Below are 70477 nucleotides of genomic sequence, written 5' to 3'. Positions count from 1 at the left end.
CATCCCTGTGTTTTAAAGACCATCCAGTTCCATGACTTTTGTTTCGGGTCTATTCCTGCTCAGCTATCCCATAATTATCCCCTGTCATTCTCCTTGAATGGGTGCCACTGGAAAATCAGAATTTCCCAACTCTCTGATTCCAAAAGAGAAGGAAAACTGGGGATGTGATCAAACAAAGGAGGGGACTCTTCTCTCTGGATGTCGTCAAAATCAGGATGTGACACAGGAAGTGGATAAAGTGATGGGAATATTCTCTTTTTTGTCCCACCCAAGGCTAGCACATGGATCCAGACTGGGGGAATGTTCTGCAAAGTGTACTTTTGGTACGTGGAATATTCCTTGGTGCACCTCAGGCTTCCCAGAAAAAAAAAAAAAAGGAAGTTCCCCAAAAGGCAGTGATCCTTGGAGTTGAATTTGACTCAGATTTCCAAAGGAAATCTTCAGTACCGTGACTATGAAAACAGAACACAAAAGATTTCTTCTGGGGCTGGGAAGAAGAGTGACAAAAGGGTGAAAACCCTGCATTTGTGGCACTTGGGGATCCAGTTTTGGGGTGATTACGCTGATGGTGGGTTCATGGTTGGGGTGGATGATCTTGAAGGTCTGTTCCAGCCTTGATGACTCCATGATTTCCCAAACTGAAACTTCGAAAAAAGCATTTATTTGAAACAAAGACAAACTTTCCTACACACTGAGCTTCATCTCTGCTTCCCCACACAAATTCCCTGAAAAATTCCTTGGCAGATTAACCAAACATATGAGAGAAGCCAGATTTTGGGCCAGACCTGGAGTGACCCAGTTGGTACCTCTAAGATGAGGATCCTGCCCTGGGCTCTGCACATCCACCCCAGTTTTTCCCTGCTCCCCATTGCTCTGCTTCCCAAATATCCCACGTGGTGATGTCACATCCCAAACACCCACCAGACAACACAGCCTTGGATTCTGAGCCCCGTGGACACAGAAACTGGGGCTGCTCCAAGATTCCAGGACTTCAGGTTGTCTCCCAAACTGGATTTGAGCTAAGAGAGAAGGCAACAGGTGGCAGCAAAACCAGAAGGCCTCAGTGATATTCAGATTTTTCCCCAGCTGTGAGTTACCTGTTGAGAGCTGGAATGTTTGGCTACTGAGCTGGAAACAACCCTGGGAAAGGATTTTGGGGATGGAGCAGGTTGGGATGAGGTTTGCAAGATTTGAGCAGCAACTGGAACTTGTAGAATGATGATTTCTGTATTTTGGCTGTGCAGGGAGGTAAAAACACTGGCAGCAGACGGGTAGAGCAGCAAGAGAAATGCTCTACACTCAGAAACTCCAGAATTACAGAACTATTTGTGTTGAAAGGGACATAAAGATCATCCAGTTCCACCCAGGGACAGCTTCCACTATTCCAGGTTGCTTCAAGCCTCATCCAGCCTGGTCCTGGACACTTCCAGGGGCAGCCACAGCTTCTCTGGGCACCCTGTGCCAGGGCCTCACCACCCTCACAGGGAGGAATTTATTCCCAATATCCAATTTAAACCTTCTCTCTGTCAGTCTGGATCCATTCCCCCTTGTCATGTCACTCCAGGTTCTTGTTAAAAGGACTTTTTGAACTCGAGTTTTCTTTCAAAAAAGGTTCATTTTAGTCACAGGAGAGAGGAATCACTCATAGGAACCTTCTTCTAACTTGGCCAAAAATCCTGGCAGCGCTCACAAACCAAGCCAGGTGACAACACCCAGCTCCCAGACACTGGCAGGGGACCAGACAGATGACAACCTCCAAGACAATGACATTTCAGTTCCAGCAGGAAATCATAAGCCCAGTTTCAAAGAAAGCAAAACACGGTTGAAATAAAACACTTTTATTAGCACGAAACGTCCCCAAAAAATATGAAATAACATGACCAGCCTCTAAAAATAAAAGCAAAGAGAGAGTTTTCAGCAGGGCTGGAAAATCCCTGACACACTTTCAAAGGGTGGGCTTGATGTTGTGGCTACAAAAAATATTTTTTGCTCAGTTTGTTTCTGGCTGTGCTGCAGCTGAAGGGTTGCCAGATCTCTTGGCTGGGTGTTCCTTTTCCTTCAGCGTTCCATAAAATGGGATTGCTCATCCCAAAAAGGCTTGGAGAGATGGGGGATTTGGGGAATAAACCCCCTGTTAAATATCCTAAAATATCTCAAAGTTTTGAGCCCCAGCAACCGTCACCAACTTCAGAGAAATTCCTTAAAAAACGCCAAAAAACCTTAATTTTTCTCCAGGATTTCAGGACCAAGGAGCAGCACTTCTCCCATTTTTGTAGAAATAAGGGTGGTTGCTCACAGGGTGGAGAAGCACAGGAGGGACACGTCCCTGGGGACAATCCTGCCATCCAAGAGCTGCTGGGGACAACGTGGGGCAGGCTGAACCCAAAAACAGCCTGGGAAAAGGTGGGAGGAGGAAGTTCAGGTAGTTTGGAAACTCCAAAGGAGTTAATTGGGGTTTTTGGGTTTTTTGGAAGGATTTTTTTGGTTTTTGGTTGGGTTTTTTGGGGGTTTTTGGGGGGTTTTGTTTGGTTGTTTTTTGGTTTGGTTTGGTTTTGGTGGTTCTTTTTGGCTTTGGTTTGGTTTGGGTTTTTTTTGAGACTTTCCAGCAAAAAAAAAATAAAACTGGACATTAGCAAATGTCCTTTTGGCTCCGCCTGTGGCATCCACAGGGGCTCAATTCTGTTCCCTTCTGAGGCCATTTCACTCCACCCTTTCTAGCCTTTCCTTTGCACACAGGGATTTTTTTTTTTTTTTTTTTTTTTAAGTCAGAGTGTAATTTTCAGGCAACACGATGATATTTTGAAATATCCAAGGAAATCTGTTGAACTTTTGGACCTGCCTTGAGAATATTTTCATTTTTTTCCCCCCACACAGAAATTTTCTCCCACTTTTTGTGCTGCCCACAGAATTTCAGCGTGGATTATTATTATTTTTTTTTAATATCTTTTCTTCCCTACCTGTCTCTATTCCCAGAAAATTCACTGTTTAAAAAAAAACCCAACTAAAAACCCAACAAATAAACAAAACCAATCAAACAAATAAAACAAGGAGGAAAAGCACTGCCCAGACCTGCTTCTCATCCACTATTTTATGATTTTTTTTTTGTTCTTTGCAGTGTTAAAAACTGATCAAACATCCCATGTCCCTTTCCAGTGGAGCCAATGGAGGGAGGATTTTTTAATTGGAATTATTTTATCAGAGAAGTAATCAATTAGAGGAATTAAAAAACCCCCAACAAAACAAGCCCATGGTGGAATGCAGCAGCCACAGACAATGGAGACGGCTGGAAACTGTTACAGAACATCAACTAAAAATTAAATTGTAGAGATTTTAATTATATTAATCGATAACATAATTTATTTAAATTAATATTTAATTTATATATAGGGATTTTAAGAGGTTTCTGTTCCCTCTTCAAGGTGACAGCAGTGACCACAGCCAAAAAAACGAGTGTCTACTCCCCACTTTCTACTTTTTTTATCCTTCCCCTTTTTTTCTCCCATTATCTCACCTCTCCTTCCCCCTCTCAGGAACCATGTGTGCCCCACTGTTAAAGGGTTTAATGTATGTTCAAGGGTCAAATGTATGGTAAAGGGTTTAATGTATGTTCAAGGTCAAAGAGCCACGACTGAGTCACCTCCCTGGCCACTGCCACCAGAGGGCCAGAGGTGGGTGACCTCAAAGACAGAGGGACAGGTCACCCAGGGCACTTGTCACCCTCAGGGCGAGGTAAATAAAAGGTCCTAGAGGAGCAGAGCTGATCTTGCATTGGGGGATTTACCCTCCCACCTTGAGTCTCCTTGTTCTCCCCCAATTCCTGCCCCCAAAACATCAATTTTTAATTTTTTTTAATTTTTTTTTTTTTTTAATTTCTCCCTTCCAGCGGCTCTCCCAGTGATCCCAGGAGTGTCCCCAGGAGCTGGGGAATATTTCAGGGCTGGTTCTGTACTGGAATGAATCAGCTCAGGGGAGGTGCTGAGCTCACACAGGAGGGTTTTCCCTCTCTGTGCACAAATCCAGGTCTGTCTCTTACGCCTCATTTTTCACGAGGGAATGACAATTTTCAAACTGCCTCACGATCCCTCCAACAATGAATGGCTGGTTAATCCATGGGTTTAAAAATGGGTTTTACAGCACAGGCAGGAAGAGTCCTTGCTTCTTTGGCACTGCTCCTGCAGAATTAAAAAAGTCCTTCCTGCAAGGATTCCTTCATTCCTGACATGTCTGGTTGCCATAAGGACAAAACGGAGCTGATTTTGCACTGGGATTAATTCTATGAAAAAGCATTCTGGTGCAGCCTATAAAGTCCATCATTCTCCATGAAATTACCGGCAGAAATCTGATTTTCCTGTGAAGAATTCCTGCCTGCATTTGCTCAGAGGGGCTGTTTTGGTGGAATGGATGTAGTGAAGAAAAAGCTTTGCAAGAGCAGAGCACAACTCAGGAAGGATGTGCATGGAAGAAGGAGACAAAAATTTAAAAATCCCCTTTTTAGGTACGTTAAAAAAATAATTTGCCAGCTCTTGGAAACATCAGTGAAAAGAAATGTGCTTTGTTGCCAGAACAAAAGGGTTGGACTTGAACAGAAGCAAGGAGAGACAAAAAGAGGGTTATGAAAATGCTCCAAGGGCTGGAGCCCCTCTAGAGCTGGGAGAGCTGGGAATGTTCCCCTGGAGAGGAGAAGCTCCAGGGAGAGCTCAGAGCCCCTGAAGGGGCTCCAGGAGAGCTGGAGAGGGACTGGGGACAAGGGATGGAGGGACAGGACACAGGGAATGGATCCCAGTGCCAGAGGGTAGGGCTGGATGGGAGACTGGGGAGGAATTCCTGGCTGGGCTGGAATTCCCAGAGCTGTGGCTGTCCCTGGATCCCTGGAAGTGTCCAAGGCCAGGCTGGATGGGGCTTGGAGGAACTTGGGACAGTGGAAGGTGTCCCTGCCCATGGCAGGGGTGAGGCTGGATGAGCTTTAAGATCCCTCCCAATCTTTTTATGCTTCCATGATTCCCTAAAGGTCTGTGCAGGCACCTCAAGGTCACTTCAGGCAAAGAGGTGAAGAATTGATGCTTCCTTCTGTTTAACTTGGAAGCAACAGCTTCCCAAATTAGATGGAAATGGAAAAAAAAAAAAACCCAAAACAACTAAAAATCACCTCTTTCTCTTCTTGCATGAGATATTTTTAAGTATTTTAGTGTATTTCCTGTACTCAGTTGAGGGAGGGGATCTCTGAGGGCAGGGAGGTTCAGGGAAACTTACACCCTGTCGAGATTTGAGGGGCTCTGCTGCATTTTGACCACCTTGGTGCCCTGGCTGATCCTTTCCCCACAGGATTGCCCCTTTTGGGGTAGAATTACAGAGAAGGGAAAACGGAACATGTGCAGCCCAGTATCCACAGCTTTGAGCCCAGGGATTCCAGAGGGGACCCCAGGTGGGTCTCAGAGGGCAGAGCTGGTGGCTCCACACCCTCTGCAGCAGGGGACACACTCAGCCTTACAACAGCCCCACATCTCTGCAGCCAGCTCTGCTGTGTCACCGTTAGGGACACGAAAGAATGGGCAGGCAGCAGAGAGGTCAGCAGGAGAGCTCTTTAATTTATTTCTCTGACTCCAATATATACACCTTTAAAAGAAGCCCAAAGATTGGCTACACAGTTCACCACCTCATCTTTCTCCTCCTAGAGGAGAGATACATAAACAAAATAGTAAAGTTCTAAAAATACACAAAGTTTTCTTCAAGCTGCGTGAGAACAAAACGCAAACAGTGAGAAGCAGGCAAACTTGAGACAACACTGCTCTGCATGGAAAGAGGGGGAGAACTGGTCTGGTTTGGTTTTTGTTTGCCACGAGGCTGCAACTGGCCCACTGTCTTTTCTTCACTTACAGCAGTAGGAAGGGGCAGGAGTGGGGAGCAAGGCTGTGCCACTCCTTATTCCAGAGCCCTGGGGAAGCAGGGATGGTCCCAGCCTGGCTCTCAGCATTCCAGCTGAAAGGAGCAGGCAGGTTTTGATCACAGTTTTACCTCTCAGCCTTACTGACCCGAGGAAGGGATGGAGCTGGAGCACCAGTGGCTGGAGCTCAGAGCTGTTCCCCAAAGTGAGTCCTGATGGAAAAGAAGCAGGAATGTGGCTTCCAGCCCATGTGTGGGCATCTGAAGGGAGAAAACATCCTGGAAGTTCAAATGATGGTGAAAAAAGAGTGACTGGAAATGCAGGAGGTGGTGGTGGTGCCTTGGGAAGGCTGAACTGGAACAGAGACTGGACAGAGCTGGAGAATAAAGGAGAGATTTATGGAAAGACCTTTAAGGATCCACCTTGGGCAGGACAAGAGCCTGGCCAGGGATACACCCAAGGTGGGCCCAAAATGGTCACAAAATGGACACAAAATGGACACAAAATGGTGACAAAATGGACAAATGGTCACCAGGTCTCACACTTTGATCAGTTTGGGTCCATTGGCACCTTGGGGTTGAATTGTCCAGTTGCAGCTGCAGCTGATGCAGTCCCATCCTTCTTGTTCTCTCCCTTCAGCCACCGTTGTTGGTGCTTTGGGGCCTGAAAACTTGTCCCAGGTGTCCTTGGTGTGCAGCAGGACAAGGATTTGTTTTGTGTCCCTGCTGTGTGCAGAGAGCTGAGTGACACTGACTGTGAGCTCAGAGCTGCCCCCCTGGGCACCACAGAACATGGAATACATGGAAATAAAACTTCAGCCATCAGAGGCAGGGCTGCACGGAGTGACCCCGGTGGGACAAACGCTGTCCCGTGGGCAGGCGACGTTCCCGGCTCTTGTCTGTTATTTCAGCCTCTATCCGGAGAGCAGAGAAATGCCAGGCTCACTTCTAAATCAGGAAAGCGAGGCAGGGAAATGTGAGTGGCTCCTTTGGGAGGCGATGTGCCCGGAGGAAAGACCCGAAGGTTTCTCAGCCATCCCGGGAACCGCCCGAGCCCGGTGCGCCTCTCGCCGGGCTCCTCCAACCTGCGAGCCGCTGCCAAATATCTGCTGGGAAATCCGTGCAGGACTGGCAGGGAGGGATGATCGGGATGAGCTCACGGGTATTTTCCTTCCCTCTCAGCCTGCTGTGAGTCAGTGGCCCCGCGGAGCTGGAGCGGCTGTCCCGGAGAGCTCGGGGTGATGCAGACACAGCTCCGAGGGCGAAGCGCCGAGCTCCGCGTCGGGAATTGGGTGGATGGAGCGCGCAACCCGGCGCTGTACCGCAGGGAATACCAGCTGGAGCAAAGCTTTGGGGACAGGAGGGAAGCCCCGAGCAGAGGATGGGCTGGGATTCCTGCAGGAAACACGCGTGGATGGGTGGGAGTGAGCGCTCCGCTGGGATGGGGGAGCCTCGCGCGGGGCTGAGTCACGGAGCAGGAAAACTGGGAGTCATCCTCCAGATCCCCCGGGAAGACTCTTCTGGGGGTCACACGGCAGTGCTGGCACCTGAGCTGCCATGGGACAGTGTCACCCAGGGCTGGGACACGGGTGTCATCCCCAGGGATGGGATACAGGGCTCACTCCAGGACTGGGACACGGGTGTCACCCCCAGGGCTGAGACACAGGTGTCACCCCCAGGACTGGGACACAGGTGTCACCCACAGGGATGGGACACAGGTGTCACCCCCAGGGGATGGGACAGAGGTGTCACCCCCAGGACTGAGACACAGGTGTCACCCCCAGGACTGGGACACAGGTGTCACCCCACAGGACTGGGACACAGGTGTGACCCCCAGGGGATGGGACAGAGGTGTCACCCCCAGGACTGAGACACAGGTGTCACCCCCAGGACTGTCACACAGGGCTCACCCTGGCACCGGGAATGGGACATCGGGACCCTGTGCAGGACGCCAGACTCGGATCCTCACAGGTTGGTGTGAGGACCCCACACAAAGTTGTATGCAGTCCCACAACCGCTTTGCCTGCAGGAACACATTCCAGAAGCACAGCGGTGGGGTCGGGATGAGGGGGAGGACACAGAGTTTGTGCTGGTGCCAGACCAGAGGTGACAACAACTCTGGGGCTCCTTGTCCAGCGTTATCCTTGCACCTGGCATCTTTTAATCCCAAAGGAAACAATTACGACCCTTTGGAATTGCCACTTACACCACCAAACTCCTCGGCTGCTTCCCCCTGGCTCTGCTGCGTCCCCTCCATCCCGGACAGAAAAATTCCCACTTTCCAAAGCCGTGGCACTGCGCCGATGTGGCACTGCCCTCTGCTGTCGGTGGCTGCGGGGACACCGCCCAAAGCCACTGCTCTGAGTAGAAACACCGAGATTCATGTCACCCGAGGGATTCCTGAAGGACCTGAAAGGTGTCCCAGGAAGATGCTCCATCCATGGTCCCCAGGCATGACAAGCAGCAAAGCCCCGGAGGAGTCAGTGCCGGCTTGGGCTTCCCTTTTTCCCTGGCTGGAAGCAGAAGTGGGGACTATTTTTGGTGCTGCCTCACTTTGGAAAGAGTCACACGCGGCCAGGGCATCACCCCAGACCCGGCACCTCGCTGCGGGCAGAGAAAATGACTAACAGCAAGGGTCTCGCTGCCTTTCCATGACCCACGGCTCTGCCTCGGGGCTGCCTGGAGGAACAGGAGTTTCCTCCCACGTGCTGGGATCACCAGCTTCTTGGGGATGTGCGTGGAAAATGAGTCTTAAGCTGTTTTTTCCACCAGAGAAACGCTCAGGCAAAGCCTCCCAGTGATAACATCGCTTGTCCTGCCCTCCACCTACAGCCCTTCACTGCCTTTTCCCGAGCTGGAGGAGCTCAACACGACCCTGGCACTGGTGCTATCTCCCAAATTCTCCTCGAGGAAATGCTCTAGATGAACATTAATGAAAGATTGGTCTGGTATCTGCCAGGCTGTGATGGCCCATGGGGCTTCCGACCCACGGGGGGCTGACTCGGTGCCACTTCACCCCCACCACTGGGAGCAGGGAGCGGAGATATTCCCGGACAATGGTGAATCACGTGGATTTGAGGAAGCTGGAAGGGATGTGGCACTCACCCCGAGGGGTGCTGATGCAGAGGCACAGTGGGAGCCCCCACATCCCATGCACGGGTGGGTGTGGGAAGATTGGAACGGTGCTTTTCCACAAGGCCGGTTTTGTTTTGGCAAAGACGAGGTCGGGAAGTGGGCTGAGATGTTTTAAGCATTAAAAAATAATTTAAAAAATATTAAATATTTCCCCTCCTCACTTCCCAAATAAGCAGAATGCACACAGTTTACACAACGCTGGGAAGAGTGGGAATGCCCAATAGAATAAAGTCACAGTGTCATTCAAGGACAAAAGGTTCATCCCCACGAATTCCCGTGTGGCTCCTGGACTGGTTTGTCCACAGGTTTTGGGGGTCAGAAACACCAATGACCCCACTGGGAGCACCCAAGGGTGTTGCTGCTCATCATGCACTCAAATGTCACCTGCCGGGCACAGCTCTGTGAGGGGCTGAGCTCAGACCCCCAGGGACAGTGGCTTTGGAGAGAAGAGCCCAGTGCCAATGTCCCCCTGCCCCTGTCCCCACGGGGTGGCTCAGCAGTGTGACACACACATGCTCAGGAGGGGGAACCTTCCCGTTCTTGGCTGCTGGAATTACCTCCAGGATGACGACGACAGTGACATCGACAGAGCTGGAAAAACGCTGCCACTGAGCCCGGCCAGAAGGGTGACATCCAGGGCATTAACCTGTTGGGACCCTGGAGGCTGAAAATTCCAGGTTTTCTGTTCTAAAAAAAAAATTAACCCTCAAGCTGCATTTGACTTGAGGGCGTGGAAAAGGCTCCTGAAATTGAGCGCTGGGGTTGTGGGTGTGGAGTTTAAATAGTATCGTGGGATCTCACGGGGTGAAAAACTTAGAATTTAAGAATTTTAGCATCTTGTAATATAATGGGCAAGATGAAAGATTTCAGGTGACGTCTAAGTCCTTCTTCACCTTCTTCTTAGTGGAACAGGCTTCCAAAACTGAGCGATAGCACTGGGGTTGTGGGTGTGTAGTCTGAATGTTATCGTGTGATCTCACAGGGTGAAAAACTTAAGATTTTAGTAGATAGTAATATAAGGGGCAAGATGAAAGATTTAAGGTGTTGTGCAAATCTTTCTTCACCACCTTCCTCTTAGTTTCAGGTGGGTTTTTTTTGGTTTTTTCTTTTCTTTCTTTTTTTTTTTTTTTTTTTTTTTTTGTTTTGTTTTGTTTTGTTTTGTTTTGTTTTGGTTTTTTTTTTTTTTCTCTCCTAATTAGGTGAAAAAGGTCTGCATTTCAGACCTCGTGTGGTGAATTATTAGGTCAAAAATATAAATAATGTAAGAACCATCTTGTTATTAGGTGATTAGCGCTTAAATAACCTCAAAAAGAGTTCAAGGCATCCATTTTACATTTTACCACCACTTTCTAACTTGCTCAAACTCCTTCCCCCCCGGGGGCGCTCGGTATCCCACAGATGTGTGTGTGTGTGCGCACAGGAGCGAGCGACGCCTTCCCGCATCCAATCTCTGCACGAGCATCCAGATGTGACAAACCCGCGGGCACACCCAGCCCTTTCCATTCTCGCCCAGATGTGGCACATTGCGAGACCACCCAGCCCTTGCACACCCATCCCCGGGACACCCATCCCTTGCACACTCACCCCCGGGCACACACCCATCCCTTTCTCCCCTGCCCGTCCCACCCAAACCCCGCATCCTCTCTCCTTCCCCTCCCAGCCGCGTCCCACCTCGCTCCTTTCTCCGCTTCTCGGCGCTCTCCCCGCCCCTGCTCCGTGTCCCTCCTCCCCGGGGCGTGTCCCCTGGTCCTCCCCCGCCCCTGCTCCGTGTCCCTCCCCTCCTGCCGGCCCCTCCCCGGCCCGCCCCGCCGCCGCTCGGGCTCTCTCCGCCGGCCGCGCTATAAGAAGCGGGGCGGGCGGCGGGGCCGCAGCGGGCGCGGCGGGGGAACGAGATGAGCAGCGCCGGCGCCGCTGCAAGATGCTGGATGGACACGTCCTGCTGGGATGGCTCTCCTCCTGCGCGCTCCTAGGGCTGCTCGCCTGCACCCCGCGGCCCTCCGCCGCCTACTTCGGGTAGGTGAAATCTCCTCCGAGCCCTCCGCTCCTGCTCTTTATAACTTTTGCCCGAGTTTGTTTCTTGATGCTGAAGGGTTTGGGTTTTTTTTGCGCGCCTCCCGAGGAGGGGATGCTGCGGTGCTCTTGGTGGGTGCGGGCATCCCCTCCCGCGGGTGCTGACAGCCGGATAGCGGCTGTCCCAGCGCTCGCAGCCGCGCTCCTGGAATCCCTTTGGGTTTTCCACTCGGGACCGGGCTCTCCGCGGGTCCGGCTGTGTCCCAGGACCGCGGGCAGGAGCTGCCGGAGCCGGGCGAGCGCTCGGTTCCTCCGCTCCCCGCGGGGCTGAGGCGCACGGAGCGGACCCGCACCCACGGGCTGGAACCCGCTCGGACACGGAGCAGCGAGAAAACTCCTTTCCTTCACCCAGCACAGCTCAAACTGGTGTTTCAACACCGGGTGGTAGAAGGGGGTGCCGCCGGGTGGGTTTTTTTTGGGGGGGTTCCGCCGCATCCCGGGCGCTCACCTGTGCGCGGGGCGCGCGGCGGCCGGCAGGGGGCGCTCCCGGCCCGGCACGAGCCGCGCAGGTGGATCCCGCTCCCTTCCCAACCCCCCGATCCCGCAGCTTTGGATGGGTCGGAGCCTCCCCGAGCCCCCTGCACCGGCCAAATCAACCCGAGCCGCCGCTCCTCTGCCGCAGCCTCAGCTCCGTGCGGGGGTTTCCCTTCTGTGCTTTTTGGGGTGTCGCTGCCTCTTGTCCTTGTTGTTAAGCCGTTTGTCCTAAAATCTTGTTTGAGAGGGGAGTGGGACGTGAGCACCTGTGTGAGAGGTTTTGATGTAAGTTTACACGGGAGTGGTGATTCTTGCATTTTCTTCTTCTTCTTCTTTTCCTTTTTTTTTTTTTTTTTTTTTTTTTTTTTCCCCCTTCCCTCTTTTTTTGGGGATGGTGTGTTGTGACCGCTGGTAGGAGCCACTGGACCGGCCCTGGCGAATGTTTTAGCAGACTTGAGGTTTTCCCCCCTTCTTTCCAGTAAAACAAATCCCGGTGTTGAGGCTTGTCCATCGCTTGTGGTCTGGCAAAGTTTTCCAAACAGTGCTACTTACATCTTCTGTTTCCAACTCCAGAACCGTTCCACTTCCTGCTGCTGGGGCTGGTTTTCTAAGGAAACAGCCTGTCCTGTGTGTGCAGGTTTTTAGGAAAAGCCCTTTTCTCCCTCGGCAGTGCAGGCAGGGCTGTTCCCAGCCCCTTGGCTCATGCGCCTGCCGAGGACCACCGGCACTGTGCCGCTGAATTGTGCCTCGGGGACTGACAAGCTTTGGAAGGAGCTTGGCTGTAACTCCTCTATTAATCCCTGCCGTGCTGGTGTCTGCTCTAGAGCAGCAGGTAACTCGTTCCAGCTCCTTCTGGGATTTCTCTCGTGGCTTGTAGAGGTTTTAGCTTAAGAAGAGGCATTCTGAGCTCAAGGCAGTGTCTGCTGTCTGTCCTGGCTGCTTTGGGTTTTTCTGTGTCTCGGTACAGCTGCTGTTTCTGATCTGGGACTCTCTCCCTGGCAATAAGCAGGGGAGAGGAGATGCTGCCAGATGTGCACCCGGCCAGATGTGTGCTCCAAGTGCTCTGGGGCTGCTGTGGTGTGCAGTGGAGCTGGCTTATGCAAAGCATCCCTGTCTCTGGTTAAAGCCCCAGCGAAGCAGCAGCATCTGCTGCTGATCCCCTCTTTGTTCTGCCCGGAGCAGAGGCTGCACTTGCTGAGCTTCTGGGGACACTGGGAATAGTCAGTGCCGAGATCCCGGGTCCTGCTAATCCACACTGAGATCCGACAGGTGTCTGTGGAAGGGCTGAGCCCTCCGAGCTGGGGGCTTCTGTTTGTTGGAAAGGGCAGAAATCCCACCTGGTAAAAGCTGGATGTCCCTGCAGAACTCGGTGGCTCTGCAAATGCTGGTGTTGGTCTTTTTTTTTTTCTTGTGAAGGAGCTGCTGCAGGTGAGGCAGCACATCTGTTCGTTCTGCTAAGTCCCTGCTAACAACTTGGCTGCATCGCCTGAGATTAAAACACACCCTCCAGCCAGGGAAAGGGCTGCTTCTTTTGAGTCCAAAGCATCACCAAAGCCACCTTTTGGTGCCCTGCTGACCCTTCTAGGTGCCGACATCCCTGTGGAGGAGGTGGTGGGGCACGGAGTGACGCTGTGTGAGGCAGATGTCCCGCTGTGGCTGCAGCTTGGCTGCTCCCTTCCACAGTCTGGAGCGGGGATAGGGACAGCTGTGGATGATCCCTTCCCCTCCCCAGCCCCAATGGCTTATTTCAGGGAAAGAATTCCGTGTCTCCAAATGTGTGGCCTGGTGGGGAATTAGTGCCCGGGGACAGAAATGGGGCACGGTTACAGGATAATGAGATTGTGTCAGCACGGAGTTATGTCTGTGCCGGTCCCGGGGGGTGGCAGGAAGGGATGCTGGGCTGGGAAGACCCCGGCTGGAGGCTCCTGCTTCCCCTGGAAGCCTGGCTCTGGTGTTCTTGGAGGGATGCACAAGCAGCCAAGTAGGATAAATGCCCTCTGGCAGCAGAGTTTGGAGTGTGTGGGGGAGTGAAAGCTGTGGGGCTCTTGCTGCTGCTTTGCTCCATCCCCAAGCTGCCCGACTGGGGGTCGGTGCATGGAGAGAGAGACAGATTTTCTCATTTTCTGAGGGGAATTCTGCGTGTTGCTGCCCTCCTCCCTGGAGCAGGTGCCAGCATGACCCGGGGCTCTTGCCCAGCCCTGCAGCTGTGGTGATGCTGGTGTGCAGCACCCGGCTGAAACCCTGCAGGCCCTGCTCAGGAGGGAATCTGAGGGGTTTGGCTCAGCCCGAACTCCTGGGGACCAGCTGCAGGGAAGTGGTGATGCTACACCTCTGAAACTTTGCTAAGCAACTCCTTGATAAGAAAGAAATAGCTGTAAAACTCATCACAGCCCTGCTGGCTCTCTGCACGTTCAGAGCTGCCCCTCAGGAGGGTGACGATGGTGGCGGTGGCTGAATTTTGGGGGTGGGATGACTGTGGGAGAGGCTGAGCCTGCACCAGAGGGGGAAGCATTGCCTCGGGATCGGTGTCAGCCTGCTGGGATGCACCGGCTGCTCCAGCAGCGAGGCTGCTTTTATGTCCAGCCACGGCCTCTGCAGCTGGGCTGTCTGAGCACTAATTTGCACCATATTCCAACTGGCTGCTGGGGAGAGTTTGGAGCAGCCCCAGACTGCCGGGATCCCTGAGAAAGCTTTGCATTTCATTTTTTCCTCCCTGCCCTGCTCTCCCGGCGCTCTGGGACTGGGCACCTCCCTTGCCTCCCTCAAATGGGGCTGGGGGTGGTGGAAATGCCGGAGTGGCATCTGGGAATTATGTTGGGACTTGCACTTCTGGGCTCTGGAAGTGGCAGGTGACAAGATTAGCCATGCTGGGGGTGACGGGGTGGCTCAGGAACGTCAATCCTGCTGTGCCCTGTGCTGGTAGGAAGGGAAACCAGCCTGTAGGAGCTTCTGCTTTCCTGAGCTGCCTGATCTGTGGATCTGAGGTGACCCAGGCCATAAAATCAACCCCCTTCTATTTCTATTTCTGGGGGTTCCGATTTAGAGTTCAATTAAATTTTGATGCACCTCTTAAAAATAAAAAACAAAAAAAACCCAAACAAAACATATTTTTTTACTTCTTGCTGGAAGAAGTGGTTTTTTTCCTGCAGGTTGGGATTTGCTCTGCCTTCCCTCTGGGAGCAGCAGAAGGATCCCAGCAGCTCTGCCCCCCTCCGCAAACACTTGTCAAGACAGTAGTAATGTTACAAGTGGCTCATGCTTACATAGTGTTTATATTGACAGATTGCAATGTTCTGCATAAATGTAACTGATCTGTCCCCTGCACGCAGGCAACAGGAACCCTCAAATGCTCACGGGGGGGACAGGGAGGGAGGGGAAGCATAACTTGCCCTAATTTACCAACACACGCTCCCCGGAGCCGCGCCGCGCCGTTCGCAGTGTGGGAAGCGCGGTGTATTTTTATTCCCTTTGGCAGGTGCAGGATAGGTGCCCTGCTCCGCCACAGGACAGAAGCCTCGTCGTTCAGGGTGTAGGTTTGTCCAGAGGGGATTGGAGAAGAGCGGAATGCTGGACTTGTAGGGTTGTTTGGGGTGGGCTCCTGAGCGGGGCGAGATGTCACCACGAATCCCCGAGCGAGCTCCGGTGTGGCTTCAGCTGGAATGTCACCTCTAATAAAAGCCATCCCATAGGCTCTGCCACCCTTTTCTCCACCCTGTGGGACACTGTGGGTGAAACCCTGGCTGTGGGTGTCTGTCCCTGTCACCCCGGGGTGCTGTAGGGCTGTACGGCCGTGGCTGCGGTGGCTTTGCGGTGGCTTTGCCGACGAGTGTGAGATGGAGCAGCTGCTCCCCAGCACGACCCAAAAAAACAAAACCTGGCCTCGGCTGGCGAGGCAGGAATGCAGCACACAGGCAAACACAGCTGGAGAGGCTGGAGGCAGTGCCTGGAGAGAGGAGGACAGAACCATCCTGGTTCTGCCGCTCCTTCTGCCTCTCCCATGGGGTGTAAAGTGCTGGAGTTGGGTTTTTCCTTGGGAAACTGCAAAGGTTTGCCTGATTTGTGTGTTGGTTTGTTTGGTTTTTTTTTTCTCCTTGCTTTTTTGGAGCTGGGCGAATTGTCACTGCCGTGAGTCCTGCCTGGCTTGGCTCCCAAAGTTGGCCTCTCTGGGTCAACTCAGAGCAGTGTTTAACCTCCATCCCTTTGGAGAGGGAGCCCCAGTGCCCAGCAGCAGCATTTGCTTTGGAGGCGCTTGGACGTGGTGTTGGGTTTGATGAGGTGCCACCAGGGTGGTGACAAAGCCGGGAACATTTGGTAAAATAGCTGTGCCGGACTTGCATCTTCATCCCCAGGGAGCAGGATTTGTCCCAAATCAGGCTGGGAAGTGCCTGGAAGCTCCTCCTGCCTGCAGGGGATGGAGCAGCATCAACTCAGACAGGGATTTCTGGGTTTTTTCTGGCTCAAGTAGTGGATTGACCACGTTGTTTGACATTTTGGAACCACTGCCTTGTGCCTCAGTTTCCCTTCCCTGGGGCTTTGCCTCTCTGAACTCAGGCTCATGATGAACACTATTGCAGCCTCCGTGTCCAAATATTGGATTTTTCTTTTTCCCAGCGCTGTAAATGACGCCTTGGAGGGGGAAGATGGTCGTTAGGAGAATATTGAATGGATGCCTGGCAAAGCAGGAGGCCGGTGACTTCCTTTAGCCTGACTGGTGATGCAGAACCAGAGACCAGGAATCCACAGGACTCTGGTCTCCTGCTGAAAGAGCCTGGTCAATGATTAACTTGATTTCTGGAAGCTGCTGACAACAATAAAAGGGAGTCCAGCCCCACAACCCCAACACAAAAAGCCCCAGAGTGTTTAATAATTAAAGGCCTTGTGCTTTATCGGGGTAATGAGAATCGCCTTAAGGCTTATTCGGTGGCAGGTAATTGAATTAAGCTGTGGGATCAGGAAGGGGGAGCAAGTTAAGTGGAAAGCCTGGAAGACTGCATGGAGAAGCCTCTGTGATGCTGCTTAGTCTGAATCTTTCTGACCAGAGAAAAGTTTTGTCACTTTTTGAGCTGCTTTCTTCATTTTTCTGTCAGATTAATTCGTCGTGCTGGCAGACTTGGTGTAGGTGTCTCTTGGGAGAATCATGGAATGATTTGGGTTAGAAAAGATTTTCTAGTTCCTACCATGGGCTGGGACATCTCCCACTGGCCCAGGTTGCTCCAAGCCCTGTCCAGCCTGGCCTTGGACACTTCCAGGGATCCAGGGGCAGCCACAGCTTCTCTGGGTGCCCTGTGCCAGGGCCTCCCCACCCTCACAGGGAAGGAATTTCTCCTAATACCTCACCTAAACCTGTTCTTTCTCACTTTAAAACATTCCCACTTATCCTATCACTATCTACCTGCATCAAAAGTTCTCTCTCATTCCTGGCCCAGGGATGCTCCATTCCATTCTCTTCATTTAAGGACATGCTGACAAAGTGTTGTTATTGCTAATAAATGTTGATATTTAAGCATTCTTTAAGATTTTTTTTTTTTTTAGTGGAAAATCTGAGTCAGAAGGAACTGCTGAACTCAAGCTGTTGTGGGAGTGGCTGGGCAGCCAGAGGAGAGGCTGGACTAGTGAACATCACTGGTATTTCCACAGAATGAGGCATTCGTGGCCCAGAGCTGCACAGGGGTGGTGGGACATGGAAATCTTGTCTCAGGAGAGCTGAAGACTGGATTTGCCTTCCCTGTCTCCTGTTTCATCCATGTGCCTTGGTGCCTTCTAAGAGGGAGTTGGGTTGGAAGGGGATTTGGAAGATGTTAAATCAGAATATCCCCACTGGGGCAACCACCAGAGGTGGGAGGACTTCTGATGCCAGAAGCTCCGTGGAGATCCTCTCTGCTCCAGTTACAGGGAATAACGTGGCCCCTTCAGGGCTTGGATTCTATGGAAGAGAAAGGGGTCAGCTCTTCCCCTGGTGTTTGAGGAGGGGATTCATTGATGCATTCAAAGTGTCTCGATCTGCTCTCTTGGGATTTCTGCCCCTCTGGTTCCAGCTGCCTCCTGAGAGACCCCTGTGGGGTGGGACAGCACTGAGCTCATGCCGAAACCTTCTGTCAGACAGGAGCTTCCCAAGCTCCCTGCTTCCAGGGGTGTGTTGGAGCAAGCCAAGGACTCTCCTGGACCTGGTTTTCCAACCTGGAACCTGCTGAGGCTCTGGCTTCCCTCCACACTGGAGCAGCCCCTTCTCTCTGCAGCCAAAAGAGCTCCCTCGTGCCTTGTAGCGTGTTCATACAATTGGTTCCTCGAGCACAGGACTCGTTGTTTGCACTCCTAAATGCTCCTGGGGGGGCCACTGTTCCTCCTGCAGCTCCCTGCACCAACATGAGCCAGGTAGGATCTGTTTTCCTGACTCTTTTCCAGAGCTCAGCTCAAGCTGAGAGGACCTAGAAATTATTAGGATTCCTATTATGGAAAGGGTTAACCCTTTAGGAGATTTTTTTTTTTTTTTTTTGACGTCAAGATGCAAATTTTTTTCCTCTTCTCCTGTTAGTAACTGTGCTTTATAAGGTTCCTTCAGATGGTGGCTGTAAGTGCTAATGAGCCTTATCTCTCCAGATACTGTCATAAAACACACTTATGAAGTTTATCAGCTCAGCAAACTTTACATTTTATTGTAATGCGTGTTTGCACTTCCCGAAGTGGAACAGGGAGTATTTTGACTCCATGGATAAACACAGCAGTTACAGGATTTACTGGAGCTGATAGAAAAATCTATCCTGATTTCTTTTTTTTTTTTTTTTCCCCTCAGCTCTTACCAAAAACTCATTTCAAATGCATCAAGCAGCTCCTGATTGTGCTCTGTAGCCTTCCAGTCTGTTATTATAAATCATTCTCTGAGGTGTGGAGAAGCATTTTGTTAATTCAGTTGCTGAAGGATTTTGGGGGAAAGGGGAAATGACAGGTTTAAAAAAAACAAAAACAACTGAATTCTTTCTGGGAAGAACTCAGAGGAAAACTTCTTTTTCTCTCCATCCACCACAGAACATGCAAACTCAACAGTGTCTGACAGTAATGCTGAGTCTGGGATACAGCATGGAACACCCAGTTCCTGTTGATTCCCAGCAGGCTGGATGGGAGTTGGCAGGAACTTCATGAGCAGATTCATTTGGCCCAGCTGATTAAAGCAGCATTAATTGGGCAGAGCCACATGGTCGTGGCATTTGGGGCAAAACTTGCTCTGATCCCTGCATTTGCCACACGCTGGATGGAGGCATTTCTCAACGGGAGCAAAACTTTCCTTTCCTGGAAAAACTTCTTGGAGTCTTCCAGGGAGTGAAGCAGCAAAATCAGCCAAGGGGTGGCTTTTTGTGATGGGGAGCAACAGATGATTTCCCCTGGACATGAAAAAGGCATTTCAAGAGGCCCACAGGAATATCTGAGCTTATCTTAAAACCCTCCCTGAGTGCTGGCTGAGGCAATTCTGGGGAGGACTGGGCAGAAGTTGTTGAAATTCTCCAAATTTCTGTGGAGCAGCCCCCCAGCACAAAGAGAGTCAAGCCACTGCTCTTTTCGAGGCCCCAAATCCTTTTGGAAGAGGTCAGTTGATGATCAGAAGAAATAGTATTCAAAAATTAACAGCTGATGTTGAAGTGTTCAGGGAGGTGTGTGGAGTCTGACCCCCGGGTGATGCATGGGAGGTGACACAGGTGACAAAGATGAATGGTCCTGACTCACGGAGCCCACTGGGATTTCTGATCATGGATCTTCAGCACCTCTTCACTCTGGCCATGGAGAGACCTCTGAGCTCCTTCCAGTCCTTAAAGGAGCTCCAGGAGAGTGGAGAGGGACTTTGATAAGGGATGGAGGGACAGGACGCAGGGAATGGCTTCAAACTGCCAAAGAGCAGAATAAAATGGGATTTTGGGGAAAGAATTCCTCCCTGTGAGAGTGGTGAGACCCTGGCACAGGGTGCCCAGAGAAGCTGTGGCTGCTCCTGGATCCCTGGAAGTGTCCAAAGCTGGATATTTGGACTTGGAGGAACCTGGGATAGTGGAAGGTATCTCTGCCCATGGCAGGTCCTTCTCATGACTTACTGGGATTTTTGTAGCCTTCCCTCCCCTGATCCTCACAGGAACATTGCTGTGCTCTGCTCCTCCTGTCTTTCCTGCAGCTAATTCCCAGTGCAGACCTCAGTGGGAGCCCATTGTCAACCCCTGCTGAGTTGGAGGCATTGTTTTGTCACTGTTCTAATATCCACATTGCCATCTCTTCTCTGTAGATTGCTTTATTATTATTTTTTTAATTGATGATCTGGTATTTGGCAACGCAACAAAACAAAGCCAGGCAGCCCTGGGAGTGTGATTGTGCTTTTTTTTAGAGGTTGCAGTTGAAGATTTTAGGTGAAGGTGGTTCTCTTGAGAGGACCCTGTGGGGTTTTCCAGCTCTGTTTTAGGACCACTGTCAGCAAACATCTCACTGTCCCAAGGATCCAAGGTTGAGGTATAAATTTTAAGTGTGAAGTTTAATTTTCTGGATGTTGGATGGTTCCCTTTGCCTGTGGCTGCAGCTGGGATTGGGATAGCCTCACTGTGCCCTGGTGACCATGCAATGCCACGTGTGGGATCTGTGGAAGATCCCTGGCAGTTGATGCTCTCAGGGTGAGATTTTTGGGGTGGTTTTACCATGCTGAACCTTGGCACTGGAGCCCCTCACTGCCTGCAGGAAAGGTGATGCCTTAAGACTTAACTTTGATGATTTCCATGTTCTGTGGTGCCCAGGGGGGCAGCTCTGAGCTCACAGTCAGTGTCACTCAGCTCTCTGCACACAGCAGGGACACAAAACAAATCCTTGTCCTGCTGCACACCAAGGACACCTGGGACAAGTTTTCAGGCCCCAAAGCACCAACAGCGGTGGCTGAAGGGAGAGAACAAGAAGGATGGGACTGCATCAGCTGCAGCTGCAACTGGACAATTCAACCCCAAGGTGCAAATGGACCCAAACTGATCAAAGTGTGAGACCTGGTGACCATGGGTCCATTTTGGGTCCATTTTGTGTCCACCTTGGGTGTACCCCTGGCCAGGCTCTTGTCCTGCCCAAGGTGGATCCTTAAAGGCCTTTCAGTATATCTCTCCTTTATTCTCCAGCTCTGCCCAGTCTGTTCCAGCTCAGCCTTCCCAAGGCATCAAGGGTCGCTGTTTTGTTTGCAGGAGCTCTGCCAGGTTCCTGCAGGGAAAACCATTTTGCTTCCCCCAAATTTTGGTGTCAGTGTCTCCTGATTTCTGCAGAAGACCAGTCAGTCATGTCTCCCATGGGTGCACAGCCTCTCTTAAGGCAGTGAGGAAGAGCTGGGTGAGGGCACATCAGACAAGGTTTTGAAACTTACTCAGATAATCAAAGAAAATGTGTTTCTGCTGGAGTTTAAGAGGGAAAGGCTGCTGTGTTTTGGTGTGTCTCAGCTTCTTTACATCCTGCTTGAGCCTCAGCCCACCCTGGGTTGGGGCTGTGGGGGCTCAGTGATTGCACTTGGGATGAGCATCCACCTTGGACTGGGTGCACTGGTGTTGGCTGCAGAGCCTCTCCCAGGGCAATCCATGACTTCAGGGGGCCTTTCCCAGTTCAGGAACACGGTGTTTCAGCTGCTCTCCGCTGCTGCCCATCTCCTCTGAGAAGAAACCCAATCCTGCAGCCCAAACCCCTCTGGGGACAGTTCACCAGAACTGAGACTCGATTTTAAAAGAACTGACTTGTTTGGCTTAATCTTGACAAAATTCTTTTCTAGCCCTAATCCTCTCCCAGTGTAAGGTGAGATCTCGAAATACCTGGCAAACTCAAGCTCAGCTCTCTCTCTCTGCATCTCTGGGCCTCTCTGCAATCAAAGGTGAGGGGGGTAGGGGCATTTTTAGCCCCTGCCAAAGATCAATCTCCTGCTGGGAGCGAACAGGGAGCTCTTTCCCAGTCTGTGGTTAACAAGTTGATCTGACAGGCCAGAGGTGAAGCAGCCACTTGAGCTGAATTACAGGGTCTGACCAAAGATCCAACACTTCCTCTGGCTCATTAGCACAGCTGTGCTGCGTCCCTGGGGACTATTTCTATCTTCTGGCTTGTCCCATGTTGACTCTGGAAATCCAGAGGCTTAGCATGAGTTTGGAGAGAGGAGTGGAGCCGAAGAGCTGCCCTTGGGGAGGGTGTGAGCTGGACTGAGGAAGGCTTTGAGCAGTCCCTGTGGTCAGTGTTACGAGCTGTCATGTCCACGCTGGTTTGTGGAGCGGAGGAAAATGTGTTTCCAGGCAGAGTCCTGCCTCTCTGCAAGGTGCAGGGCTAAAGGGATGGTGCTTGGAGAGGGGTGGGACCAGGAATAATCCTGCTCTTGCAGGATCGCCTGGACTCCTGAGCTGGCAGAGGGATCACCAACCATGATGAAACAAATCCGATGTCGTGCAGATGCCTTAAAAGTCACTGCAGTGCCTGTGGGGGGATTTGTGCTCCCAGTGCAGGGGCTGGGTCCAGCAGGGCTGTCCCAGACTCAGCAGGGTGGGAGGTACCAGGGGAGGAGAAGGGCATCCTCCCTCGAGCCTCATGGAAAATCTGAGAGCTGGAGCTGAGCTGACAGCCTGGCCTGACTCCCTGGGACAGAAATGCCTCAGTTTGGGGCTGCACAGGCTCACTGACCCTGGTACCCCGGGGCTCTGGGTGTGTTTGTGCCAGGGGCTGGATGTTCCCTCTCACAGACTGGGGCACCTCGTGGTGAGGAGTTGAGGGGTGACTCCTCTGCTCCCAGGGATGCTCTGCTGGACACATCAGGGACAGAGGCAGGGACAGGTCAGTGGCCTTGTCCAAACAGCTGTGTGGGGCTGTTTGCCCTGCTCCCAGAGCTCTCTGCAGGCTCCTTCCCAGTGCTTTGGAGTGGAGTGGCTCTAAGGCTGGTGTCTGACCTGTCTGGATGTGCTCAGTGTTACCCTGTTGTGGGTGAAGGCAGCAGAGATTGCTCAGGATCTGTGTGAATTTGGGTGCTTCTGCTGTGGCACGGGACTGTTCTCACAGTGAGCAGGCTCTGAGCTGAGTCAGGGGTTTGGTGCACGTCCTTTGCCTCTTCTTAGAGCCCCAAAAGGCTGTTGGGCTGTGGATTGTATTTTAAAATGTCTTCAATATGTGCCTGACAAAGCAGAGCCCGCTGGGTTGGAGTTTCTCCTCTTGTTGCAGCAGCAAATGGGATCCACAGCCAAATTTATAGGAATCTTCCTGCTGCCCTGGTGAGGTCTGCAGCGTTTGAAAGCAGCCAACACCAAGCTCCAGCCCACGAGGTGTGCCTGCAAAACAAGATGAGCTGTGCAGGCTTCATTTTCGGGGTGCAGCGTTGCACCTGCTCTCCTTTGCCAGAGCCTGCCTGGGAGATGCGTGGCTGGATTTCCAGGGCAGCTGCTGCCCTTGCTTCAAGCACCAGCCACACGTTGCTCTTGCTCCTGTCAGCTGCCCCCAGCTCCTCTGTTTGTGTGTCTAAAACTTGAAGGCTGGGAGAAGGAAGAAACCTGACCAGTGCAATGGAAACCTTCAATTCCCCGCGGTCCCAGGAGGAGCAGAGCAGCTCCGGGCTGGAGCTAGGAATGAACTCGGTTTGTACACTGCCTCGCCTCTCCAGGAGGAGCAGCGGCCAGGAAAAATATCAACAGTTCCATTAAAAAGTCTGCTGGTTTTGCTAAAGTAGTGGAATAAACATACCTGTAGGTCAAACAGCCCGAACCGCACAGGAAACATTAACGGGAGCGAACACACGCAGCCTCGCTGCCTCTCCCTGTGGATCTCCCCGCTCAAAAACACTGCCTCCATGGCGATGGGGACATCAAACAGCAGCTGGGGGGATTATTCTTAGCTGGGGAAGGACTGGCTTGCATGAAACAGGGGCTCCGTGGTTTCCTAGAAAGGCAAAACCTGGGCTGAGCCTGCCCTGCGCTGCTGCGGGCTCTGGGGAGGGAGCTGGAGTATAAAAATCCAGGCAGGATGTGGTTTGGGGCTGGTTGGTAGCCCTTTGTTTGAGTGTTTTTTTTTATTGCCCTTCTTAGCTTTCTGATCCCCGGTTCTGTGGGAATTGTGTGGGGCTGACCTGCTTTTGGTCTAAGGCTTGGAAAAGTTGGGATGAACACCAGTGGGAAGTGGGAAACACCCTGGGATGAACACCAGTGGGAAGTGGGAAACACCCTGGGAGCTGGCAGAAGAGCAGGGTGAGTGTGGAAGCACCAAATGGGGGATCCAACGACCTCCAGCCATCAGTGTGGAGTGGAGTTGGCCCCTTCCCACCTGCCCAGACCCCAAATCCATCCTCTGACCCCTGGGGGAATGGAAGGAGAGCCGTATTTGATGTTTCAGGGAGAGGATGAGAACCTCCAGTGGAAGATGCTGCTCATAAACCCAACTTTCCCCTTGGCCATGCCCAGCGAAGAGGGTCTGCCCAAAAAACCCACGTGGAAAATGCTTTTGGTTGCAACCAGACGGCACCTGTCAGGCACCAGGAGACATTTCTATTAGTGCTCTCATTGGAGTGTTTTGGATCCCTCCCAGGCCTGAGCTGTCCTCCCCGGGGCAGATTGATGGGATTATTGCATGCTAGAGACAGTCCCTGTGCTCCCCGGCCTCATCTGCACAGCCACTTAGCACAACTAATCTGAACTGACTTTTAAAGTGGATTAGTTCAATTACTCTTAACTAGCCCCGGTGTGGAAACACTCTCTCCTTGGGGATTAAAGGTCCTTAATTCACTTTAACAGCCTTGATTTCAATGCAAAGCAGGCTGAACTGAATTAAGGGCACTTCAGGGCCTTGTTTGGAGGAGGCACTCCAGAGCTGATGTGGTTTAACCACCCCACTTTGCATTCCTGGGCTCGATTCATTCCAGTTGAGTGTCCCCTTACTGGTGACTAATTCAGGCAGCCTCTCAGACAGAGAGCTGCAAACTCTTTCGCTCAGCTCAAGTGTGAACCTGCTCCTGTGAACACCTCACCTCTGCTGAGACACTGCTTAAAATCAGTGTTTACTCTCCTTAATTTTATTTTTTTTAACTTTTGTTTACTTTTCTGGATCTTGCTCTATTTTTTTTCCCCCTTTAACTCTTCAAACCAAGCTCCTTGCTTTTTCACTTGAAAATGCAGAGCAGTGAATCACACACCAGCTTTTCCCTGCTGTCCTGAAGTCTCTGGATGAACTGGGAATACTTGACCAACAGCACACTCCTCCTTTAGCTGAGGAGTTTCTCTCCAGCTGAGGGTGAGCTGTGGTTGTGAAAGACTTTTTTGGCCTCAGTTTTCCTGGAGTTTTTGTGAAAAACAGTCGCTCCATGTGGTGCCCTGGGTTTGGAGGGAGCTGGGTGTGGGACAGGGCTTTTCCTCTGCGCTTGAGGTGTCGGGTGATGTGGGTGTGGAGGGGAAGAGGGGAATCCTGCCAGTGCCAGGGAAGATCCCTGAGGGGAAAAATATCATCATTTTTTCTTTTTCATGCTGATCCTAAACATTTTGACTCTGAAGGGGAGAAGAGGTAGCACTGACCCCTCTGCAGATGAGGCTCTCCACCTCTTGTCCCCATCCCACCATAAATCAGATATTCTCTCATCTGATACCATCCTGAGCCCTTGCCCTTCCTGTGAGACCCCTGCTTTAGATCCAAATTTAATCCCCAGCAGATTGTGGAGGGAATGGCTGCTTGGCACAGCTTTGCCAACTTTCCTCTCCAAGGGAAGGAAGGGTTAAACCCGATGACTGAGATGAGTGCCAGCATTGCTCTGGGTAAGGCTTCTCCAGCGTGCCAGAGCAAGGTTTATTTTACTAATAGCCCTGTGTAACTTCACCCTCCCCTCCAGCTCGGGATATTTCAGCTCCTCTCCTTAGTTCAGCATCACTCCAGGACTGGGGGAGCAGTTTGGGTGGCCACAGCAGCAGCTGGCAGCCGTGTAAGGATTATTTTTTTGTGGGGGGAGTGAACAAACCCTGAATTTCTTTAGGTCGGGTTTTTCACGGCTCTCCTGAAGAGTCCCCACAGGCTGCGGAGAAGGGAACAGACAGTGCACACAGGCAGGACATGGATGCTGCTGCTGCTGCCCTGATGTGCTGGGGCTGTGAGACCTCTCTGTGCTGCAGCTCAGAAATCCCTCAAAGGCCCCTCTGTGCTGCCCTGCAAAGGCTGTGTCTCGCTTACGGCTCTGCCTGAACCCTAAGCTGATTGAATCTCGGGTTTTTTGCCACCAAGGAACTGCTCCCTCTCTCTCCACAGCAGCTGAAGGACATCACCAAGCTGCTCCTCAGTCCCTGGTGGCCTTCAGGCTTGGCTGGGAGCTTGGCACAGACAGTGACAGTGTGGCTGCTGTGGCTCTGCACTGAGTCTGGTTTCTCTGGTGAAGTTTTCTGGAGCGGTGACGGAAATCAGTGACCAGATTTGGGGAGGTTTATTCTTGTTCTTATCATGGAATGGGTTGGCAGGAACCTTAAAGATATCTTGTTCCCCCCTCTGCCATGGGCAAGGACACCTTCCACTGTCCCAGGGTGATCCAAGCCCAACCTGGCCTTGGACACTTCCAGGGATCCAGGGGCAGCCACAGCTTCTCTGGGCACCATGTGCCAGGGCCTCCCACCCTCACAGGGAATAATTTCTTTCTAATATCCAATCTAAATCTCTACTCTTGCTCAAAGAGTACCCTCGAAAAGAAATACCTTTTTAAATTTAATTTTTTAGTTTTATGACACTCTTTTTAATTACCTGGGCCACGAGCTCTTTCTCCTCAGGTTTTGGTGGCACTGTCTGGTGAGTTTAGCACCCTGAGGTGCTGCTGTTTCCTTCTTCAGGACACATTAACTTCATCTTTAGCATCTCTAAAGGCTTTTGGGGACGGTTGCTCTGTGAAATACTGAAAACACATTAATTTTGTGTAAGTGTCCAACTGAGAAACTCCTGAGAAGACTCCAAGGTGTTGCTGAGAACTCTCTCACCTCAGGACACACTTTTATTTGGGAATGATGCTGCTTTTCACCCTCAGGGTGTATAAAGCGGTGCATTAATACATCCTGCAAAACCTTCTGCTCTCTTTGGGGTACCTGGTGGTGCCCCCATCACCTTGGGAAGTGCCCAAGTGTCCAGGTTGGACAGGGCTTGGAGCAACCTGGGATAGGGGAAGGTGTCCCTGCCCATGGCAGGGGATGGGACTGGATGGTCTTTAAGGTGTTTTGAACCCAAACAATTCTGTGGTTCTCTGTCTGTTCTAGGAGAGCTTTTTGAAGGCCTCTTTGAGGTCAGGCTCATGAAGTTTGAGTTTGTGACCATCACCTAAAGAGGGTGTCCAACAAGCTGCCCTTGAGGTGGGAATTGCTCACTCCCAAGAGCAGCCCAATGTGATTTTCCATCTCTCGTGGGGGGATGGAAAATCCTTCCTGGGGGGATTGTGGAGCTTCACAGCTGCTCTTGGAAGTGGTCAGTGCTCTGTTTTAGACCCAAATTAAATTATTTCACTTGCAGTGCCACTTCTTCCGTCGTGTGTTGCTGTGACCATTGGGTGGGTGGGTGGGGTAAAGGATCTGCTGGAGTGGCCCTAAAAAAGTGGATTTCAGTAGGTAGAAATTACCTGGCAACACCCAAACTGAATTTTTCCTCCTGTAAACTTTCAGTCTGAGGGATGTCAACCTGTGGCCTTCATGGGATTGATGAAGCTTTCCATATTTTCTCTGCTGTTTGGGGAGATCCTCAACTTCCATCCACAAAAATGAACAGTGTCAGGATAGGGAGTAGTGGATTGAGGTGAGATGTTGGTGATTTTAGGGCTTTTTGTGGTTTCACATTGGAAAGAACAAACCTAGGCAAGTTTGGAGAACCTGAGAACTTCATGAGGTCCTGCTGTGACCTAGTGGTGGCTGGGTGGAGGAGATGAACAGAATTAAATCTGAAGGAGAATCCCAGCTGCTGCCAAGTCCTGTCCTTGTGACTTTGAAGATCCGAAGGGGAAATTTCTTTGCAGACCCAGCTCTTGTCCAGTGAGCTGAAGCCAACATCTTCCCCAGTAGTCCCAAATGGAAAGATGATGTTCTCAAAATCACTGAAAACTCTTTAAAATCACTCAAAAATGTGGGATTTATTGACATCCTGCTTAATGGGTTCACGCTGGAACACTTCTTGATCTCTTGCTGCCCTGTTTTCAGCAGCCTCTGGACAACCTGGGGGCCATTGCATTCGGGTGCCAGGATAATTTGGTGAGGATTTGTCCTTTTTAATGGTTTCTTTCCCACCTCACTCTTTAAAGCTGCTCTAATTCCACGTTGCCCTAATTGTGATATGCAAACTTTAAAAGGAAAATCGCAGCCAATGTATTTTAAGATCCTTTTGGGCAAGCAGCCCCCTACTTAACGTGATAAATTTGGACAGCTTTTCTCACTAAGGAAAATAAAAAGCTTTCCAAATCAAGAAAATTATGTAAGCAAATCCGATGAGTGTGCTCTAAAATTAAACCTGCCTCCCAAGCTTTGGGACCTTTAGTGTGGAACTAGTGTTGGGTTTTTTTGGTTGGGTTTTTGGTTTTTGGGGTTTTTTTTTTTGTTTTGGAAGCTGTAAAACCTTGCTGGGGAATGTCCAGTGGTTTCTCTCTGATCCACCCATCCACTTTTTATGACCAAATGTGGAAGAACACAGAATTATTGGGGACTATCCTTGCCCAGGATCCATCATCCTAAATGATCCACAGTAGGTGTTGACCTGGAAATTTTATGGAAGTATGTCCTGTTCCTTCATGGATCTCCTGCCCTGCAGCATCCAAAAGTATGGCTCTGTAGAATTCTAGAGTGATTTGGATTGGAAGGGCGCCCTCAAAGCCCATCTCATTCCAATCTCCTGCCATGGACAGGGAACTTTTCACTATCCCAGGGTGCTCCAAGGCCTGTCCAGCCTCGCCTTGGACAATTCCAGGGATGGGGAATCCATAACCTCTCTGGGAACTGTGGTGCAATAGCTTGGTATGGATTTTCTGTGCTGTCTCCTCACCTGTGACCCAAACTGTGTGAGCTTCCTAAACTTGGAGTTTGCAAACTGCTACAGATACCCTACAAATGATAATTATTCCAGGATGAAGCTGGGATAGAAAGGTTTTTACTGGGTCACTTTTCCATAAATCCCTGTCTCCTCATTCCATGTGCATTGGGAAATTCTCTTTTCTTGCTGCCGTCTTCATCCTCCCTCCCATTGTATCACCTAAACTCTGCCCCACTTTGTCCCAGGGCTGTCTTTCCATGGTACATGGCCAAAGTTGCTTCATTCTCTTGCTGCAAACTCGGAAGAGCCGAGCATTATCCCATTATCCTCCAGGGACAGCATCAACAGCTTCCCCGTGAGGGAACTGGAGGTGCAGGCACTGGTCTCCTCTAGTGATCAGTGACAGCATCCAGGAGAACAGCAGGAAGCTGTTGAGGGGTTTAGGCTGGAAATCAGGGAAAGGTTCTTCCCCCTGAGGGTGCTGGACACTGCCCAGGCTCCCGAGGGAATGGGCACAGCTCCAAGGCTGCCAGAGCTCCAGGAGTGTTTGGGAAACTCTCTCAGGGACAGGGTAGGACTGTTGGGTTGTCTTTACAGGGCTGGAGTTGGACTTGATGATCCCTGTGGGTGCCTTCCAGCTCAGGATATTCCGTGATTTAGGTGTCTCCATGAGGTTTCCCTATTGGGGCTCTGGTGCCAAATGCCCTCCCCGTTCGGAATGGGAGGGCGACCCTCAGCTCTGCATGCAGTTGTTTTCTCCAGCCTGAGCAGGAGTTAATCGACCTTAACATTTGTTCTGAGTCGTCTTTGGGCTGTTGAGAGCCTGGGGTGACCCTTAGGGGTCCATGGCACCTTTCCTGGCCAAAGCCAGATACAAACACCTGTAAAACTTCAGCGTTTCTCCCCACAGAGTCCCTCACTGTGCTCTTCACTCGTTGCCCCCAACAGCTGTGTGTTATCTCGGCCTCCCAAGGTGTTTCCATGTGGGGAAAATCTCCCCTGATCCTGTTTTACTCCTTCATCCACAGCCTGGGGACAGGTTTCCAGCAAACACTCGGAGCAGTTGTTAGCGTTGCTATCCTTCCCCTCTCTCCTCCTTGGCTCTCGGTCCTGCAGCCAGGAGAGACACTGAAATCCCGACCGTGCAGGACACAGGGATGGATAAACATCTTAATCTCAGGGATCCTTCAATCTAAATGTTTTCTGGGGCCCTCCTTCGGGCGGGATTAGCCGGGAATGGCGTCCCAAAGGTCGTAGCCTTGCTCTGACTCGCGCCGCCGCTCAGGATGCTGAACGTGTGTGAAAGCTTCAGCAAAAGGCCTGGGATGCCTTCAGTGTTCTCCGAGGAGCATCTGTGTGTCCTCTTGGGCTTTGGACTTTGGTCTTGGAGCTCTGCCTGCCCCTGTTAGCCATTGTGATAGCGTTGCCTGGAGCGCCCAAATGTGACATGTAGCAACTGGCATTTTGGCTACACTTAAGTGTAAGATTTTTCCAGTGTAGGTTTATATCTGGGTTGTTGGGGTTTGTTGTTTTTTTTTTTTTTTTCCCCTCCCTTCTCTCAAGTGTGTGCATATTACTGTTATGATTTATTTTCAGGCTCTCACTTGGGTTTTATCACTCGAAATGCTTTGGAAACTTGGAGGGCTTTTTTGCTTTTTTTTTAATTAGTGGCATGGCCCTCTTTACCTCGGAGGAAAATTCCAGGGTGAAGAATGCTTTTGATTCACAAATTATGATAGATTTGCTAATTATGTTAGAAAGGTTTTCCTCTTATCTTTGTGTTCTTTGGGCATTACTTTCCTCTTCGAAGCTGCCACTTGCTTTGCTAAAGTTCACTTTGTTCCTTGACAGCTCTAAAATGGATTAGTGTTTGTTACAGGAATGTCAGAGCCCTCCATGTGGATATCCTTCAGCTCAAAGTTGGGTGGGAAGTCATGATCCTGGGAAAAAAATTTTGAGTTCTTGCATAAAGCGACACAGGATGGAAGAAATCAATGCAAAGAGCATTTTTGATGATAAATCGCAATATTTTTGTGCTAGGTTGGGTTATTCTTGGCCCCTTCATCCTGAGACCTGTAACAACTGAGCGAACATCTCCCAGTTGTTCCCTCCCTACAAAATGTGTCTCCATAATTTTGGTTTCAGCAGCATGGGGTTTGCTTAAAAAGCTGGAATTCTGGTTCAGTTTGTTCGAGAAACCAAAGGCAGAGCTCACTCTGGGGTCTGTTTCTGCTTAAACTCCAAACTTCCTTGAATCTCCTGAATTTCCCTTCAGTTTACATCCATACCCTGCCTTTTAAATATGTTTTGCCACAGGATTCAGGGGAAAAAAAATGAGTCAGACTGAATTGGAGTGCAAGCAGAGCTCAGAGAGATTTTTGACTTCTTTTGCCCTGAATTGTCTCCATGTATTGAATGGGCAGCTCTGGTTCTGCTTATTCACCCTGCTGAGGATTCATAAGCAAGTTTTTATTTCAATTTTTAATCGGAAATATAAGTCTACTCTTGCTCCAGTATCATTATTCCTATTTTTTTTTTTTTTATATTTTACCTCTACCTGATCACCTTTGTGACTCTTGAAAATTAATTTAGATCCTTCTGGGTTTATTTTTTTTAAATATTTTTAGCTTATTAACTTTAATTCTGATAGGCTCCATGTAGCTGTGCCCTGTATCCTCCTGGGAATAATGAGTCAGTCTCCAGATCCACAGAAATAGGTGGGATGTGGGATTTGTACAGCTAAGCCCACGTGCATTTTGGAGACAGATGGAAACTCCATTTCAGGCTGGGGCTGCTCTGGTTGTGATTAGCTCTAATGAGCATCTGTTGATGGAGTAGTTCAAGAGGGGTTCTCAGTGTTCTTTATCCCTGCTCGTGTTGGAATATCAAGAGCTGAGCTGAAAAGGAGGGTTCAGGTTGTTTGTGGGGACTTCCAGCAAAGCTGCCTTGCTTATGGAATATACCCAATGCAGGGGTTTTAATCCTTATTTTAATTTTGATTCCCCTTGTTGTTGTGCTTCCATATCGGACAAATTCTACCTGCGTTGTCAAAAATATTCACTTTTTTGTTTATTCAAACTCCAGGGTTTCCCTGGTGTCTCTGTACCCTCAGCTGTAGGCTGGACTCCCTGGAAATTGCTTGTCCCTTGTGATGTTGGCCACAATTCCTGGCAAATCCATGGAAAAACTGAGCATAACCACCAAAGTGCATCTACAAGCGAATCCAGCTGTAATCTGTGATTCACTGCCAGCACCTCAGGTATCTGGAGACACCTTTTTACGGCACAATTGCTGCTAATTAAGAGCTCCCAGATTAATTTGGGAAGCTCCAGAGGGGAGCTTGAAGGAGTTACCTCAGTCATCCCCTCGGTGCCTGCACCCTGGCCATGGAATTCCATCCCGTGATTCCATGCGAGGTTTGTTCTGCAATTCCTCACCTCTCTCAGTGAATGGGCAATTACTGAATATTTCTTTACTGTTCTCATTAACTGCCTGGCCCCAGGGCTGATTTAGAACACATTATCCACGTTCTGTATTCCATGGAAAACACATTTGGGTCCTCGTGGGTGTTTTTAAGGTGTTGTCAGAGACACAGAGCTCAGAGAAAGCTGTCAAGGGTTCACTTACTCCAGCGTCCCTCCTGATGCTGAAAATCAGATTTCTTTTCATTACTTTGGAGTACTTGGAATTATTATAGGCCATCCTATATTTGGTTGTCACACCAGGGAAACCTAAAGCCTGGAAAATGAGCAATACTGATGACTTGGGAACAACTGTGAATGTTCTTTTCCTGAATCCGCCTTTTATTGTGGCACTACGTGATTGAATTTTAATGCACCAAAACAGAGTTTGCTCCTCCCATTGCCCACTGCCTCTTTTCCCTTTAGTTGTCCTTGGGGAATTAAGATGGGAATGTGGAAAAGGGTTCTGCTTCTTTGCAAAGTATGGCCATTCTTCTGTTCTTCTTGATAGAATTGATTTCCTACTGCATAAATGGAATTATGCTGATGTTTCCTGGCCCTCGAGTGGCTCAGATACAGGTAATTTGCCTGTAATGATTCTGTTCCTTTTGCTTCTTCCTCTCCTGGTTCCCAAAGGAATTCACGAGGGATAATTTAGACTCCAAACTTTCAAATCCTCTTCATCTCTTTCACAGATGGATTCTGTAGTATTCTGGGTTTCAGAGGAATTTAGGGATGTAGATAATTATTTCAAATGAGATGTCAGCTAAATACCTCTGAACCTTTAGAAAACTCATCGACCAGGCCTGGATTGGGAATAGATCCTGTATTTTCAGCATAAGGAATTTTTGTTGTGGGGCAGAACATCCTCTAGGGTCAGCTCAGCTCTGTGCTGCGTGCAGAAATTGCACCGGTTGTGCAGAAATTGCACCAATTGGCTTTTCCCAAATGTGTGGATTATTGGGATATCTCTCAGCTGGGACTTCTGGCCCCTCTGTAGTTTCTCACAGATGAAACTCAGTGCCCTCCATTCAGCTGGAACCCAACAATCTTTCTAAAGGAAAAGATTCAAACCCTGTCCTGGAGACTGGTTGGGGAATAGATCCCCCCAAACCCTCAATTTCTGAGGTCGAAAGAGTAAAACTGTTAAGACAAAGGGAAATCACAGAATCAATGGTTTGGATTAGAAGGGTAAAGGATAAATCGTTTCATGCCAACCCCTGCCATGGACAGGGGACACCTTCCACTATCCCAGGGTGCTCCAAGCCCTGGTTTAGTTGAGGTTAGGGTTGGGTTGGACTTGAAGATTTTGGAGGTCTCTTCCAACCTAATGATTCTGATTCTGTCCAACCTGGCTTTGGACACTTCCAGGGCTCCAGGGGCAGCCACAGCTGCTCTGGACACCCTGTGCCAGAGCCTCACCACCCTCACAGCCAGGAATTCCTTCCCAGTCTCCCATCCAGCCCTGCCCTCTGGCAGTGGGAAGCCATTCCCTGTGCCCTGTCCCTCCAAGCCCTGGTCCTAAGTACCTCTCCAGCTCTCTTGGAGAGTACTAGAAGAGTTTTCCTTTTTCCTCAAGTTCTTTGGGACTTGGAAATGCCCAGTGAATGGACCCAGTATTAGACTGAGCTTTCAGTCCTGTTCAGCAAATGAAGATACAACATCATTTTTCTGGGTAACCCATGATTTAGGAACTGTCTTTCTGCTCTGCTGCTTTTCTGAGCTATTTATGGGTGTTTTAGGAAATGGGAACTCTCACAGATGGATTGAAGGTGTTTTGGATGATGTTTACGTGCTGGGATAGCTCTAAACCTGTGGACACTCTTCCCGTGAGAGTTTTTATTTTTTCCTCAAGATACTTCCTGCCATGTTTTCTTTCACTTTAAAATTAGAATTTTACAATTAAAATTAATCCAAATTAGTGTTTTTCCCTTTAACTGCAGGCACCAGGCATGCAGAGGATTGGCAGAGGAATAACACAATGTAAGCTCTGCTTTGGTTGGGACTTCTCAAACACCCCCAGCTCTTGCAAATCAAACGGTTTCTTTACCTGCCCTGCTGCTCCTGAGGTCGCCTTTTTTCGGCAGCGGTTGTAACTCGAGGCTTGCTCTGAGCTGGTTCTTGGAATTGCAGTGGAACAGCCCCAGTTTGATGAAGGATGAGTCTCACAGAGCTGAGGAGCAGCTCTCGGCTCAATGAATATGGATGCAGCTGTGGCATCCCACAACTTCACATCCAGCCCTAAAGCCAGGCTCCGTCCCCCCAAAAAGTAACCCGAAATCTCCCCAAACGCCGTGAGGAACAGCTGCCACATTCAGTGAGGATTGATTCAGTGACATAATGTGTCTTTGCCCTCTGTAATCTTGTGCCCCTTCCACCATGCAGGCACACAAGAGCCGATTCAATCCTTAATCTTGGTGTAACGAAACCACCTCGTGGTTTGTGTGTTCGAGTTGATCTAAATTGGGATGGCAGGAGCTCTCGAATCCGACAGCTTTAGGCTATTTTAGGTGGTGAAAATCTGCCACTGGCACTGCGGGAGGCATTTATAAGTAACAAGCTAATTATGTAAAATGCACACTGTCCACTTGTTAAGATCTTCTTAAAGTTTCATAATCTAATCAGAATTTGCTATGTATAACACTTGGCTTGTTGTCCTCCCCCCTGCCTTTTTAATGCCACTTTGTGGGGTTGGGTGGATGATCAATACAGGAAGGAAATGCTTTCCTTAATACTGGTTGGTGGAGTGTGCCCCACGTGCTGCTTTAATACGAGGCACAAAGGATTTGCCTTTCCATTGCTGGGCACAAATGTGTTGCTTTGAGGTGGATCAGAGGTTGGGTTGGGTTGGAAGGGACTCCAGAATTCCACCCCCTGCCATGGGCAGGGACATCTTCTGCTGTCCCAAGTTGGTCCAAGCCTCATCCAGCCTGGCCTGAGACACTTCCAGGGATTTGCTGCCTTGCAGGGAAGAATTTCTTCCTTGTATCTAATCAAAATATCTCTTCTTTTAGTTTAAAACTCTTTCTGCTTATCCTATCACTGTATAAAAAACCAGCTCTCCCTCTTTTTCCCAATTTTATGGATGCTGTGCAGTCCTGTCTGCTTAGCAGCACTCACAGGATAAAACTGTGGCTTTCCCTGGCCTGGAGTATTTTGGTTAACGTGGCTCTTTGTTCAGACAGACTTTATGTAGTATATAAAAAAAAAAAACCCAACCCAGGTATGTGCTGAACTCAGCAAGTATCCTGAGGGTGTTCACCTGAAGTGTTGGCCAGGGTAGGTCTGGCTGAGGTCCTTGCCAGTGTTCTGTAGTCAAGTCACATTCAAAAGGTAGCTGAGGTCTGTTCAAAACACCAATATTGATTTATTTATCCCCTTCTGATTAACCCCAGCATGTGCTTCCCTGCCACAAAACTGGGGCTGGAGAAAGGTGACACAGTTCCTGTGGTGGTGAAGGAACATCAGCAGATGTTCACACTCTTCTTTCCCTTTTCCTCTTGCTGGGACAAGCTGAGGTGTGGGGGGCTTTGGGGGCTGGGGGAGCCCCAGGGCAAGGGCAGCGCTCAGGGGGTGGCAGGGAGGGAAGGAAGAACCACGCAGTGCCCCCAAATCTGGAGCAGAAAAATGGTTTGTGGTGTTGGTGACTTCTGGGTGCAGCAGCAAGAACGGATTCCCCCTGCAGATTCCACTGCACTTACCTGAGTTTGAAACCTTGGCCGGAGCTGCTTTGTTTAGCTGGAGATTTGATCATTAAAGTCCCATTTGAGGCTTGTGAAGCCTCAGGACTGCAAGGCTCCTTCAGAAAGTCATTCACAAGACACCTTTTTTTCATGGGATGAGCTTCCTGCAAAAGCCTTTGAGTGTCTTCCTGTTGAGTTTTGTCAGGAGTAGACCTCTGTGCTCACGAGGGATTCCCACAACCTTTGTTGGGGCTCAGGACGAGGATAAACTTCCAGCACCCCATCACCCCAATGCCTCTCGTGCATCCTGCTCTGCCCAGTGCCCTGAAAGTTTGTTTTTTCACCTGTTTAGTTTTGAAACCTGCCACGAGGATAATGTGACATTAGAGTGGAAAAGCTATCGGGGCTGTGCAGGGGAGGAATTGCAGACCCGTAAACTGCTCCCAAAATAGCTGAGATGATGTGTCAAACCGCCCAACCATCCCAATCCTCCACGAGCTGACCTCCCAGGGATATCTAATAGGGGCTGGTAACGTTGTGAGGGGAGGGGAGAGCTGACCCCCCTCCTCCCTGAATCCACATGCTTGTTTCTAGAAGTTGTCATTTATCCAGAAGTTGACCGAGAGCCAGTCTCTGCTTCCAGCTGGGACCTCCAGGTCCTGGATATAAAACCAGGGCTGGGGAAGGAGGGAGAAGCTCATTCTCCAGTTGGGTTTTTTTTTCTCCAAATGAGCTCGACGAGCTCTTTGCACTCGCTGTGTTTCCCTCGAAGGTTTCATTTCGTTTGTGTTGTCCGGACGGTAAACTTGATTTTCCTTTTAGAGAAAAATCTCTGCCTGGAGCGCGTGTGTGTGCACACAGGGATCTCTCCAGGCAGCCAGGGAAGCTGCTGCTTTGGCTCCAAGGAGTTTCTTCCCCTGGCTGCCAGGCTCTGTGGTCTGGGCAAGGGCAGCTCTGTGGCAGCAGAGAACAGACCGGGCAGTGTTCGGGATGGACGGCACAACCGACCCCACAGATGGGATAACAGGCAGGGAAAAGGCCCAGGCTGGATCCTGCTGCTGCACAGCTGCTCAGCCTTCCCCTCACCACCCCAAAGAGGACAGCAGGGCTGGCTGAGGTGTGAGGGAGAAGACAAACGGGGACGGAGTGGGAAGTGAGCCGCGTTCCCTGGCAGCGGGAGAGTGACACTGACACATGGCCACGGGAGCTGTGCCCACAGCCCGGGGCTGCCGTGGGTGGGAGCCCTGCTGGGACCTGGGAGCCTCGTGCTGGGATTGCTCCAGCCCCATCCAACCTGTCCTGGGACACTTCCAGGGATGGGGCAGCCACAGCTTCTCCGGACAAGTTTTCACCAGCCGACAACTTTTCCGTAGCACCTCATCTAAATCTCTTTATTTAAAACCGTTTTTCCTTGTCCTATTCCTTTCTTATTATCTGTAAAAAGTGTCTCTCTCTCTTTTATAAGGCCTGGAAGGCCTTAATTGCAAAAATATCAGTGTGGTGTGTGCTTGACTCTCGGGGGCCGTGTTTGCCATCATCCAAAGGGTTCCAGGTGGGTTAAATGTGAAATGTCCACATGCTGGGGTTGGAGCAAGAAGCATCTTGCAGGTGGCTGGGAACACAACAGCTGCCAAATGGGGTCAAATCAAAGGTTTCTGCAGACAGACAGATCTCTGGGGGATCCAAGGAGAGCTGGGAGCAGTGGTGTGGCTCCCGATGTGTCCTGCTCCCTCCTGGCAGCCTGTGGCTTAAAGGCTTCCTGAGCCCTCGTGTTTCATCACCCATCTGGATGAACCTCCCTTTCCTGAGTTTTTTTAATCCCTCTTGGAGCTTGTTCATCATTTTGGGCTTCACAACATCCGGTGGCAGTGAGCCTTGACGTTTAATGATGTGCAGTTTGGAAAAAAAACAAAAGGCTCGCTTCTCAATGTCTGCCATTTAATATTGTTTTTTGGTTTGTTTTTTTGTTGTTGTTGTTGTTGTTGTTGGTTTTTTTTGTTTTGGTTTGGGTTTTTTTTTGTTTGTTTTGTTTGGTTTGGTTTGGTTTTTTGTTGTTTTTTGGGGTTTTTTTTTCTTTTTTGTTTTTTTTTAATGCTGTGCCTGGTCTGAGTCAAAAGGTCTGATCCCTGCACTGCCCTGAGCAGAGTTCTCCCTGTGGAACTTCCAGCCCTGGCTGGATATGCAGGGTTTGGTCACATCTTGCATTAGGAGCTTCAGCTGTAGAGAGCCAGAAGGATGGGCAGAAGGAGTTTTGGGAACTGGAATTATCCTTTTGAAGGATACAATTATTATTATAGTATTATTATTATTAATTAGGATGATTAAAATTATCCTTTTGAAACTATGTTATCCTTTCGAAGGAATGTCCTTACCCCCTTGTGGGATGTTTTCTGATTCCTTCTTGCTAAACCTGCTGGAATAAATAAAAACCAGCATCAGTGCAAGAAGCTGAGGGAACAAACTTTTATGGTTTTTTTTGGGCCTCTTTGTTTAGATTTCAAATGCCAAATATCATTTATTCTCTTCAACTCTTCCCAGATAAGGGAAGGTAGTGAGAAAGACCATGAACGTGGATTTTTCTGGGCTTGGAACAGAAAATCAAAGCTATTTCTGCAGGTTTGTAGATGACATTTTGACCTCTAGGAATCTGGGATTTGTGGAAGGAGCAGATGGAATAAAGTTTCCATGGGGCTCAAGTTTGTCACAAGAAACTCAGACCACTGAGCACCTGAGCCACTTCCCTTGGTCTCCTGTCCTGAAAATCTTGCATTAATTTTTTTGCTGTGTTGTGTCATGTGATCCATGACATTTGTGGTCCTTTCCTGGCCCTGAATCCCACAAAAAACTGCTCAAAAGCAAGGCAGGGATGATTATGCATGTTTTCTATAAGTGGCACCTAGATATGTCCTTTTTTTTTTTTTTTCCTATGTCACTTTAGGCCAAATTTTAAATTAAAAATTGTGGAATTTCTTGAATTGGAAGGGACCTGCAAGGATTGAGTCCAACTCCTGTCCCTGCACGGGACACCTCCCCAGTCTCACCCTGTGCCTGAGAGCATGGATTTCCCTAACCCTGTGCCAGGGATGGAGCTGAGATCCTGGGATGAAAGGACATTCAGTAGTGTAAAAAAAAAACAACCCCATAAAATATTCCCCTCCCCCCCCCAAAAAAAAAAAAACCCAAAGAAAAGCCCCAATACTCTAAAAATCTGTCTCTTTTTGGGGTTTTGGAATTTTTTTTTCCCTCCCATCTAGACCACGTGGAGTTAATGGCTTAAAACCGCCCTTTTATTTTCTCCTCTGGGTTAATTCCTCATCTTCCATCCCACTGCTCCCCATTTCCCTGCAGCAAAACCCCCATCTCCTTGTTGCCTATTCCAGAGCAGGGCTCCGGGCCAAAAGAAACGATGTCAGGCTACAATAATGAACAAAATAAAAACCAGCAGTGGCCGGACAAGGAGCAGGCGTTTGTCTTGGGGGTCCAGGAGCTGTCCAGCCGAGGAGGGGATGGCGTTGGGGGATAATTCCTGGCACAGGCTGCCAGGGGCAGAGCTAATGCCTCTTAAATCGGCAGCGAAAGCCCCTGTTGCCGCCTGGCCCGTGCATTCCACTGGCACGGTTGGGTTGAAAATCCTTTATAAATCTCCCTGATTTGTTGTTTCATTCTTGAGAGGATGAAGGGCAGAGGAAACAAACCTTTCCTTCCCCGCCTCCTCTTTCTCTGTTTCTGGTTGTTTGTGGATGGAGCGGGGCCTTCCAGGGGAATTAGGTTTTGGGGCTGAGAGGTGTTGACCTAAAATGAAAACGGTGAAATGTCTTTTTTATCTGATGAGCTGGCAACTTCCTGAGTGAGGTTTGGTGTAAGGACAGGAAGAGGGGGAAAAAGGAGAAATTCTTCAGCCTTGTGGTTCAGGTGCACCACCAAAGACCCAAAACTGATTCTTTCCTCTGCTGTGGGAGCTCTCGGAGTTTGTTCCCCATCGCTGGAGAAAGGAAATTCTTCCTTCAGTGAGTCATAATTCAAAACCTGTGCAGGTCTCCTGCTGGGAGGAGTTTCTCATGGTGCTCCTGATGGCCAAGGTGCCAGAGGAGCTGTTCCTCATGGCACCTTCATCCCATAAAATCCTCTGCAGGAACAGGAACAACTCCAGCCCTCCACAGCTGAACTGAGTCACACCTTCCCTGCTCATCCACTGAGAGATTTTTTTCCTTTATATATTACATGCCAAACTTTTTGGTAACTTGTCCAGGGGAAGGTGAGGGCCTGTTTTGGTAGGAAACTGGATGGAAGTTTATTTATACGTGTAGCAACCATGCTGTATCTGGGAGAAAACCATCTGTGCCTTATCCCATTCCCAAAGAAATCCCTCCTGATTTAACAACTTGCTGGTTGCTGGAGTGCAGTGCTCTCCTCAGGGCAGGCCTGGGGAAATTCCTCTGTGTTCCGCAGCCTGGGAGAAATCTCCCATGAGAGCATAAAATGGGAAACTCAGTAGTCGCATCCAACAAGAACTTTGGGATCAGAGAGGTTGCTGTGAGTTCTGGAGGCATTCAGGAAAATTCAGGAAAGCTGTGTTGGAAAGGGAAGAGCTGGAGGTTTGCACCATTGGTGTGTTTTGTCCAGGAGCAGCTGTTGTTTTCCCATTTTTGCTGGAATAACTGTGTGTAGGGCCCAAGACTGTAGATCCTTCCATGTCCATGTGTCCATCCTAAGGCTCTCAGAGGAGGCTCAGGAAGCCACTGTATGGATCTATCCAGGTGTGGTTGAAGAGAGGCTTGAAGGAGTGAAACCTACAAGAATCTGCACCTTTTTTTTCCCCAAAAAACCAAAACCAAACCAAAACCCAACCAAAACAAACAAACAAAAAAAAAAAAAAAAAAAAAAAAACACAAACCAAAAAAAAAAAAAAACAGAAGAAAAACAAACAAAAAAAAAAAAAAAAAAAAGCCAAAAAAACCCACAAAACAAAAAACACCCCAAACTAACAAAAAACACCCCCAAAAAACCACAAAACAAAAACAACAAAAAAACAAACCCAAAAAACCAAAACCAAACAAAAAATCTGTTTGAGCAGATTCCATAAGGAGACTGGTGCTTCCTTCCCTGCTCACTGGGATCTCCTGGGTTGGAATTCCCCCTGTGCTGCCACTTTCATCCTCTCTCCTCCTTCCCATCTCTCAGAAGCTGATCCAGGCATTTCCCTGTATCCTAAAATCCCAGAACCTTCCACTAGGAATTCCTACCAAGCACATGTTCTCCTTTGGAGCAGGGCTGTGGGGTTTGGCTGCTTCCCACCCAAATGCTGTGAGGTTGGGAGGCCCCATTGCCCCTACTCTGGGTTTTTGGGAGCGTGTAACGTTGGAGTAGCCTCTGTGTTGAGGGGCTGTGGCTCGTGTAGAAGCTGCATCTTGAGATTTGGGCACTGCTGACTATGAGGAAATGACATTTGAGAGGTTGTCACCTAAAGAAAGCTCTGGCCAGGTTTGCCACGCTGTTGAGAGGAAGATAAGGATCAAATCGTGGTGGGAATGGCTGTGCCCCATTGCTGGAGTTTCCAATTGCTTTGTTTCATGGTCTCCCACAGCAAGGCACCATTGTTCAGGGACAATGACAGGGAGAGGTGAGCCCGAGGCAGAGCTGCTTGGGAATGGTCCCGAGGGAAGAGAACTCCCACGGGCACGAGGAACATGAAAAGATGAGTTTTAGCAAAGCTGGGGTTCATTTCTAGCTCTGTCTTGGATGGTTTGGATTCCCTCAGGCTGGGAAAAAACCACTTTTTTTTCCATGAGGAACTTGCAAAGATCAGTTTTAGCAAAGCTGGGTTTGATTTCTAGCTGGGGTTCAGCTCTGTCTTGTAAAGACCTGGAGAGTTTGGATTCCCTCAGGCTGGGAAAAAACACTTTTTTCTTCTGTCACCTTCCTTGACCCTCACAATGTCAAGCTATCCTGTCAGAGGAGATTGCTGGGAAAATTCCACAGGGAAAGGGCTGGAGGTAGAAGTGGAGAATTCAGACAGAACAATCTGTGTGAACACTTGCCGAGATTTCATTTTGGAAGCCTGGAAGGTTTGGAGAATCCACAGCCTTATTTTTATGGTTCTGTTTATCTAAGGAGATAAAGGATGTTTTAGAGTTCAGAGTTCATGTGGGCACTTTAGGCTGCAAACACTTAAAACAAGACAGCGCAGAATGAAGTGACTGAGCCATCAGCGTCCAGCTCTTCTTCCAAATATAAAATATTCATCACTCATCCTGAAATTCAGACTTTTTTCTTGGACTTTTGGGTTTTTATACTTCAAATATTCAATAGCTTTTGTGGGAGGAGGAGAGTGATAAATAAATTTAGCAAAGATGCACGGTGTGGGAATGTGATGATAGGAGAGAGGGAGAGCACCTGGAGGTTGTTGGGTGCACAATAAAATAATGTAGTCCTGGTGTCCAGCATAACTCAGACTCCTTGAGTTGTGCAATCATTAATTTAGGTGTTGTAATGAAGACTCGTGGTCAAGTTGTCAATTTTCCAGAAGCTTTTTTAATTATTAAAGGAAAAGTGATGGAAAGAGAAGAAAAAAGGCTGAAAGTGTGGCAATTCCACAGGAAAAAAAAAATCACGTGGGAAGTGGAACCAGAATTAATTCAGTCATTTTACAGATGGACCAAAGAGAAATTTCCTAGCATAGGAGGAAGTGGGATAGGAATGCAGTGTTTCAGCAGCCCTGTCATTCCAGATGGGAATGGCAAGCAGCTCACCTTGGATCCCATCTCCAGTGGCACTTGCAAAGGAAACTCTGGAGCACCTCAAAAAACGAGGGTGCACTGAGAGGTCTGTGTAGGTGCCTTAAATCTGCCTCATCAGGAAAGTCCCCACTTCACCAAGGGAAAATCCAGGGGCACTGATGGAAGTGTGAGCTGATGAGGCCGTAAGAACTCTCGACCTCTGAGATGAGTGGGAAGCAGGATCTGTCCTGAACTGCCTCTTGGAAAGGCAGTAATTCCATGATGTCACAGATAAAACTTGGCCTGTGTCGTGGCTTGGGATCTCTCCCAAACCCTTGAGTGATTGAACTCCAGGAAAAAAAAATATAATTAGCGACGTTTGAGATGAAATTCACAACCAAGGAAGCCGAGTGACACCAACAGAGTGAGTGCAAACCAGATGAATCTTGCTTTTTACATCAATTTATGGTAAACCTTCTCATTTCCTGGCTTCTGACTGGTGGAGCTGGAATGGGAGCAGCACAAATGATGCTGCAGAGGTTCCTCTCAGCGTGGTGGGTGTGGCACAGGGCAGCCAGGTCCTTCCTGAGGTTTGGATGTTGCACTCGGAGCAGAAATTGGGCAAGATGAGGTGGAAAAAACCCACAAAATATCCTGAAGATTGGAAAGGACCCACGAGGTTCATCAAAGTGTAAAATTCTGAAGCAGAAATTCAAAATCTTGAATTCAATAAACAACCTCGACTCTGGAGGTTGATGTTGCTCTCAGAGTGGCCTGAGTTTAATTCCGAAGAGGTAAACCTCCCTGGGTTGTGTGCAGTGAGCTGTTTGCTCTTCCTCCAGTTCCTGGTGGACACAATCCTTTGGGATCTCAGAATCTGGCATAAAACAGTTTGGCTTAGAAGGAACCTTAAAGATTCACCCAATTTCAACCTTTTCCCATTTAGAGATGGACGCTTGAGTGCGTTATTGGAGCAAAATAACACAATCACAATATTCTGGCTGGCAGTTCAATCCTAACAGTCGTGGCTTGGGTGTGTAAAAAACAAAAACACACACACACACCACACCCCCTGAAACCTTTCCTTGGCAAGAACAGCTTGGCCTTTGTGAGGAGCTGAGAAGGCGTCCGACTGACACCGTTGCCTTACGGGACCTCGCTCAGCTGAGGTTGCATAAAAGGGCTTTGTGGGATTAGAAGGGTTCCATGCAGCAGCAGCAGCAGCGTGTCAGGTGGGGCAGCTCTCCCTGGCTCTGCCTGGGCTTTGTTATTGATGCCACGGCTCTGCAAAGTGCCACCTCACCCCTGTTCCCAGGGCCTCTGGAATGTGCGTGCGGAGCCGAGGGCCCCGCCAGGGAAAACGTGGATTTGGGGTCCGTGTGTGTGTGTGTGGTTCCTGCTCTTCACCTGGCAGAGTTTCTGCTTGCTGGTGAGGGAAAACCTCTTTTTCCCTCCCTCAATTTGCTCCTTGTCTTGCTCCAGGGATGCTTGTGAGCAATAATGCAGGCAGGGATGGGCAGATCTCTGTTCATCATAGTGTTATAGGGGTTGTTCTTTCCAATCGTAGCCCCACAAATCCTATTTCCTGCCATCTGCCAGTCCCTGGATCTTTATTTCGTGTGTGTTTAGGTGATTTCTGTTGGAGATCCACACGATTGCTCTCGGCAAGTTTTGGAAGGCTGATTTGTGGGAAACTGTAATTTGAAGTATCCCAAAGCCAAGCACCTGAGGGGGAAAGGTGGGCAGAGGGTGAAAATCACTAATTGCTCTGCAGAAATCTTGGCTGTAGGATCAACTCCTGTATCCCTTGTCGCTCCAAGAGTCGTCTGCTGCAGGATCCTTGCAGCTTTTTTTCCAAACCATTGAGGTGAACAATCCCTGCTCAGCTGGAAAGAGAAAATGGGGAGAGGGAGCTTAGGAAATGCTTCGATGCTTCCCTCATTCCCCTTTGCCAGCTGAGGGTCTTGTGCCAACCGTGAAAATTTGCAGGAATGGATCTTTAGAGTACCATAAAAGGCAGGAATGAACGTCCTGGAGATTTTATTACAGATCTTTGCTGGAGACTGAGGCACCTCTCTCATGAATGAGCCTCCTGGGAGCTTTGATTAACGAGGCACCAGGGCTGGGTGATGTCCCCTCTCCTTGGGGAGCAGCTGGGACAAACCAGAAAATGAAAGGGTTAAAATATGCTTCAAATAGACCTTGCTGTTTGGCCTTTCAGATTTTATTTTTTTTTTTTTTAATTTTTACTGTTTTGGGGGAAACAAAACCTGAGGGAAGATACTTTTCCATGTTTCCCACAAATCACTCTGTGCTTTTATCACTGCAGGGATAAATTTAATAAATATTTTCTGGAGCTATCAATACCTTTGAATGTAACTGAAGTAGAACATTTTCCTGCCCATCTTTGTTCTAAAAACCCCACCTCAGTCATTTTTGCTCCCTCCCTGAGATATCTGATATTAAATCACCTCATCAATGCCTCAGTAATTGTTGGATCTGTACTGGATGTCCCTGGCTGGGACTCAGGTCTGGATTTTATGCCCATTGTGCACCAAGGTTTGGGAGTTGAAGCATCCTGAGTGCCTGCCCTCAGGAACTGTGCTGCTGGCAGGATGCATCCCACTGATTAGAGAGAAATGCTCATGAAAATCAGCAAATCACTGCTCCTGCAGGACAGGTGGGGCTTTAAAGGGTTTCCAGGATCTCAGTAAAGGGGGTGAGGGAGTGTTCCCCTCCCACTCCCATCACGCCATTTTTCCCAGTGCTCCTGCAGCACTGGAGATGTCCGTGCCCCCAGCCCACCCCTGTGCTCCCCAGTTGCAGGACTGCACCATTCCAGCATGTTTCCACTTCTGGATTTCAGCCACTCTTCCTTTCTGGCCGGGGAATGTGTCTCCAGGTCCGCTGAGAGCCCAGAGAGTGATTCCCATTGACTGTGTGGACTGGCACCTGGCCGGAGCGGGGCAGAGCCAGGACACTGGGGTACAGCAGCCTGGCCAACAAAGCTCTCCTGAGCCCAGCAGATGTTCCTGCAGCCTCTCTGCTCCCTGGGGCCGATGCCAGCCTGGTCCTTTTCCAGCAGCTCGTCACTTGACACCGGGAACAGTCCCCTGGCATCTTTTGTTGTTCACTGTGGAGTCAAGGACCTTGTGCTGGGAGAAGGCAGGGGAGGGAGGGGACAAGGCAAAGGGGCACGAATTTCTTTGGGTTATGTGGGGTTTGTTTTTTTTTTTTTTTTTTAGGTTTTGAGCTTGTTCTGTCTTGTAAAAGCTTTTGGCAGCATCTCCTGGAAAGCATATTCTGCTCTCCAGCCTCGGGCTGTGGCTCACTGGGTTTCATGTCAGGATCTCTTCTGCTGAGGGCACGGTGGCTTTCTGTGCTTTCTCAGGTTGTCTCTTGGGCTTTGATGGGACAAGTCATCCTCTGTCCCTTCCCAAGCTGGGTTCTGGCTCTGCTTGAGGTGCTAAAATGATTTTTTTTTGTTTATGCCCGGGACAGTGACAGTGGTGCTCGTGTATTTTTGCCAGTTCCCCAAGTTCATGCAGTGAGGCACCTGAAACTATTTCTTTCCACTTTCAGTTTTAAACACCTCCTGTGGCAGAGGTGGCCAAGGGTTTATGTCCAGACAAGCTCTGTGAGAGCTGGTAGGGAGCATAAATCCAAGTCTTACCTCTTTCCTGCTGCCACCTTGCACACACACTGTGGGGAGCCTCACGGTAAAATCAAGTCCACAGGAATGCTCAGTCAGGAGATCCTGATCTCACCACTGACCCCATTTCTATCACAGGCTGTATTTTGGGATTTGTAGAAGGAGCAGATGGAATAAAGTTTCCATGGAGCTCAAGTTTGTCACAAGAAACTCAGACCACTGAGCACCTGGGCCACTTCCCTTGGTCTCCTGTCCTGAAAATCTTGCATAAATTCTTTTGCTGTGTTCTGTCATGTGATCCATGACATTTGTGGTCCTTTCCTGGCCCTGAACCCCACCAAGAACTGCTCAAAAGCAAGTCAGGGAGGATTTTGCATATTTTTTATAAGTGGCTTCTAGAAATATCCTTTGCTTTCTATGTCACTTTAGGCCAAATTTTTAATTAAAAAATCGTGGAATATCTTGAATTGGAAGGGACCTGCAAGGATTGAGTCCAACTCCTGACTCTGCACAGGACACCTCACCAGTCTTACGCTGTGCCTGAGAGATGAATTCCTCTATGCATATTTTCTATAAGTGGATGTATTTTACAGAACACCATTTCTATCACAGGCTGTATTTCATAGAATCCCAGAGCTGTTTGGTTTGGGAGGACCTTAAAGACCATCTCTAGATCCAAGCCCCTGCCCCAGGTGGGGATGCCACCCACTTGATCAGTTTCCTCAGTGTCCAGCCTGGCTTCGGATACTTCCAGGGAAGGTGCAACCACAGCCTCTCTGCCTCTCTCAGCCAGGGCCTCACCACCCTCACAGAGGAGAATTTCCTCCAGTAATTTTTGTTTTCCTTGTCCCTTTTATTAGGAACATCTGTAGAAACTGACACACAGACTCCCAGGCTTATCAGCAAGTGAGAGAGATCTTTCCTCTTTGAAATCTTCTTTTATAGACAGTTCCAATGGAGTCAAACTTCATTGGGCAGCAAACCAACACATCACCATCATTGGACAGTCAGGAGCAAAACCCCTCAGTAATTACTTGCAAGTAAACAGGGAGAAAACAACACCTTCAAGGGCTGTTTTACTTTCTCCAAGGACCCTTAAAATTCCTCCTTCCAGTTTCTCAGGCTGCAATATCTCTGGCCAGTCTGAGAAATCTTAGTTTGTGGCTCAGTTTCCCACAGACACTGTGCTGCTGCCTGATTTCTGATTGGGCGTCCCCATTCCCCACCCTCACCGCGGTGCCCCTCTCGTTTCAGGCTGACGGGCAACGAACCCCTGACCATCCTCCCTCTGACGTCGGAAATGGAGGAGGCGGCCTCCAAGGCCCACTACAAGGTGTGTGACCGCCTGAAGCTGGAGAAGAAGCAGCGCCGCATGTGTCGGCGCGACCCCGGCGTGGCCGAGACCCTGATGGAGGCCATCAGCATGAGCGCCCTGGAGTGCCAGTACCAGTTCCGCTTCGAGCGCTGGAACTGCACCTTGGAGGGCCGCTACCGCGCCAGCCTCCTCAAGAGAGGTGAGTCTGGGGGGCTGCTGGGTTTCTTATCTCCTTTTCTTCTCCGTGTTACAGCCGGGGTTAATATACAGGAGGTTCGGTTTTAGTTTGGTGTTTATTATTTCTTATCTTTTTATTGCAGTCTTATGTGCCGTGAGGTCTAACTAGCAAGTTAGAAAATGGAGGTGAAAATGGATGTGGCTCTCTATCTGCACATGGACTTTTCAAGGACAATCCGTCCACTTGTGAAATGCCACCCAAATTATTTTTACTTGTGTAGTGGGTTTGAAAGCAAAACCAGTGAGAGACTCCAAGTCAGAAATAGAATTTAATAGGAAGGAAAAAAAAAAAAAAAAAAAAGTAAAATAAAATAAATGCAATAATGCAAAAGACCGCTGACAGAGTCAGAAATACAACCTGACTCCCTGTTGGTCAGGGTCTTGGAAACAGTCCAAAGTAAACCCTCCTGGAGTGGCAGATGTGGTCCTGTTGGAAGCAGCGATGGTCCTGTGGAGCCAAAGGGTCCAGAGATGGGTCCAGTCTTGCTTCAAGAGTCCCATGGGAAGACTGGATGTCTGGTGACACTTGTGGCTCCTTTTTATCTAGGTGAAGATGGTTTTGGCTCCTCCTCCCTGGGTGGAGCATCTCACAATGGGATGATGTAATGTGTCATGTGATTGGTGAGCCTTGGTGGCCCATTAACAGGAGATATCCCCATGGAGGTAATGGGAGGCACTGGGGTGAAGAGCTTTAATGGCACATTAACAGGAGATATTCCCCGGGAGGATGGAAAGAGATAAAAAACAATGCCCCACCCAGTTTTAACAGCTGGTTTGTTATCAGAGAGGCAGCTGCTCCCTTCCTCCTGGAGTTACAACAGATAAAGAAAAAACACCTCCTCAACCGGGTTTCAACAGATGGAATAGAATAAACTTTTTTTTTTTTGGTTACATAAGCAAAGACATTATCTCCTTTTCTTCTTCAGGTTAGAGCCAGGATTCATACACGGGAGTCACGGCTTTGTGTTTTGTTAATTCTTATCTTTATTACAGTCTCACGAGCCAGGAGCTCTAACTAGCAAATTAGAAAATGGAGGTAAAAATGGAGGTGCCTCTCTATCTCCACAAAGTCTTTTCAAGGACAATCCAGCCAATTGTAAAATGCCACCCAAATTATTTTTACTGAAAACCCAATAACAAACCATTTGAAGTCCATGATGCGGGCTTTATTAGCCAATTACAGAAATATATAAATAGATGTATAAATAAATAACAGGTTACAGAAAAACACCCAAACCCATGGAGAAGGAGGAAGAAGGTGGTGAAAAAAGAACAACTAATTTCCACCCTGAAGTCTCCATCTTGCCCCACATGCTGCATTGCTACACACTAAATTCCTAAAATCTAAGTTTTCACAATTCCAACATGGGGTGTTGGATCCTGGTATTTCCAAATAATGGAACAGGACTGCTGGGAGATGTTCCTTGAGCTTTTATTGCAACATCAGCCTCAGCACAGGGTGAGACAAGAGAGATGGCAACAACTCACATCTTGCCAACAGCTGTGTTGTAGCTTTGTGCATGAACAGGATGGGACTACTGCTAGATATTCCTGGAACTTCTATTTTATTTTATTTTATTTTATTTTATTTTATCCTTGAAGTTCCTCGAACTTTTATTTGATCAGTCTCATAACAGGGTTTGAGACAGCTGAAAGAGGGCAACCGCTCATGTCTGCCAGCAGCAGTGAAAGATTTCTTTGTTACAGGGCATTTTAAAAGTTTTCCAGCCAATAGCTGATATTGCTATATATATGTAATTATATATCTATTATATCTATATAATTATTATATATAATAATACCGTATTGCTAAAGCTTACTGTCAATTGTTCTAGCCAGTCACTGAAAGCACACAAACACCTGCTTCAAACAATGCTTGCTTGTATGCTTTCTATTAACAATAAATTATATTCCATTATTATGCTTAAAACTTATTATGCTTAAATCTTAGAAAAATATGCTATCATTAATATCCAATATGTTACTAGAAAAATAGGCTAAGCATATTTTTCTGCAGTCCTAAGATCTATCCTAGCCAAACCTAAGACCTAGATTATTGTTTCATCTCATTGCTTGCTGTACTATTGTAACTTTTCCTACGTTTAAGCTTTGCAGTTGCAGTGAAGTCTAAATTCTTCTGCTCTTTCTGTTTCTGGGGGCTGCTTTCACAGCTTTCTGAAAACCTTATTACCTTTAGTGTTTCCCACAAACAGCAGCCAAAATTCTCTGTGTTATTAAAAGTATTCCCACTCTGGGGGTTCTCTGTTCGTTTTGCACAGAAGTGACTTTTTCAAGAAAGTTGTAGCAATACCAGTCAGTGACTAGGTTTGAATATTGCCATCTGATAAAGCCAACAGAAAAATGATACGCCTTTGATTTTCTCCTGTGTCACAGCAGGAAAAAATAAATAATTTTAGTAGACACTCAGTGACCTTTTCTAGAAAGTTATAGCAAAACCAGTCAGTGACTAGGTTTGAATATTGACATATTGATAAAGCCAATAGAAAGATGATGCACCTTTGCTTTTCTCCTGATGCTCTCTCACAACAGAAAAAAAAAGTAGATATTTCTAGTGGCCACTCATACCACTGCACATAATTCTGGAAACAGAAATAGGCAAACTTGAAACCACTACATCTGTGCCCATCTCGTGCCCTGGTGGTCAGTCAGGGCTGTCCTCTGCTCTGGTGCTCCCACAGAGAGCTCTGTGGAAGGCTGGAGCTCATCCCTGGAAGTGCAGGGCAGGCAAAGAATGTGCTAATGGGGGTAATTTATGGGGCTTGCCCTGCCTGCTTCCCACTGCTGGCCCCGGCTGCTCTCCTTGGAGGCTGGAGGTGTTTGTCCAGGTCTCTGCAGCCAGGAGCTACATTTTTCTCCCCATTTCTGCTGGAAATTGAGCTGCTGCTGGAGGAGAGGGTTGGGAAGCTCTCAAAGCTGTCTCTTCTTTTTTTTTATTATTTTATTTGTTTATTTCCTATTTATTTTTTTTTCCTATTTATTATGCCTGTCCGTCAGGAAAGAAGTAGAGAAATGCCACTTTTAAGGAAATCAGGCAAACCAGACTGTTCTGTGCTGTCTTATTAGAGGGGGCAAGGGGAGCCCTGTCACAGTACAGGGAAAAACCTGCAGATGGCTATGTCCTGTTGCTGCCATGGATGTGAGCAGTGGGTGATTCCCACACCTCTTCCCAGCAGCTCAGGTGGAGGTGACCAGAATTTTAGGAGTATTGGAGGAGAAGGTATTTTTATTTATTTCCTTTGTACTACCGCATATAACCTAGTTTCTTCCACCCTCCCAAGTAAAATCCAGTTCTTATTTCCAGGCTGCAGCACCATTTTCCAGACAGCATTCGAGGGTCTCCAGGGTTTTAGTGACCTCCAGAAAGTCCCACACTCAGCAATGAGCCTGGACCTGCACAAGCCAGGGCGTGAAGTCTTTAAAGATAAGAGCAGAGCTTCGCAGGGCTAATTAGTGAGGAGGAGTAATTCAGAAGCACCAGGGCTTAACTAATGCACTGTCACTGACTGGTGGAAACAAGGAAAGTCCTTATGAAACCCAAGAGGTCCGGCCAGAGCTGCAAGACATTTAAAAATATCCCCGCATGCCAGAGGAGTCCCTGGATTAGTGGTGCCTTGGGGAAGCCAAGCACTTTCTCATGCTGACACCTGGAGGCCACAGCTCGTTCCTTCAGACGTGCCTGTCCCCTGGGCAGCCCCTGCCTGCAGCAAAAACCCCATGGAGAACCCCCATCCCAGCCCTTGTCAGGGACCTCTGTGATAAATGAGAGCTCCGAGGGTTGCAGGGCTCTGCTGCTGTCTCATTCTGCCGTGTTTTATATCCCTGCAGCATCTCTGCCCTGCCCCGCTGCTGTAAATCCTTCAGGTGCTGTTCCCCCAGCAGTAACACGGTGCCCTGTAAATCTTTCTCCTCCTCCTCCTCCTCCTCCCCAGGAGCTGCTGGTTCCTGGTTCAGCCTTGCAGCAAGGTGATACCCCCGGGGCAAAGGCTGGCATGGATCACCCACTAGGACACAGCTTTCCAAATTCATCCCTGAGGGCTTCTTTCCTCTCCTTCCAGGGCTTTGCAGGGAGAAAGGAGAAAAGGGGGGGGAACACCACTTTTTTCACTTAAAATTTTCTCTCTCTGCTTTTTGGTCACCAGACCAGCCCTGGCTGCTGGTTTGCAGCTTGGGCTGATGCAGCCCCGTTTCTTAAAATAACAGGGGATTGTTTAAGGGACTCGTTATCCTCTTTGGATACTCGTGCACAATTTTGGAAATGGCTGAAACTGGATAGCCCGGGCCGGCAGACTGTCAATGCACTGGGGCTTAGAATGCCTGCATTGATTTAAAGCTCATTATCTTGTTACAAAATATCTTGGTGCAATCAAATAGTGCGTGGTGGAGATGGCTTTAAAATCTGGCCGGAGCCAAATGTCACATGGAGCTCGTTGGGAGCTGCCTGTGGGTGAGATGATCCCCGTGCTGATGGGCGCCGGGAATTTGGGAAGCGTTCAGTGATGGAGAAGGGGAGGAGGAGAGACAAAGCTGATGGAAAGGGAGGGAGAGGAGCTGGCAGAGGAGCTGTTCCTGCTGGCTTTCTGTCAGGTCTGGAATGTGCTGTGGTCGCACGGCGCCGACTCTCCGCTGGGATTCCACAACCGCTCCGAATTCAGAGCTTCCAATCAGGAGGGCTTCCAGCAGTGTGGGGATCTGGGCTGCCTAATTAATCAATTAAGGCTGATGGCTGTGAGTTAAGGGTGCAAGGGCAGCTTGGATGAGGGCTTGGAGCAAGCTGGCATAGTGGAAGGTGGTCCTGCCCATTGCAGGGGGTGGAACTGGATGGATCTCAGGGTCCCTTCCAACTCAAACCATGCCATGATTGCAGTCTCAGACCTCAGGGCAGGCTTTGCACACCCCATCCCACTGAGGATTCTTTGTTTTGTGCTAGTACCTCTTCATCTGTGGCAAGAATTCTCCGGCCCAAGAGGACAGAGGCTTGGGAACATCTGTCTTTGGTAGTGGCATCCCTCTGACAGGCATGTGGACAGTCTGACCTGGGATGTAACCTAGATAAAAATAGTTTACAAAGGATGAGAGATGCTTAGAAGGCATTCTCTACCCAGAGGAGTCATCTGGATACCCATGAGGTTTTGCTGTGTGAATTAAGAATTCTCTCACCACTTCCAGGAAAGTATTTACAATGCTGAAGGTGTTTCTGGGCTGTCAGAGGACATGATCTGCCTTCAGGGAGGAAACACAATTCAGTATTGTAACTCTCACCACTCTTTGCAGTGTCCTCAAGGAGTGTATAATCGAACCATTTTTATTTTAATGTTGTTTCTAGTGAGGAAAAGGTTCCTGTTCTCCTTTCCCAGGTCAGCAGTAGAGTGATTGGATAATTCCTACCACAGCCTGGGAGGAGGCAGAACCTCAGAACCCGTGGGAGGACCAAACTTTGGTGTCCTAGGCTGGGTTTTCATCAGTCTTCCTGCTCCTGGGAGTGTTTTGGGAAGGCAGACTCTGGGAATGGCCACATGAGTTTGCTTGGACTGTCCTGAACCTCCCAAGGAACAGTTCCAAAAATGACCTGGCAGTGTCTCTGCATGTCCTTGGCTGACACAACCAGCTCACAGATATATCCACTACTGTCACCATCCACTTGTGTTATTTTTGAGTGGGGGATTTCTTGAGCCCCATCCAAAGCTGTCCTGGAATTGCATCTCAAATATGCAGTCGTTTACAGCTTCCATAGCTGGAGAATGGGCAGCTATAAATACTGCCATGTTTGCTTTTTATTTCTGGCTTTTATAATTTGGATTGGAACCGTGGGTCCCTCTGGGTGTCGTTTGGCTGTCAGGGGCAGTTGGATGCTGTCACATCCCTGCAGGTGAGCGTGGAGGTGTGAAGAAAGGCTGTGCATGGGAGGTTTGAGGTGTAAACTGGTTTGTTTTTTTTTTAGTGAGGTGCTGCATTGGGTGACACATCTCCTGCTTCCCAGCCCTCAGGTGTCTTTTGTCAACAATTCTGCTGGTCTGGAGTAGGAGCCAGTGATTTGATTCAGGGGGAGAGGGAAGAATGAGGAGGACTGGATTCTGTGCTGGGTTCTTGCTGTTTGGTGCCCCCTTGGTAGCAGCAGTGGTTCCTCCATGTCCTGTCCAGCTCTTCATGGAGTCAAACAATGGCTTTGATGGGACCTTAAAGCTCATCCATTTCCAGCCCCTGCCATGGGCAGGGACACCTTTCATCAGACCAGGTTGCTCCAAGCCCTGTCCAGCATAGGCCTGGACACTTCCAAGAATGGGTCAAGTCTTGCTCAACTCTTTCCATTTTCAGGCAGAGACTGTGAGTGACACAGAGTGACACAGCCACTGAGCCGGCCAGATTCCATTTGCATTCCTGAGTCCTGGCTTGTGCCACCTCTGTCCATCATTCCTTGCCCTCGCCCGTCCCCTCCTCACCATCAGTGATGCAAGTAGAGCTTGCCATGCTTTGAGGGTGTCAGGAGAATGGACCAGGCTTTTCCCAGTGGTGCCCACCAGTGCCACAGGAGGGACAGTCAGGAACTGATGCCCAGGAAATTATACCTGAACTTGAGGAAGAACTTCTTTCCTGGGCAGTGACTGAGCATTGGTGTGCAGTCTCCCTCACTGGGGATATTCTATGTTGGAACCCTGGGCACTGAGAATTCCAGACTTTCTGTGCTCACAGGCACTGACCCCCAAGCAAACACTGCATTGGACCTGAGGCCGTGGAAAAGGCTCCCAAAATTGAGTGACAGCCCTGGGATTGTGGGTGTGGAGTTTGGATAGAAGTGTGTGATATCACAGGCTGGGAAACTGAGAGTTTAAGGGTTTAGAATACAGTAATATAGATATAAAGCAAGATGGAGGATTTAGGGCAGAGGCTGAGTCCTTCTTTTTCACCTTCTTCTCCATGGCTCTGGGTGGGGTTTTGTAATTGGGTAGGAAAATCTGCAGTGTGGGCCAGGGGTGGTTGGCTATTGGGTTAAAAGTCAAAATAATTTAGGTGTCACTTCTTAATTTGGCAGTTTGTGCTTAAAAGTCTTTGTAGAGAGAGAGACAGGGGCCATTTTTTGTTAGCTTATAGTGCTGTAGAACTCATAGTTTGTGAGACTGTAATAGAGATAAGAATTAATAAACATCTGAGTCCAAACAAGAAACACCATCTCGAGCATTTAATCCCAAGTCTGGCAAAAAGAAGATAAAAACAACATTTAATGGTGCTCTGTGTAAGGACCAAACTCACAACCTTCAGATTCCAGAGCAGTCTGGATGTAATCCTGATCCCTGTGATCTGGGATGGCCCTGCTGGAGCAGCGAGGTGCCACCAGACTCCTGTTGTGGTTTGAAAGCAAACCAAGTGAGAGGCTCCAAGTCAGAAATACAATTTAATGAGAAGAAAAGGAAAAAAATAAAATAAAATAAATGCAACAATACAAAAAGAAAAACCACTGACAGAGTCAGAATTCACCCTGAGCAGGGTGATGGAAGCAGTCCAGGTGAGGTGGTCTTCCTGAAGCAGTGATCCCGTAGAAAGGTCTGATAGCTCAGGTCCTCTAGGAATCCAGTGGGTGAGGGCTGCTTCTACTGTCCCAAATCCCAGCTTTTATCCAGGTGAGAATGCTTGGCTCCTCCCCATGGGCAGAGCATCTCCCAATGGGATGATGAGTCATCCAGGAGGTCCTTGATGGCCCATTAAAGAGAGATAACTCCAGAGGCAGTTATCTGTGAGTCATGCACAAGGCATTGATGGGCCATTGACTGAAGATGGTGATAGAACACATCCTAAACTACAACCCAGGACACTCCCCACTGCGTTCCCTTCCAGCCTCACCTCTCTGCTATCCTGTAACTCACCTCTTCTCCCGACATTTCCTGGGGTTTTATCCTTTCCCTAAGCCGCGATTAGAGCCTGTCCCTGGTGTCCCTGCAGGTTTTAAGGAGACAGCCTTCCTGTACGCCATCTCCTCGGCGGGGCTGACGCACGCCATGGCCAAGGCGTGCAGCGCGGGGCGCATGGAGCGCTGCACCTGCGACGAGGCCCCCGACCTGGAGAACAGGGAGGCCTGGCAGTGGGGAGGCTGTGGAGACAACCTCAAGTACAGCAACAAGTTTGTCAAGGAGTTCCTGGGGAGGAAGCCCAACAAGGACCTGCGAGCCAGGGTGGATTTCCACAACAACCTGGTGGGCATGAAGGTGAGTTGAAGGCGTCGCTGTGGTGGGGAGTTTTTTGGGAGGTGATGACGCTGGGTTTTGTCATGATAGGACACAAAATAAAGGCGCTTTATTGACCCCAGTCAGGAGGCAGGAGAAATCAGAAGGTTTATTTACAATCCATTCGGCCGTTTTATAACATGCTGTGCTAAAAGTCACGTTATTGGTCCATAGGACTGACACCTCTCCCGTTGCCTGAGTAACAGAAATAGCAAACAACTCCTGTTGTTGTGGGAAAGGAATATTGTTTACACGAGGTTGTTTTGGGAAAAAGAAAACTGTTGAAAAAGTTTTACCTTGGGAAGAGCTTAGTAGTTCTCAGGTTCAGAAAATAGCAGGTCCACAGCATGTGGAAGAGGAGTGTTGGATGTGAGATGAGTGCAGTGGTCCTTCTGGAAGGGACAAGTCTGATTTGTGAGGTTATGGCCTGGTTTTCACTGTGCAAAACCACTGGAGAGAGACCAGAGGGAAAGAAATGGGACTGGCCAGGTCTAGGAAATATGAGGTTGAGACAAAGATTGCTGGTTTCCCACAGGGAGGAGAGGGTTTTGCACCACAGAGGGATGGAGGGACAGGTTCCTTACATGAGATGGGACATGGAGGAAGGGCGTTATGCTGCCACAACATGTCCTTGAGGGATGCTTCCCTTGCAGCAGTTCAGTAGAGCATGGACAGTGTAGCATCTCTTTGGCTAGGTTTCTCTAAAACTGGCTGGAGAAACACTGGCAGGGAACCAGGGTGGAGAGATTAATTTCTGGCTGACCTCAGACCTAAAAGTCCCTTCAGTTTTGTCCTCTGACAGAGACCTTCTCTGTCACCTAGAGCAGGAGACAATGCTTGGTTGTAGAGTCCCTTTTTTCTTTTCCCGTCTTTATCCTCTCTTCCTGCTCTTTAAACCTCCTGTGAGGCTGCCTGGGGGCTTCCCTGCAGGACTGGCAGAGTTCAAGGAAGAGTTTGGACAATGCTCTGGGCTGATTTTTGGGTTTGTTCCATGCAGGGCCAGGATTTGGAACTCGATGATCCCTGTGGGTCCTTTCCAGCTCAGCATTTTCTGCGACAGATGTAAAGGGCAAAGTGTCTGCAAGTGCTGGGTCATCCCAGCAAGGGGGAAAAGGAAGGGGCTCTCCACCTTCTCCCATGGAATGCTTGGCTGTACCTAGCCTAGAGTAGCTCCAACATGAAAATCCCTGGGATTGGCCAGCACAGGTGCTTAGGATCAGTGTTTCATTGCACCAACCTCCAAGGGGGACATACTGTAAGGCCAGAAATAGCCCTCGAGCCTTGTTATTGTCTGTGTGATTGGATGCAGGCTTGGGGCTGGGAATGGGGGACCTGGGTCTCCAGTTTCCCGGGCAAATGCAGCCCAGCCAGTTGTGCATTCTAGGAATGGCCACCCCAGCTCAGTTGTTGCTGTGTCTATGTATAAAATGTCATTCCTCGCGACGGAATCGGGGCACCGGGGAATGCCACCAGCCAGGGCTGGCCAGCAAAATGTCTCCCCCTCTCCCCACCACCAGATGCTCCTAGACAGCACTGAGATCAGGATTAGAAATATCCTGGATTTAGCTGGTGTCTGGTTTTGGCCGACAGCTTTCCTGCTCTGGATTAAAGGGCTCAGTGTCTCTGAACTCATGTGGCAGCTCTTTGACGTGTGGAACGGGCTTTGCAGGGTGGTGGAACTTGTTTCAGTCCTTATGTTGGTTGCTCTGTCCCATTTTTTGAAGTGGATGTAGCAGATGGGACTGGCAATGGAGAAAGTGGCCCATGGAGGCTGTGACTCCATGCTGGATGTTTCTCTGAGATGTCCTTGCTCTCCTCTCATCCCAGAGTCACACAGTACAGTCTCATCAAAACCTCAAAGGATGTGACTTCACCTGCCACTGGCAAGTCCTTGTAGCTCCAGGAATATCCACCAACAGTGGCAGGGCTAAAAACCTCCCAGAACAGTTTGGCCCAACTCCTGGTGTTCCCAATCCCAGGAGCTGAAGTCAGGATGTCCACGTGGCTGAGACCACTCTTGGATTCAGGATTTGTGTCCTTGATTACCATCAATGCTCCACACCACATGACTTTGAGCTAAACAAACTCCAAGGATGAGCTGGAGGGGTTGAACCTTCCCTTCTGTGCCCTGATCCTTGCGAGTTAGTTCCCAGGGGAGGATGCAGGATTCTCCAGCATCCTCTGCCTCCTCTTCCCTTGGCACAGTCGGACCCTGGCCACTGGCAGTGGTTTCACAGTGTAATATCTGAAGCTAAACAGCTGAGTAACAGTTGTGACGGTTGTCCAGACACCGAGAGCCCTCCTGGCAATCCAAGTCACAGACCTTTGCTGCAGGTCAGTGATCCAGTGTTCCTATTTTCGTCCACCCACAACGTGTCTGCCGAGCTGGGATTGCTGTCTGACAGCTTTCCTTTGCCTGTTTGCAGCAGCAGTTGAAATGATTCCTCTGTTTGTGCTGCTGGAATGACTCCTTGTGCCATGGCGTGGTTGAAAGCCAAGCCAGGCAGCCCACCAGGCTCACAGCACCACCACGGAGCCAGGCAGGGAAGGAGGGAATGCTGAGAAGGAAGCTTTCAGGAGGGTGGTGGTTGAAGATCAGGAGAACACACGTCTGTATGGTCGGGACACGTGGTCCTAAACCGCTGGCACAATTCGGTGTCACTAAGGTGATGATCAGAGATGAGGACCCAGGCTGGCTTTGTGACTACAGAGTCAAAACTTGCAGTGCTTGTTTCAGATTCCAGAATGCTGAAGCCAGTTTGGCCCTCTTGATGTGGTGGGTGGATTGTGTTTGGCACTGCTCACTCTCAGGTGTAGATTAATACCAGGTTTGATCTCTGTTCCTCCTCCTGTTCCCACTGCAAGTACAGGCATGAGAGGATGGAGGATGGAGGCTGAGAGCACCACTACAGTCCTTGCTGAGTTCATGGATATTTCCTCGAGGAAGGTAGTGAGTTAAATATGATTCTCAGCACGTTTTGTGTCTGCAAAGAAGCTGCTCACCAACCAACTCCTGCCCCTAAAGACTTTGCAACCATCGAGTAGGGTTTGCTCACCCCGTGACTGCAGCAGTCTGAAACCACTTTGGATTAACCTGGTGTGGTTATTGGAACCATAACTCATCTGGATGTGATTTGGGGCAGATCAAAGGCAGTTATGGGAGTGCAGACAGCCTTGACTTGTGCCATTTTGGAGCTGGAGTTCTTGCAGCGTGTGGATGTGTGTGTTCGCTGAGGGAGTGGAGAAGTCACCACGAAAGACACAGAGCAAGCTTGGTGGTCTCTCACTGATCCTTTACGTGTCATTTTTCCCATCTAATTACTCCCAACCGTGGCAAAATATACAAATAGTCCCTTGAGACCCAGCCAAGAAAGGACCTGTGCTGGACTGACTAATTTTGGCAAGCAACCCTCTCCCCTCCTGGTCACCGCAGCAGTTTCTCCATGGTGTCACACCAGCAAACAATCCGTGTGTTTCTGTGAGGGTGACATGATCCTGTCCCGCCTAGTTTTAGTGTCTCTTGGTAGACGTTCTCGTTTAATTACGATTTCACTTCTGCTTTTTACAACCTTGATGGGCTGCCTGTAATTTCGCTGCCACCAGTGAAATAATCACTGAACATGTTGTGCCCGTGGTGGCTCACCAAGTTATATGATATGACCTCAGTGGTTAATGAAAGGGCGAGCTTGTCTAGTGTGAGGATGAGGTAATTAGACCAGGACTTCTCCAGCCTTCTCTTTATTGAAAAGCAGGAGCTCTGAATAGACCACTTATTAAAAAAGCAATTTCCCTTCCTTTGCCAGATCTCCTCTCCCTCATTCAGCCATTCTTTCCGAGGGGTCTTGGGTGGAGAGGGTGTTTTGGGGGGAGATGTGTGTGTGTGTGTGGAGGGGATGGGGGAGAAGTCAACTGTATTAAAGCCTCATTGCCAGCAATGAAGTTTCTGAGTAATATTAAATGAAGCCCAGGCAGCCTTTCTAAAGCTCTCATCTTCTCCGTGTCCTCCCCCCTTTTCCCCCTTGTACACACAAGTGCAGCCCTCTTTTGTAACCCATTAATGAAAAGGAGGAATATTAGAGCACTCAATTAGTTCCACTGGGCTTGAGTAAGTGATGTTTTAATTAAATTTGCCCAGTTTCTCAGCAAAGTATCATTAAACATGACTTTCCAACTCCCTCTCTGGAGCGTTGCTAAGTTTCTTAATCCCAGGAGTGCTGACCTCTTCCAGAGGTATGTCTGGTCAAGCATGTCTTACAGATCCAAGGGGCACAATTAAAAGGGGCTGCTGTTACCCTAGAAAAAGAAAAAAAATTATCATGTTCTCATTGCCTTTTCCCTTCATCCTTCCAGAAGGAGGGACACAAACCTTTGCCTGGAGTCCATGTGTAACCGCAGTTATCTTGAGAGCTGAGAGTGTTTAATACAAAATTATGGGGATGCAGAAATGGAGAACAAGAAAAGATCTCTCTTAAAGCAGTTTCCTGCTTTGAAGCTGGTTCCTTTCGTGAGCCATCATTGGGTTTTTTTTGCCCAAGATGTTTTGGTCCGTGCAGAGCAAGCGTTTCTGAAGGATCACAGAATGCTGGAATGGCTTGGGTTGGAAGGGACCTTAAAGGTCTCCTTGTCCCAAGCCCCTGTCATGGTCCTTGTCACCCTTGTAGGCTTCAAGCCCAGACCCATCCTGAGACAGCTACGCCTCAAACCCATCTGGGATGCTCTGGAGAGGATAGTGGGAGGTGCCTGGACTTTCCTTGGCTGTTGACTTGCTTATTTTGGAATTCCATGTGAGGAATGGCTTTTTTCCCCCCCTCCAGGCGGTGCTGGCAGGGATCTCTCTGGAGGGCTGGAGATGCACTCTCCATATCAGGGAGATGTTTGCCCAGCTATCATCTGTCTGAGGGACTTGGTGAGCTATCACATAACACGTTATCAGAGCATGCCACCCTCTTCATTTCTGGAGCTCCGTTGGGCAGAGGGGGGAAACTGAGACCCAGAAAGATTAAGTGACTCACTAAAGGTCACACACAGGCGGAGGGAGGCCCAACTCTCCTGTTGCAGAGACAGTGTTTACAAGCACTGGCCATCCAGTCTCACACAGTTCCTACTCACTAACACAGTGCCAGTCGAACTCCACGTTTTGCTGCGCCCTCATGATGTGTAATTATTGCTATTTTGGAGCCTAATCCACTTGGTGCATGCAAAAAAACCCTCCCCCAAACCAAAAACAAAACATAAAGCATCCTTTTTGGCAGTTTTTAGGGATGTGTTTGCAGGGAGAAATGGGGCATCACATGTTTACCGAGGCACAAATCAAACCCAGCAAATAACAGCCTGAGAAGAGCTCTTAATGTACAGATCAGTTTTCAGGGCCACCACTGGTATTAATTGCTGCAGGTTATGACAGGTAGGAATGCCCAGGCGTGCTCTCTGGATTTTCCTCTCCTTTCAGGCTGAGAATGGCTCAGCCAAAGCCTTTCTTAGGCCTGGAAATCAATACTCTGGAAAAAAAATTGCTTGCTGTGTCCCATAAGTGATTGCAGTTGGTTGTTTATGTGGAGCTTTTTTAGCATGGGAAGCATGCTAGGAATACTGAGCATGGGGAAAATACTTCTGAAGTTCTCAATTTTAAGTAGGGTTATGTTGTTCCGTGCTTAAATGTTTATGTTTTAATACCTATGTCACTAAAATATGAGTGTTCCTGTTTTTTAAAGAAGGAAGGGTGGTGGGAGGGGAAAACCGTTCTGAAAAAGCAGGTTGAGAGCAGGCTGAAAAGAAGGGGTTTCTTTTAACAAGATAGAAGAAAAAAAAAGAAATTACAACTTCTAGCAATCTGTGAAACTTTTACAATTCAGCCAATGGCATTGGCCAGTGTGGAGGGACACGTCTGGTCCACTGGTTGTGTGTGGGGACCGTGGCTGCTGTCCAAACAAACATTAATACTTGAGCTGAGAGAATGCCTAAGCCTATTTAAATTGAAGCGGGGTGGGGGGGTGGGATGGAATGGATTGGATTTGTGGGGAAGCATCCCAAAGCCCTTCTCAAAAGCCAGGCAAGGCTTTTCCCTGGACGAGCCGCCTGCCAGGAGGGCTTTTGCTGCCTCCTCTCCCCCAAAACCATAGCGAATGGTTTGAAGCCTCGGAGCCGCGGCCCAGCCATGACGACAGCGGAGCAATAAGTGAGGAATTCCCACGGCTGGGTGTCCGCCCTGGGCTGCTGCTGTGCTGCTGCTGCTGCCCAGACAAGAGTTGTCTGAACATAAAAAAAAAAAAACAACCCACCGCCAGAGCCCCGTGACCCAGCTGGGAATGAATGGGAATCCTGTCCTCGGCGTTTCGGCTAAAACACTGAGAAATTGTGTGTTGCAGCATGTCTGAGACTGATCATGACGGGGGCACTTAGTCTGAGCTTCGCAGCGCGCCATTGTTGGGGGGAAAGGATTACATGTTGCATAGCAATGCTCTGCTGTGATCCCTTTCCCCCGTGGCTCCTCGTAAAGCCAGTTGGGAAGGCAGGCCAGCAGCGCTATCTGGTTTCCTCCCAGCAGCAAACCCCAGGAGAGATGGTTCTGTCTTGCTTTTGTGCTTTCCTCGTTCTGCGTTTGTCGGTATTGGGTGTTCTCACAGCGAGGTCAGTGGGAATTTGTGTTCCTAAGTCAACCTGAGTGGCTCAAAAATCCTTATTTTTCCTCCCGGACTGTTCTGTTCGAGTCTGCCAAATCAGGTGGTTGTTCAGAGGAGAGTGGGAGGACAGAGTTTCCATATGTGATGCCATTCCTGACCCACCACTTGTCTTTGTTTTCATGGTGGGAGCTCTCTGCAGCCCACAACACAAAAAGGATGCTCCTCGTTGCTGTTACTCCTGAGTTACTCCAACCCTGCTGCTGTGTGGTAGCTGTGGAGTTGGGGCCATGGGGAGCATGAAATATTTTGTGCCTTAGATTGAAGCTGAGCCATTCTGCTTCACACCTGTGACAGACTTGCAGGTGGCCCCATCCTTGGTGTAGATGAAGTCATTATTCAGTGGTGTGTTCAGAACAAGTTCAGGTCTGTGTAGGCTGGAGGTAAATCAGACTCTGAACTGTGATGAGCCTTGAAAAGAAAGCAGGAGCTACTAAAGCTCTTGAAATGTGATTTTGTACGGCAAAACCTTATTCTTCCTCATCTAACCGAGAGTTTATTTGGAATAAAAACTGCGTTTTTCTATCCTGGAAGCCCCTCCAGGTTTGAAAGCACGATCCAGACATTTGTCCCGGGATCCAGCCAGCAAAGCTTTCCCCAACACTGCTCCAAGCAACCTGCTGACTTGGATCAGTCTTGCTCTGCTTCCTGAAGAAATGAGGTGGATTTAAGTGTCTCTGACAGAAGCTTGCAACAAGAGGAGGAGAGGTCGTTGTGGAAGCTGGGGAGCGGGACAGGAACCAGAAGGGTTTTGCCAAGATTCATTCTGGCTCGTGGGTGGTTGGGGCCCGGAGGCAGCAGTTCCCCATCACGCAGCGCCTCGAGGAGCTGCAGCGTGACTGACAGCAGCAGGGGAGACTGCTTGGGCAAGGAATTTTTCTAGGATTTTCACTCTTGCTGCCTCGTAACATTCTGGAGCCCTTCCTGGTCCTTGCAGGAGAAGGTTTATGGGGCGGGTGGGATGCGCCGTGCTTGCACGGCAGCCGTGTGAGAATCCACACACTGGGCTTCATCAACTGATGCCTTCGTGGGGACAGGGACAATGGAAACCTTTTATGCTTTGGTCCACCAGTGCATGACACCAGAGCTGTCCCAGTCACTGCGCAACAAGGAGCTAGAAGCGAGTCAGGAAAATCCAGGCTGGGGTTCATGTGGAACTTTCTTTAACCCGGATGAGCAGAATAGAATTAATCTACCTGAATACACTTATTAGCACCCCTTGAGAGACCTTTATGTAGCTGGTATGAGGAGAATGTTTTAAAGCATCTCAGTTAGTGCTGGGTGGAGGTGTTTGCACACCTGAGTTTGGCCCAGAGGGTGGGATTCTGCTCACGGAATGCCCCAAACTGAGGTGTCTCGGTGTGAGCTGGGTCCTGCTGGTGATAGAGATGTGCTCAGCTGTCAGAGGGAGCCTGGAGAGCTGTTCAGTGGAGCAGGTGTTTGCCTCACTGCAGGGTCCTCTCCTGCTTTGGCTCCCCTGACTCTGACGGGAGCTCTGAGGTGTTTCTCAGACAGAGGTGTTTAAACTCAAGTGTTTGCCTCGCTGAGGTCAACCCTGGCTGGCTGATGTGATTCAAGTGCCTAAACCTACATGCTTACACCTGACTGAAGGTCTTCTGCCGTCAGCCAGCTGCCAATCCATCAGGATCAGGTTTTTCCAGCATGTGTTGGGCTGTATCCGCCAGCCCCACGTGGATGCCTTGGCTGTAGTGTTCCCACAACGTCAGCACTCCCACAGAGCTCCGGAGAGGTGGCTCCTGACGAGAACAGCCCCGACTCCAGGTCCCCTTCCTGAGTTTCATGACCCTGTCTTGTTCAATCAGCTCCAAGTCCAGGAGCATGGCTGCAAGCTGAGCCAGTTCCTGTTGGTTTCTTGCTTTCCCCACTCCCGTACAATGGGGGTTGTCTCCTTTTCCAGGTGGAGCAGATGCGAATGTGCTGGAGGAGGAGGAAAGGTTGAGGAAAGCCTGAACTGATGAATGACTGCAGTGTGCAGCCCTTTCCCAAGTATCCCAGCAATTTCTGCCCGGTTTGCTGATGGTGTGGGCGTGAAATCAGGTGGAGGAGCTTTGTTTCACACGGACTCAGCCCTCACTTCTGGACGAGCAGTGAAACAGGGCTTTTCACGAGGGAGGGCGCGGGTGAGGCTTGGGGTTTTTCCCCCCCTCCTCGGTGTTGAAATGTGTTCTGCACGCTCTTGTCTGACATTGTGGGATTTCTTGTGGACTTGGCGAGACACTTTGGCACACAAAGCGTGACAGCCCTTACCCAAGCCATCCCAGCTGAGCGCTATAACCAGCAACACATCTCCCCCTGTAACCCGTCACCGCCTCGAATGCTACTGTGTATTATTGGATTGCACTTGCAGAGGCCTTTGGCTGTCACAGGAATGAAGTGTGACCGTTGGACGGGCTCTGCTGAAGGCTGCATTATGAGTATTGTCTTTCTAAAAATGTTTCTGGAATATCACAATTGGGCCGGGCCCCAATTCCGAGTCCATGACCTATTGCACGGATGCACATGGGGCTCAGCAGGATTTGTGCAGCCAAATAATTAAGAACCGGATGGTCAGGAAATGGACTGCAGCCAGTCCTCTGCTGTCAGGAGGCCACAACGTAGCCAAGATGCCATGATGGGCACAGGGGGAGGTTGTTTTCTTCTTTTTTAGGTACCGTAGATGCCCGAAGGAAGGGCACTTTCAACAGTACTTTGGTACCAGAGCAGGACCCAGCTCTGCAAAACAAATTCTGTTCTCACCTGCTCTTTTAAGGGGTGGTTGTACCTTACCCATTTAAAATCAACAGAGCCTAATTTTGGGGAAGAGGCAGGCTGGGAGAAGTAGAAATATGAATTTGTGTTTATAATCTGTGGACAAAATGTGGGGTATCTGTGGCTGTCCAAATAACATCTCTGCTCTTTTGTTGCCCATGGAGGTATCCCAGGTGTAAATCTCTCTCTGGAGAAGGGGAGCTGAAACATTCCCGTGCTATTTCTAAAGAGGTGGATGTGGTTTTGTGCTGTGATACTTCTTCGTTGCAGTTGATTTGAAAAGGATAGGATCCTTTGTTTAACATCAGTCAGCTGATGATGCTAAACTAAGATTACTTCTGCTCATACTCGAGTTTGGGGTCCTGAGGTGTGGAAAAGATTCCTATTGTCCACACTCCTGTTCTGGAGCATGGACCACCCCACGTCTTTCCACTAAACAAACTTCCACTTTTATATCTTATCTACTTATTATTGACAAAGATAAATTAGTGTTAAAATATGAATCAATCTCCTAGTAGTACCACAGATCTCTGTCTGCATGATGACTGGCAGCACTGGACAATCTTTGTGCACCTTTCTAGTATCTTTAATTAGCCAATTAAGCAAAGTTTTTGCGGGTAAATGTCATACCCTGGGAACTAAGAGCCTTTTGGAATAAATATTTCCTGTAGGATGTGTTTTCTGTCTGCTTCCAACAGGTATTTTTTGTAATTGTCATCAACTTTGTGTCCCTGAGGTGCCTTCTAGAAAATGTCGTGTTTCACTTGGTGCTTTGATTCCTTCCTCCATGACTGATTCTCTCTGGGGCCGTGTGTCTGCAGGTCATCAAAGCTGGCGTGGAGACCACCTGCAAATGCCACGGCGTGTCTGGGTCCTGCACCGTCCGAACGTGCTGGAGGCAGCTCTCCCCCTTCCACGAGATCGGGAAGCAGCTGAAGCAGAAGTACGAGACCTCCCTCAAGGTGGGCAGCACCACCAACGAGGCCACGGGGGAAGGCGACATCTCCCCGCCTAAGAAATCCATCCCCGGCCACAGCGATCAAATCCCAAGGACTACGGATCTCGTCTACATTGACGACTCCCCGAGCTTCTGCCTGATGAGCCGGTATTCCCCGGGGACGTCGGGAAGGAAGTGTTACAAGGACAAGAACTGCGACAGCATCTGCTGCGGCCGGGGGCACAACACGCAGAGCCGGGTGGTGACGCGCCCGTGCCAGTGCCAGGTGCGTTGGTGCTGCTACGTGGAGTGCAAGCAGTGCACCCAGAGAGAGGAGGTTTACACCTGCAAGGACTGACACGACCCGCGGCCGCCCCCGGGGACGGGCCAGCCTGGAGAACTGCCTATGGAGACAAACAGGGTTTGATTGACCTTCTGGGATCTGGAAGCTATGTTGAGACATAAGCACTTTGTAGGGTACAGGTGACCCAGCTGTGTTGCTGTTTTGTTTTTGGGGGGGTTTTTTGGGGGGTTTTGGTTTTTTTTTTTTTTCCTGTAGACTGAGTTTTCATGAGGTCCAACCGTGTGGAAATAAGTGCCTGTCACACTGGGGTTAGACACCAGTTGACCTTCACCTTCGTCGTCTACGCAGTTTGACGGATCATTTCTCCTTGGAACATTGTTTCAGCCATCCTCCATGAACTCCTGGGCTAAGATATTCCCTTTGGCATAAATATTCTGTACTTCTTTATTCCTGGAGCTCGCCAACTGCTTAGAGAGCTGAGCAGATACAAAGATCTTTCTGCTTTGAAATGGACATTTATTTCTCCTGAAAGTGGAGAGAGATTTTTAGGGAATGATGGGTTCTTCCAGTGGAGTTTCTGCACATGGAGCAAACCAGGCTCTGACAAAGAGACCCGCTGGGAGCATCAGCTCTTTAAGGACAGCTCCGTATCCACGTGCATTGTCATCACGTACCGCTCGAAAATGTTGGGTCCACCACGCTGCAGACAGAAACAGATCCAAGAAAGAGGTTGGGAAGAACAGCAGAACACCAGATGTGCCTGTCCCCTTCAGTCCAATCCCACGTTCTTTATTTAAAACAATTTGCCCGAGTGCAGGTCCTTTTAGCACTATCGCTGTCTTAAATTTAATTATTTTTTTTTTAAACCACTAGATAATTTTGTTTCATTTTCACTTCCCGCGTGATTTATGTTCCTCTCCTCTTCCCGCCTCTTGCTGATGGAGGTCAGCCTGTGGTATCTGCTTCAGAAATCCCAACTGGAACTTGCTGAGTCTTACGCCAGCTGAACTTGGACGTGTTTCTCTAGAGCAGGACAAGAGGAATCCCGGTGCATCTTGGACCCCAGGGCTGTCTTGCATTGTGGAGCAGCCGTTTTGGCCTGGATCAGACCTCTGGAGGAGTTGACTTTTCTTTCCTAGGTCATCATTCCATTTACTCTAAACCATGGCAGTGTGGTACATGACACAAGCTGTATGTAAACCCTATGACCTTAAGATGATTTTTTTTTTTTTAAACCACTAGATCAAGAACTGTATTTTTAAAAACACACCTGCTAAATCCTGACAAAACTCCTGGATTTGGGATAACCAATCGACACAGAGACAACCTGAGAAAATCCAGAGATTTGACTGCAGGGGTCGATCACTCCAGCGCTGTGAAACACAACAACCTCCAGCATTTCTTTTTTGCTTGGAAGAGGAGATTTACGATCCAGGACTTGGTGTGCCAACATTCTTCTTGTAAAAGTGGATTGGAGGCAGCCAGCCAATGCCTGAGCGAAGCTTTCTAAGGAAGAAAATGGGGAGCAGAGGGTGTTCTGCTCGATTTTTGGTAGCAAATTTTGATTGTCCAGTAGTAGCAATTTCCACCAAGTTTCTATAAGCCACTGATGTGGTGTTCAAAAGAGGAGATTCTCAAGCATTAATAGAAATTAGTAAAACAAAGCGAGAGCAATTTCCCAAGACGGACCATTATTTATATTTTCCAAAGTCTTTTTCTCCTTACCTAATTTTTAATCCCCCCCCACCCCCAAATTGTAGCCACTAATATTTAAGTTGTTCATATGCATCTACTGGGAAGAGAAAAGATAGATTTGGGATATTCTTGGTAACAAATACCTGCAGTCCAGCCTGGGTCATTGGCATCAAATCCTGAGGAGGGGGCATGGGGAGGGACAGGGTGTTACTGTTCAATAGCACCATGGTTCTGCAAAGTGAAACAAAATGTCTCTTTTTTTTGTTGTTTCCTTATTTGCTGTACAACTCTGGAGGTTGGGATAACGCTGGAGGAGTGAAGGTGAAATCCATACGTGGAATTCCCACCTTCCACCCCGGCAAAGCACCAGGACGGTCTCGCAGCTTTTTTGGGAAAGTCACCCATGAGCAGTTTTATCTAATGGTTTATAAAAGTAATTGCCTAGAAACCTATTATTCAGTGTGTATATATAGATATATATACACACCCTGACACATAAATATATATATATATATATATAAATATTGAACATTTATTTATTGTAAAGCCCTTCAGAAGGACCTTCTTATGGTTTCAATGTGGTATTATGTTAAATTCTCTTTCTCCCTCTGTCTCTCTCTCTCACACACATGTGCAAACTCACTGTTACATTTTTGTGTGTTCTAGAATAGCTCTTCCCCTCCAAAGTAAAGCCAGATCCAAACCTGCTCAAAACAGGAATTTTGGGGTCTGAATTACCATTTCTAGCTCCATTCTTTCTTTCTTTTTTTTTTTTTTTTTTCCTAAATCTATTCTTAATTAAAGGATGGGCCGCAATTTATGTGCATTATTATTATTATTATTATTAATAATTATTATTATTATTATTATTATTGTTATATTTAAACCACGGGCCTTATTTTCCTCCTTTTCACTGGTGTCTCTGTCTCCGTTGACCTCGCTGGAGTAACTCCACATTGCACTGGTGTGAGAGGAGAATGAGTCCCTAGAAGCAGAAGAGAGGGGAGTGTTGGCATGGATATCCTGGCCAAGAAATGCCAGGATGGGTTGGGATGGGATAGGGAAGCTTGGTGTGTTCAGCAGTGTGGGGGAGAGAGAGAGAAATAGGTGGGAAATAAGTCGGATTGTCCAAGTTTGCCTAGAAGAAAGCAGCAAAGAGTGAATGAACTACTGAGTGAAAGAGCTCTTCTGTGTATTTTAACTCACGCACTGAAGCCTGGATGCTTTCTGTAAGTATTAAAAAAAAAAAAAAAAGAAAAAAGAAAAACAAACAAACAAACAAACAAAAAAAAAAAAAGACAAAAAAGAAAAAAAAAAGTGACAAAAAATGAATAAGAAAAAGAAAAAAAAACCACCACAAATTGTATTTATGTTCATGTGGATATAGTACTTGCCTGTTATATATTGTAAATAGCAAGGTTTATTCTCCTGTGGTTAAAAAAAATTATAAATAACTAAATAGTAGCAAGGCACATGTGTTAAATGTATAGGCAGTGTATAAAATATACTAACACTCTGAAATCAGGAGAACTTGTCTTCTTGGCCTTTTGACCTAGGGTGGTAAAACAAATGTGGGTTATTTTTCTCCTCCCCCCTGCACCACTGCTGTGGGTCTGTTTTGGCTGGGGGGATCTTTAGTTCCGGTGTTTTCCAATGTTTGCCTTATCATTGAAAGAAAGAAGGAATGGGGGGCAAAAGCCTCCTTTTGGAAAAATCCAGTGGAGCTCGAGCAGGAGCTGGGAGAGAAGATATCAAACCATCTCAAGACCCTTTGGAATGCTAGGCCTGGGTTTTGTGATGGTGAAAGACGTGTTGGAGTTGAATTAACTCATGGAGTACAAGTGCCACTCCATCCACAAGTCTGGAAAACCCTAAATAAGACACTGGGAAACTCCTGTAGAAAACACTGGGGAGTGTCCTGTAAAACCTTTTTTGTCCCAGCTGGATTATTCTGGATTTTTCCAGAGAGGCTGATTCTGCCCCCACACCATTGGATCTCCAGTGCAATTCAATGAAATTGCTCGGTTTTGTAAAACTACTTCAGCCGTGAATTTGGGTCCCTGATGTTTTCCCCATGGTATAATTTCATATATATATATATTAAAAAAAGAAAAAAAAAAGTGCAAAGCAACTTCCCCCCTTTTACTTATCCCCAGAGAAACAGGATTTTGCTCAGATGTAACTGGAGAAGGACAGATGGGTGGAGGGGAGATCTCTGGTTCCTGACTCCCTTTCAACCCCTGTCCCCCCCAGAAGTGTCAAAGTGT

At 48.8% G+C, this 70477-nt stretch overlaps 1 protein-coding gene across 1 annotated transcript; it reads left to right on the top strand.

Annotated features, from left to right (window-relative positions):
- Positions 1–10898: 10898 nt before the first annotated feature.
- On the top strand, positions 10899–66569 carry WNT9A (Wnt family member 9A). The gene is made up of 4 exons (XM_066321031.1): positions 10899–11028; positions 47297–47556; positions 55548–55810; positions 66096–66569. Exons 1-4 carry the CDS (start codon positions 10934–10936, stop codon positions 66567–66569), a joined length of 1092 nt encoding a protein of 363 aa, XP_066177128.1. The 5' UTR covers positions 10899–10933.
- Positions 66570–70477: the final 3908 nt, after the last annotated feature.

The sequence above is a fragment of the Sylvia atricapilla genome, chromosome 1 (assembly GCF_009819655.1).
Source record: "Sylvia atricapilla isolate bSylAtr1 chromosome 1, bSylAtr1.pri, whole genome shotgun sequence".
Taxonomy (NCBI): Eukaryota; Metazoa; Chordata; class Aves; order Passeriformes; family Sylviidae; genus Sylvia; species Sylvia atricapilla.
The sequence above is the reverse complement of the archived record's forward strand: the minus strand, read 5'-3'. Positions and strand labels throughout refer to the sequence as shown.

Coding starts and splice junctions, on each gene's coding strand:
- WNT9A (XM_066321031.1), top strand. CDS start 10,934: ATGCTGGATGGACACGTCCTGCTGGGATGGCTCTCCTCCTGCGCGCTC. Junction 11,029..47,296: donor CCCTCCGCCGCCTACTTCGG/GTAGGTGAAATC, acceptor CTCTCGTTTCAG/GCTGACGGGCAACGAACCCC. Junction 47,557..55,547: donor CGCCAGCCTCCTCAAGAGAG/GTGAGTCTGGGG, acceptor GTGTCCCTGCAG/GTTTTAAGGAGACAGCCTTC.